This window comes from Bufo gargarizans, chromosome 3 (genome assembly GCF_014858855.1).
Source record: "Bufo gargarizans isolate SCDJY-AF-19 chromosome 3, ASM1485885v1, whole genome shotgun sequence".
NCBI classification, from domain to species: Eukaryota; Metazoa; Chordata; class Amphibia; order Anura; family Bufonidae; genus Bufo; species Bufo gargarizans.
This window is the reverse complement of record NC_058082.1, coordinates 358,714,485-358,786,573: the sequence shown is the minus strand read 5'-3', so window position 1 is coordinate 358,786,573 and position 72,089 is coordinate 358,714,485. Positions and strand designations below refer to the sequence as shown.

The window sequence follows — 72,089 nt, the reverse complement described above, 5'->3', positions numbered from 1 at the left end:
AGCTTGAGGTATGAGGTGATTGGTAACTAGCGAACATAAGCCAACCAGAGGAACGACCAACAAGGGAAGGGTGCACTTAGGGTGTAGTTAACCCTTTCCCCGGTCGCTAATCAAAGCGGGAAGAGAACTAATGTGAACAACATAATAGACATAAGAGAGCTATGGAATGTCGCTCAGCCGTTAGAGTCCATGCGGGATATCTTGTTAATCTTCCTGGATCTCTGCTTCCCGACAGTGAACCATGGAGTGGGTGGAGGAGGAGACCGGTCACCATCTTGCAGAATCGGGAGCCACAAAGGGATCTCAAGAGGTGGCAGCTGCAGGGTTTCCCACACCTGTTGTAGGTCTTCTGGGGCGTGAATGGTTAGGCGCCTGGTGCTGGACATGATCATAATACCAAATGGAAACAACCACCTATAAGGTAATTTAGCAGAACATAGTGCTTCTGTGAGGGGCTTCAGGATCCTCTGTTTTTGGAGGGTAGAAGGAGCAATGTTCTGGTAAAGCTGAACTTTAACATCAGCAATTTTCACTTCAGCTAGCCCCGTGGCTTTATGCAGTTTAGCTTCGGTATCGCAGTAGCTCAGAAGACCACAATTATGTCTCTAGGGCTATCATTTCTAGGGGGTTTGGGGTGCAAAGCCCTGTGAACCCGTTCCACCACAATAGATTTGGCTCTTTCGTTGCACTACAGAAAGGAGAACAGCTCATGCATGACAGCGAACAGGTTCTCATTCTCGGGGGCTTCAGGGAGTCCCCTTATCCTTATATTACGCCTCCAGCTCTGGTTTTTTTGGTCTTCCAATAATAGGAGGGCATTGTTAATGGCAGACCGGTGGGATTCAAATCTGCTAGTGGTAGTGGCATTGAAAGAGTGCAGGGTGTCCTGTGAATTTTCTAGGACTTCCACCCTATTGCCGATGTTAGGTCAGCCACAATAGGGGCCAGGGCCTTTTGCAGGCCAGCATCGAAATAGTCCCTGGACAGAGGGCTAGTATCACTCACCACCTGGAGGAGTTGGGAGCGGCCAGCGGCACTTTTTAGGATCGTCACAGGCTCTTTTCTCAGACCGGCGTGGAGATGCTTTCCCGGCCAGCGCCATCTTATCTGAGCACATGAGCGGCTGTGCAGCTTGTTTGCTGAGGTATTTCTCCATCCTCTTGCCCGTTTTTGCTGCAGGGGAGTCACCGGATGTAACCCCAGGTGGGTCTTTCGGCTGTATTTTCACCATCCCTCGGGGATATGGTGCAGTGGAGGCTTATGGGCAGCTTAGTTGCGGGAGCGCCTAACTCAAGCGTCTGCCATCTAGTGCGGTCATGCTCCGCCCCCACCCTGCTCACTCCATCTTCCAGGTTATGCCGTCAGGAGTGAGATACCGTTCAGTGGCTACTAAAACTTCCAGACACAGGAACAGCTTTTTCCATCAGGCAGTTGCCTTGCTTAATGCAGAACCATTCTAAAGCTGCTATGACTTGAAAGTATTACAGCATAGAAATGAAAACTAACACTTCTCCCTGTTTATTGCCACTAAAACATACATACTGTCCTTGTCCTGCACTATCCATACTGTCTGTCATTGTACTGTTTTGTTTGTGTCTGTCAAGCAACTGCCAAGTTAAATTCTTTGTAAGTGCAAACTTATTTGGCCAAATAAATTGATTCTGAAAACCAGTCCAGCAAAATCTGCCTTTAAAAAAAACATACGGCGCTCCTTTTCTTTTGCACCCTGCCTTGTGCCCTTACATCAGTTTACGACCACCTATGGGGTGTTTCTGTAAACCGCAGAATCAGGGTAATAAATATTGAGTTTTGTTTGACTGTTAACCCTTGATGTGTTAAAGAAAATAATTGATTAAAATGTAAAATCTGCGGTTCTCCTAAGGTGACTCTTCCATCAATGGGTATGTTATTGATTTATGTTATATCCTTTATGAGGGGTGTTTTCTGTGGATTTTTCCATATACTGTAATGCCCTAGCACTTATGTTTTCATACTTTTCTCTATATGAATTTGGGATTCTTATCACTCCTTGTTTTCCATCCCCCTCTCTGTGATAATTGTTTTCATGTGAGTCTCCCCCAGGTGTATACCGCACTTTATTGATGTATTTCTGTCTCTATTTGGATGATGTTTTATACATAGAATTAATAAAGACATATTTATTTAAGGCCTTTTTAGACTTAGCTTTTTTGTTTAGGTGTATATGCCATTTTTAATATCAGCAACGATTCCAGAATCTGTTCTGTACAGTTCTTAACCCCTTAAGGATTCGGCCCTATTTCACCTTCTGGCCATTTTTTGCAAATCTGACCAGTGTCACTTTAAGTGCTGATAACTTTAAAACGTTTTGACTTATCCAGGCCATTTTGAGATAGTTTTTTCGTCACATAATGTACTTCATGACACTGGTAAAATGAAGTAAAAAAATAAAATAAAATTTTATTTATAAAAAAAATACCTAATTTACAACAAATTTCCAAGTTTCAATTTCTCTACTTCTATAATACATAGTAATACCTCCAAAAATAGTTATTACTTTACATTCTCCATATGTCTACTTCATGTTTGGATCATTTTGGGAATGATATTTTATTTTTTGGGGATGTTACAAGGCTTAGAAGTTTAGAAGCAAATTTTTAGGGACCAGTTCAGGTCTGAAGTCACTTTGCGAGGCTTACATAATAGAGACCACCCAAAAATGACCCGATTCTATAAACTACACCCCTCAAGGTGTTCCACAAGAATTAATGTAAAATAGAGATACAATTTCAAAATTTCCCTATTTTGGCAGATTTTCCATTTTAATAATTTTTTTCCAGTTACAAAGCAAGGGTTAACAGCCAAACCAAACTCAATATTTATGGCCCTGATTCTGTAGTTTACAGAAACACCACAGATGTGGTCGTAAACTACTGCACGGGCACACGGCAGGGTGCAGAAGGAAAGGAATGCCATACGGTTTTTGGAAGGCAAATTTTGCTGGACTGTTTTTTTTTACACCATGTCCCATTTGAAGCCCCCACTGATGCACCCCTAGAGTAGAAACTCCAAAAAAGTGGCTGCATTTTTTAAACTACGGGATAGGGTGGCAGCCCCATGGGGACCCGATGGCACCGCCGACCACCGCTGCCGCACCAGTTAAAAGCCGCAAACCGCAGGTCTGAATTGACCTGCGGTTTGCGGCGATCGCCGACACGGGGGGGGGTCACGGGAGCCCCCCGCGCATTTAGCCGAGGTGCCTGCTCAATGATTTGAGCAGGCACCTTTTTCCGATCACTGCCCGCCGGGCGGCGGTGATTGGAACAACACATGACGTACCGGTACGTCATGGGTCCTTAAGGACTCGGGACCCATGCCGTACCGATACGTCATGGGTCCCTAAGGGGTTAAAGAGGTTTTACGGTCCCAAAATTAAAATCCTTTTTATGTGTCCCTAACACCGCTCACCATGCAAATATATGCTCTAATACCTGTTTTTCATGTCTGAGCTTTACTTCCACTTGTCTGGGCATCAGATTATCCTGGCAGATCTATTTACTTTCTCCCCTTCATGTTTTGTTAAATACATAACTTTATTGATTAAAAAAAAAGTCACAGGCTGGACATGCTCTCCCCCTGATCAATCTTCAGGAGCTACTCACACTATAACTCCTGTGGGCATATTACTACACCCATAATGAATCCTGCTGGTCTATTTCTCACATCACCATCACTGACAGTCCAAAGGCTCTTCCCTCACCATCTCCAGAGTGCCATAAACAGTATGAATCAGCAAGCACATAAAGTCAAATCTGTATCTAATCCTATTATTTATGAGTGCCTGATACACAGCCTGTTGTGTGTGATACTGCTTGCTGAAGTGTATATCTAATCCCATTTTGTATGATACAGCCTGCTTAAGTGTGTATCTAATCCTTTCGTGTATGATCCTGCCTGCTGAGCTGTGTATATAAACCCTTATGCACACAACCGTCTGCAATTCACGGATCCGCTAAATAAGTATGCAGTCCGCGTGCGATACACATTTTTTCTGCAGTCCCATTGAGTTCTATGGGTTTGAGGTCTGCATTTTGAGGCCCAGAATAGGCCATGTTCTATCTTTTGCGGAACTATCACGTGGATGTAGACAGACCTTGACAAAATTTCTTGGAATCTAGGAGCCAGCAATAAAAGTTAGGAGCCGTTTTTTTTTTTTACCTTATAAAGCCTTATTTGCAGCGACAAAAATAACACCTCTTAAATTAACATATAAAGAAGTCTAGAACCAAACAACATGGGCATTAACAAGATAATGAAAATATTATGATGTGACACCAGATTATTTTTGTGAAATAGATCATTTTTTTCCCCTTGGCTTTTTGTGGCCAAGAACATGCCTTGTATTTTTTTAATTAAAGTACCAATGGTCAACAACCTTTGCAGAATCAAAATCCTTCACAGACGGTCCATTCATGTTGATCATTAACAAATCACCTAAACTTTCTTGCTGCATTGATGATCTGAACTTATTTTCATTTTCTGAAGTCCCAAAGAAAGATGATTGCATTTTAGTACTTGGCATGGTCTCCCCAAAAAATCTTTTCTTTTTTTTTTTTTAAAAGCACTGCACCCCTTCTTGTTAGTAACCCTGATGTCTATCTTTACAGATGCACACAGGTTTACACAAACGTTTGTCTCTCGGCTTTTGCCTATTAACTTTCTAAGATGCCAAAGCGCCTAATCAGTGAATCAACTTGCACGTGTCACATCGGACTAATAAGTAACGTCTCCTTGTGGGTCCCCCTCTCCCCGTACAATATAGCATCTCCCTGTGGCTGGCCCGTGCCAAATAACATGACCCATGAAGGATAGCGGCAGCACCTCACCAGTCACCATAACCAGTTCACAACATTACAGACATTTCTCCATGGTGAAAACCTATCAGACATTTGTGGGAAATGCAAACTATTTGCAGAGGTGACATCATGCTCGATTTCCGCTGACTGAAGATGACTAGACAAATTAGTATTTCCCCAATCAATGCTCCAAACTGATGCTGAAAACTGGACCGAACATGCTCTAAAATTGCATCTTAACATAACGTACACGCTGCAAATTTTTGTTGCAGAATTTTCCGTAACAGAAAATCAGTTCCATTCATCTGAAATGGGGCAAGCAGAAACCCATATGCTCGCTGCCCCATTCAAATGAATAGAACTGATTTTCAGAAGCAGAAAATTCTGCAAACAGGAATGTATGGAGCCTGTCTGGCAGTGTGGGGAGGCCAAGAGGCTCCATACTAGAGACCTGTATAACCTCCAAATTCAAGGCTCCGCCGAGCGCATGATGCCAAATGCAGTTTGTGGATCCAGCCCCCCACTCGTCGTTCGGGTGCACAGAGCTAAAGGACTGCATACATACAGTGTTTTCAGTGGGGCAATGTCTATGGGGACCTCATGACTCTCCCCCAACATTATTAGTGGTTGATACATTTGCTGTCTCAGAAGATAACCACCACTAGCTCTTCTCCTCTCCCCCCACTGTTCATACATATATGGGGGTCAGGGGAGACTGAGGGTATATGGCACCTCAAGATATGTAGAATCTGCCCTCATGTGTAAGGTAAGGGGCACCCCAGACGCCATGACAGCAGCGGCTCCTACCTGCTCTGTCCCTCTTCGGCACCTCTCCGTCTCCATCTGACTCCGTCTCCATCTGACATCTCCCAAGCAGCTCATCTCGTCCTGCAGTCGCAGAGTCACAGTTCTGAGGAGGAGGAGACGCGCCGCAGCGATGAGGAGCCTGAGCGGTACGACGAGGACAGCCTGAGCCAGTAGCGGTCCTCTTCAATGTAGGGCGGGCCTAGTAGACGCAGACTCCTGCATGACGCCGCGTCTACTCTAAACTTAAAGTGATTCTGCGCCCGGCTGCTGGTGTGCTGGGCCTATTTTCAAGCAGGGGCAAATACCCAGGTACCAGGACAAAATTCCTGATTGCCATGGCGACCTGGCACCTGGGATTTGATGAGCCCCAACACTTGGGTGTCATCAGTGTGCTTGCAATCTTCAGTAAGGGTACAGAGGGGTGTTAACCAGTTGGGAGGAGGGGTGTCCCTCTATGGTCTGACAATTGCAGCACTGGATACAATCAGACTGCACAGGGAAAACCCCCCAACTTGTTACCTGTACCCTTACTGCAGACTGCTAACAATTCTTTCATAACTTCTAGTAGAAATAATAAAGGAACAGGACAACACAGAGTCCTAAGAATAGATGTTCCAGAATGGTTATTACTTGGGGAATGCATATAGATATTAAAACAGTCATCAGGAGAGGTTACAGGTCCTCTTTAATGTCCTGCATAAGTGAGGGAGACTCATTCTTTGTTAACTTAGTGATGCATTCTTGGCATAGTGGCTTTTTATGTGAGTCTGGTAACTTCACAAACACTACATTTTCTTAATTGTCTGGGGGTGAAGAACAGAACTGGATCGCACATCCACAATGCTATGCTTTGATCTAACTCGCTTCTCAGCGCAATATTAAAGTGTACAGCCCCCCTTACTGCATGCTGTAAAAGAGGCATTAGTGTACATTTTGATCAAAAGGCATAAGCCCACTCACCACGCCAAGGTCGCCTCTTTGAATGGGACCTACTCTGAAAAAGGCACAGCGACCATGCGGTGACGCAGTACTGCACCATGTGAACACTATTTGCAGACTATATGCAGATTCTGAGTCCTTTGTAGCCATCAGGATGACCAGACCCTTGTCAGGTCATTCTGATGCAATCAGCCAGATTGCATCAGGGTGAATGCTTGGGGCACATTCACACCGATGCACCTGGTTTCAGATATTGGGGCCTATGGATATGGGGGAATATCTGTATAATATACATGTGTATGGATGCTTGGGGCACATCCATACACATGTATACACTGATACTGGGGTATATAGGGGATATACTATACACCTATCAGGGGGCACATATATTATATTATAAGGGGGATTATCTTCCAGGGACCATATATTTCCCACAGGGGCCAACATGAGCCCCTGTGGACCACCAAGGGCAGACGTGTGCAGATGCTGGGCACATCTGTGCACCTCATCCCATGATATGGTGGTCAATGTATGCATATATACCATACATGCATGCACGTGTTTGCATGCATTCATGGATATATATGCATACGTCTCAACCCTTCCTCAACAACTGCCAAGTAACACCTCTACTGGCCACTCATCAGACGGCCACTAGAGGTGTTTCCTAGTCCAGTGTTGCACAACGTGCAACACTGGCAATCACGCTAAACACTCCTCATAGAAATGCATTGATTCAAAGCATTTTGATGAAGCCATGCATGCGCAATAGCCTCCCAATGCTTCCCTATGGGAAAGCAGGGGTTGGCTATGATATACTCACACACTGCACATTGTATTGATGATCTGTAATACACTCACAAATTGCATATTGTGTTGTGGTGGAGGGCATGATTGCATGCTAGGGTGTGGGAAGGTGGGATCCAAAATTAAATCACTACATTAGTAAATGTTTGCTAGTTTTATGTAACTTATTGTCATATTTTGTTGTTCAATACATTCTACAGTTGGTTGTTGGTTTCATATTGCTAAATATGAAGAGTAAAAAAACATTTAAAGAGAAAAAAAAGTGAGAAAAACGGTCCAAAGAACTTGAGTTAGCAGGAAGGGATCCTAAGCAAATGAAACTATCTTTTTCGGTGGAATGTTAAAAGTTCGAAAGTTCAGGCTGGTTCTTACATTTTATGTCACAGAAATGTATATTGACTCTTTGATAACAAGAATGAATATATCTACTGTAAATACTCGTCTATAAGTTGATCTCGTCTATAAGTCGAGTGCAGTTTTTTGACCAACAATTGTGAAATATGCTATTACTCGTGGATAAGTCAAGGGTAAAACTTGGGGCAATAAAATCCTGTGATTTTTCTTATTTTGTTTTACCTAGGCAAAGATCCTGTAACAATTAAACAGTTACGGTACCTACTTCTCTGCATCTCAGTGCACACGCCCAGCTCTAAAGCTATTAGATGACAATGCCTGAATGCAACAGGCACATTCGCTTAGCATTATCTCGCCAGCTAGTGTTCCTACTTGTGGCTCACTACAGCCACCGCTGCAACAGTGACATGGAAAGGGTACCTATAGGTAGCAGTCATCAGCAATAGCTGCACTGTATTCTAAATCAGCCCGCTGTTGTCCGTGTGTACCCGGTATCGCGGTCAACGTACAGCTAAGTACACTATCACTACTGGTAACTCGATATTGCCCCGCATTCAATATGAACAAAATTCTATTCAAACTAGCATGGACCCGTGGATCTGTGTTTTAAAACAAAGTTTACTACAAAAATTTCTCGAGTATATAAACGGTAGTCTGTTGGCATGTGCGATGTGCATGATGAAGTTTTACGTTTGTTAAGATTCATGATGGATTATCAAGGAGTGTCCATACTTGACTTTCCATAGTGATCAGTTTTACTTTTTCTAAGCTATATATTAACTTATTTGAAATCACATAAAATCTTACATGTAAGGTAAATACGATTTTTATATCCTTTGCATGATTTTTTTATTTTTGTTACCATGCATGGAGTTCTTAAGTTCCTTGGTTACATCTAGAACTTTTTTGGGGAGATTAAAATGGGTTGACAAAAAATACATTTTGTTTTAGGCTGGTGGTATACAACCAATAATTCCTATTGATGAGGTTTCTGTCGGCCTAAGTGCTCCTTCAAGCATGCCAGTTGTGTCTGTCGAAGATTAGGTGAGCCCACAAACAGAAGAAGATGAATGACCCAGATGTTATTGAAGACCTTCCTGAATTAGAATGTATCACACCTGAAGACATGTCAGAAAGTGTTATAAGTGATCCTTTAGAAATATCTTTTAGTCTTCCTCCTGCATGTTCCATAGCAGAAAAAATGTATTTTGTTGAAAAACACCCCTTTTAGCCAACCAGGACTGAATGCGCAGATCTTCCTTTTCAAGAAGCAGACTTTTATTACCGCAAGAAGTCCAATGGGGATCGTATTAAGCGTTCATGGCTGAGTTGTAAGATAAAGGATCGAAAGTTAGAAGCATTTTTTTTGCAGCATATGCATTGCCTTTTCAAATTCCTCTTCCTCGTTCACTACTGGTTGTTCTAATTTTCGACATTGCTATCAGGCAGCAAATAAGCACGAATCTTCAAAAAGTCATTGTGATGCTGTTAGTGCTTATTTTACCATGAAAACGAATAGAAGCATTGACACATTAATAAATCAGGCTCAAGTCTCCAGAAGAAAGAAGGAGATACTACAAAATATTGAGGTATTAAACCGTGTATTTAATATTGTAAAACTCCTCAGAAAACAGGGATTGCCATTTCGTGCCCATGGCACTAATGAATCGTTGTACAATTTAAATAACATTGAAATAAACCATGGGAACTTTCTGGAAATTGTCCTACTTCTATCACAGTATGATATCCCTCTTAAAAATCACCTTGATAAATGTGTTCAGGACAGTGAAAAAAGAAAACGGCGATTAAAAGACAGAAAAACATCAGTAAAACATTCAACTGGACGTGGATCTCTTGTGACATTTTTGTCCAATAATACAATAAAGAAAGTATTTGCAGCAATAGTTTGATGCATAAAAAACTTAATTGTGTCTGAAATTGGAGAGAAACGATTCAGTATACAGGTTGACTCCACACAAGATGTTGGAATTGTAGATCAAGCAACAGTAGTTGCGAGATATGTGCAAGATCATGCCATTAAAGAACGGCTTGTGGCGATTCTCCCTGTTAAAGATGCAACAGGAAAAGGATTTCACGAACTTCTAATGTCCTGCTTTGATGTACTTGGATTTGATTTTCAAAAAATTGCCGGTGAATCATTTGATGGTGCAGCAAATATGAGGAGTGCATATGTGGGACTACGTGCACAGATTGCAAAGGTAGTACCAGATTCAGTTTACATATGGTGCTATAGTCATATCCTAACCTGTGTGTCTCAGATTGCCATCAAGTATTGGAATCTAAAAAAATATTTTGTCTCCTAAATCGCTTGGCAACCTTTACTGGAGACTCCCACAAAAGAATGAATATCTGGAAAGACCAACTGGATAGAAGACATGGAGAGGAAAAACTTTTAAAGTTACAAACAATTGGAGAGACAAGATGGTGGGCAAAAGAAAAGGCCCTTAACTGGATTTTTGGTGAAAAACATTCTCTTTATTTAGACACCCTTGAAGTTTTATATGTAATTTCCCAGAGTAACTTTTTACAGGTTTTTGATGTTATAGGGCCAGTTTCAAAATATCTACAAACCAGTGGCCTTGACTTCAAGGTAGCATGGCAAATGGTCGAACGTGCAGTTGAGCAACTGTAAAAAATTGATTTCAACAATCTTAAACAAAAGGCTGAACACTTTGCAATAAAAACAAATGAGTTGATGGATAAAAGTGATGTTCTCAACTCATTGGAAGTCGAGACTATGCTTCCAGTTCGAAGAGTGGCACGAAAAAAATGCATGGATGGAGAATCTTCACATGATGAACAACCTGAAGATGAAATGCAATGTTTTCGAGCTAGTGTGTTCAGACCAATTCTGGACCAAATCATACAAAGCATGACAGAGAGATTTTCAGAAAATAAGCAATTGGTCATGGATCCCCACTACCTGGATCCTCGCACTTTTCAGAAAATTAGGACAGATCCCAAAGTGCTAGATGGAGGGGCACTAGAGAGAATTTCTAAGTTAGCCAAAGTAAATGAATGTTATCTCAAAACTGAATTAATAAGTTTTGCCAACTTATTTCCAAGTCTTACAGGATGTCTTTCTGAAGATGAGACACAGATAGAAATAATTCTTGATGATGAGGAGGAGGAGATTAATGACTGGACTCCACCTACTGACAAATTAGGTGAGGAACAAAAGGAATCAAAGTGCGGTTCTTGCAAGCAGTGCTTTCTTTGCTGTCACAGGTTGTTGTTAAAATACAACCTTTATTCTGCAGCTTATGAAAATCTTTCTATCACCTATGAGTACCTGTTGACCCTTTCTTTTACACAAGTGTCATGTGAGAGAGCATTTCAGCAAGCTAAAACTCATCAAGACCCGACTGCGAGCCACAATGGGACAAGAACTGCTTGATGCTCTAATGATCATGTCAGTGGAGGTCCAGGTCCAGTTTTCAGATGTATTGGAAATTATTCGTCAAAGTTCTTCCTTGATGAGGTCTTTGCTAACCGTTTGATCAAATATTTAGTTTAAAAGTTTTATACAGATATTTATTTCTCTGGCTTCTGTATTTTTTTTAAAGTGTATTGTGTCCATACAAAGTTCATTTGTTAAAACTGCAGATTTTATTTTTGTTAAACATAATTTTTTGCTATTACAATGAAATTATGTTAAACCACATTGTATCATATTTGTCTTGCTTCATAACATAAAAATCTGTTATAAAACAAGGAAAAGGTGGGCGTGGACGGCGAGCTGATTGGGTGGTGCTATGGGCCACTTGACTGGATTTGCCCCCAGGACTTAGGCTGCCAGCCCGCCCCTGTGTATCAGCAGTGTCATTGTACAGCTGGGACTTGTAGTCCTACACATACAACACGCTGCTGAGTCTCCCAGCAGGCAGACATATCACTCAGGGCAGCTCTTGTATCCACTCCCTTAGCAGTGTCATTATACAGCTGGGACTTGTAGTTCTACACTTACAAAATGCTTCTGAGTCTCCCAGTCTCCCAGCAGGCTGACATGTCACTCAGGGCAGCTCTTGTATCCACTCCCTTAGCAGTGTCATTATACAGGTGGGACTTGTAGTTCTACACATACAACATGCTGCAGAGTCTCCCAGCAGGCAGACATGTCACTCAGGGCAGCTCTTGTATCCACTCCCTTAGCAGTGTCATTATACAGGTGGGACTTGTAGTTCTACACATACAACATGCTGCTGAGTCTCCCAGCAGGCAGACATGTCACTCAGGGCAGCTCTTGTATCCACTCCCTTAGCAGTGTCATTATACAGGTGGGACTTGTAGTCCTACACATACAACATGCTGCTGAGTCTCCCAGCAGGCAGACACGTCACTCAGGGCAGCTCTTGTATCCACTCCCTTAGCAGTGTCATTGTACAGCTGGGACTTGTAGTCCTACACATACAACATGCTGCAGAGTCTCCCAGCAGGCAGACATGTCACTCAGGGCAGCTCTTGTATTCACTCCCTTAGCAGTGTCATTATACAGCTGGGACTTGTAGTCCTACACATACAACATGCTGCAGAGTCTCCCAGCACTCAGGGCAGCTCTTGTATTCACTCCCTTAGCAGTGTCATTATACAGCTGGGACTTGTAGTCCTACACATACAACATGCTGCAGAGTCTCCCAGCAGGCAGAGATGTCACTCAGGGCAGCACTTGTATCCACTCCCTTAGCAGTGTCATTGTACAGCTGGGACTTGTAGTCCTACACATACAACATGCTGCAGAGTCTCCCAGCAGGCAGACATGTCACTCAGGGCAGCTCTTGTATTCACTCCCTTAGCAGTGTCATTATACAGCTGGGACTTGTAGTGCTACACATACAACACGCTGCAGAGTCTCCCAGCAGGCAGACATGTCACTCAGGGCAGCTCTTGTATTCACTCCCTTAGCAGTGTCATTATACAGCTGGGACTTGTAGTCCTACACATACAACATGCTGCAGAGTCTCCCAGCAGGCAGAGATGTCACTCAGGGCAGCACTTGTATCCACTCCCTTAGCAGTGTCATTGTACAGCTGGGACTTGTAGTCCTACACATACAACATGCTGCAGAGTCTCCCAGCAGGCAGACATGTCACTCAGGGCAGCTCTTGTATTCACTCCCTTAGCAGTGTCATTATACAGCTGGGACTTGAAGTCCTACACATACAACATGCTGCAGAGTCTCCCAGCAGGCAGACATGTCACTCAGGGCAGCTCTTGTATTCACTCCCTTAGCAGTGTCATTATACAGGTGGGACTTGTAGTCCTACACATACAACATGCTGCTGAGTCTCCCAGCAGGCAGACATGTCACTCAGGGCAGCTCTTGTATTCACTCCCTTAGCAGTGTCATTATACAGCTGGGACTTGAAGTCCTACACATACAACATGCTGCTGAGTCTCCCAGCAGGCAGACATGTCACTCAGGGCAGCTCTTGTATTCACTCCCTTAGCAGTGTCATTATACAGCTGGGACTTGTAGTCCTACACATACAACATGCTGCTGAGTCTCCCAGCAGGCAGCCATGTCACTCAGGGCAGCTCTTGTATTCACTCCCTTAGCAGTGTCATTATACAGCTGGGACTTGTAGTCCTACACATACAACATGCTGCTGAGTCTCCCAGCAGGCAGACATGTCATTTAGGGCAGCTATTGTATCCACTCCCTTAGCAGTGTCATTATACAGCTGGGACTTGTAGTCCTACACATACAACATGCTGCAGAGTCTCCCAGCAGGCAGACACGTCACTCAGGGCAGCTCTTGTATTCACTCCCTTAGCAGTGTCATTATACAGCTTGGACTTGTAGTCCTACACATGCAACATGCTGCAGAGTCTCCCAGCAGGCAGACATGTCACTCAGGGCAGCTCTTGTATTCACTCCCTTAGCAGTGTCATTATACAGCTGGGACTTGTAGTTCTACACATACAACACGCTGCAGAGTCTCCCAGCAGGCAGACATGTCACTCAGGGCAGCTCTTGTATTCACTCCCTTAGCAGAGCAGGGGGAAGAGCAGAGATTGTTGTTTTTGCAAGTAAACAAAGGGCCAAAAGAGAACCAGGGAAATTAGGAAATAGATATTGTTTTGCCTAAAACATGCTTAGCTTAGTAATATATCACTGACCATCAGATTTACAGTGCTATATATATTTTTTCCATAACTCGGACAACTTTAATTGATTTTTTTTTTTGTTCAAAGGTAGAGTATAAGCTCCTCTTAAATATGTGATAAAAATCTTCTAAAGAAACAACAAAAGGATATGCTACCATAGTAACATAGTGGAGTAAATGTGTGCAATTTAAAGATGGAGCAGCAGCTAACGGTGCAGAAACAATCCACGCCTGAGACGCCATGACTGCAAGGCAGTCCACGATTGTAGATAATGTTATGTTATGTAATGTTATGGATAGTTATTTTTGTAGATTATGAATTAGATTTATAACTTTTTTTTATATCTATGTATCAATAAAAACTATAGCTATAGCCAGATTATCAAGGCACTCTATTGTATCTGCTGGGATGAGGCTATGGATTGCATCACACAGTGCACTTATTGAAGTCTACCAGAGTTTGGTTGCTTTGGCTGCTTATGTCGCCAAAGCCCTAAGGAAATGGATCCTTCAGGTCTAGAGAACAAGCTATGATACACAAAAAGTTAAGGATATTTGGCTTTCGGGAGAAATTTATAGACAATATAAAAAGTTCATGCTACAGTGATATTATATCATAAAAGTAGGGCATTTAAGTAGAAGCATGCAATGGTGTTTTCCTCATCTCAAACAACTTATTGAAACAAAAACCAACAGTGGTGGGTATACTTCCACAAAAAATGTCAATGTCTCAATAACTTGTTATGTGGTCTTGATCATCAATTACAGCTTGACAACGACATCTCATTCTGTTCACAAGTCAACTTAATGTCTGCGGAGGCATGGCACCCCACTCTTCTTGAACGGCAGCCCTCAGATCATTGAGGGTCTGAAATACAAAGTTAAGAGCCTCTACATGGCGACTCAGCTGATCCCAAAGGTTTTCAATGGGATTCAGGTCTGGGGAAAGTTGAGCCCACTCCATTTTAGGTACCCCAGTCTGCAGCAGCCATTCCCTAATGATGCAACCTTGATGAGTTGGCGCATTGTCATCCATGAAGATGAAATTAAGCCTGTGTTGTTCATGCAGAGGCACAATGGCTGGATTAATATGTTATTCAAGTAGTATGGACTTGTCAGTGTACCACATCACAGTGTAGGGCCGTTCTGTATTGACTAGACACACCTGCCCACACTGTACCACCACAGGCTCACCTGGTGACAAGAGTGGCTGATGCATAGCACTCTCCTTGACGTCTCCAACATTGTTGGCGGACATAATTTCTGCTCAGCGTGAATTGACTTTTGTCAGGGAACAGGCTCACTGGTCCCTTGTCCAGCATAGATGCTCCCTGGCCCATGCAAGGCAATGATGCCTGTGTCGGATGGTGTGGTCAGGTACCCTTCCCTTGCAGGTCGACTAGCACAAAACCACAATGATGTAAACAGTTTTAAATGGTCTGCCATGACACTTAGGTGCCTCTCACCTCCCTTAAATGTGCCTGGAGTTGTGTGGCATTCATCCTCCGGTTCCGCAGGACATTGTTCACAATGAAACTGTCATCAGCGTGGGATGTGGCCAAAGGACATCCACTTCTATGCCACTTTGTGACTCTTATGGTCTCTCTGTAGCAACCTGCTGATGACACTGACACGCCAAGCTCAGTGGCTACCTCTGAGAACATCCTGAGTGAAGCCTTGCATGATGAGGAGGACTGTTTAAACACCAAATATAATTGAACCAGGAAATTTATTGGGCGATTCATAGACCAAACACATGTTGTGAATTTTGGCATTAAGCTCCTTGTTAGAGAACAGTAAGTGATGCAAAAAGTACTGAAACATAGAATAGTTAGACATGTGCATTCAAAAGTTTAGAGAAGGTCCCATTAAGCCCACCTGTAAAGGTTAGAGTGCATTTTAGATTCATCCAGAAATTACACCCACAAGCCAACTATCCCTAACCTTTTATGAGTAGTGTATGTTATCTGTGATACTAGCCCCCAAGAGATTATTTTGTCAGCCATGTCTATGGCCTTAATTACCACACAATTTTTATTTTATTTTAATGCTCATGTTCCCCAACTCATTCAGATGAGCTAAGGGTGTACCTGGAGGCTTTCCTAGTGCAGATCGTGTGTTTCTAGGGTACTCAACTCTTAAGAGGTATAGCCTGACCAGCCTCTATTATTATATAAAGGTCTATTTAAAGCAGTCACGAAGACCTAGTCACCAAAATGTCCCATTTTTCTAAATAATTCAGATGAATGAAGGGTGTAGCTCAGGGGCGTAACTAGAAGTGACTGGGCCCCACAGCAAATATTTGTAAGGGGCCCCCCCCCAGCGCGCTTCGCATCTCCCTCCTCCTGTGTAAACCCCACTCCTTTGGCACAGTGTAGCGGTATACTGTATATTGTGGGGCACAGTGTAGCGGTATACTGTATATTGTGTGGCACAGTGTAGAGGTATACTGTGGGGCACAGTGTAGATGTATACTGTATATTGTGGGGCACAGTGTAGCGGTATACTGTATATTGTGGGGCACAGTGTAGTGTATACTGTATATTGTGTGGCACAGTGTAGAGGTATACTGTATATTGTGGGGCACAGTGTAGAAGTATACTGTGGGGCACAGTGTAGCGGTATACTGTATATTGTGGGGCACAGTGTAGAGGTATACTGTATATTGTGTGGCACAGTGTAGCGGTATACTGTATATTGTGGGGCACAGTGTAGAGGCATACTGTATATTGTGGGGCACAGTGTAGAGGTATACTGTATATTGTGGGGCACAGTGTAGAGGTGTATATTGTGGGGCACAGTGTAGAGGCATACTGTATATTGTGGGGCACAGTGTAGAGGTATACTGTATATTGTGGGGCACAGTGTAGAGGTATACTGTATATTGTGGGGCACAGTGTAGAGGTATACTGTATATTGTGGGGCACAGTGTAGAGGTATACTGTACCAGTGGCGTAACTACCGGGGAAGCAGCTGCTTCGGGGCCCGGGCTGCCAAGGGGGCCCGGCGCCCCGGCTTAAATATCGTGTTCATTTTCATGTTAGTTAAATATCGTGTTCAGGGCCCCTTCACAGCAGCCGCTAGTGTGATCTAATTTTACTGCTAAAGTCTCCTGGTCTGGGATTCGAACCCACAACCTCCAATCTATTAGTGAATCAGTGGCAAAGCATTTACCCTCACAGCCATAAAGGCTGCATTACAACTGACTGTTAAAAAAAAAAAAAAAATACATCTATACACATGACAGCTGCCAAAACACACCTAGCACTGCTATATCTGTATATGACAGCTGTCCCTGCACACTCAGCTCTGCTATATCTCTATATATGACAGCTGCCCCAGCAAACCCAGCTCTACTACATCTATACACATGACAGCTGCCAAAACACAGCCAGCTCTGCTACATCTATACACATGACAGCTGCCCCCAACATACCAGGCACTGCTATATCTCTATATGACAGCTGTCCCAGCACACTCAGCTCTGCTATATCTCTATATATGACAGCTGCCCCAGCAAACCCAGCTCTACTACATCTATACACAAGACAGCTGCCGAAACACAGCCAGCTCTGCTACATCTATACACATGACAGCTGCCCCCAACACACCAGCACTGCTATATATCTATATGACAGCTGTCCCAGCACACTCAGCTCTGCTATATCTCTATATATGACAGCTGCCCCAGCAAACCCAGCTCTACTACATCTATACACATGACAGATGCCTAAACACACCCAGCTCTGCTACATCTATACACATGACAGCTGCACCAGCACACTCAGCTCTGCTATATCTCTATATATGACAGCTGCCCAGCAAACCCAGCTCTACTACATCTATACATGACAGATGCCCAAACACACCCAGCTCTACTACATCTATACACATGACAGCTGCCGAAACACAGCCAGCTCTGCTACATCTATACACATGACAGCTGCCCCCAACACACCAGCACTGCTATATATCTATATGACAGCTGTCCCAGCACGCTCAGCTCTGCTATATCTCTATATATATGACAGTTGCCCCAGCAAACCCAGCTCTACTACATCTATACACATGACAGATGCCTAAACACACCCAGCTCTGCTACATCTATACACATGACAGCTATCATATATAGAGATATAGCAGAGCTGAGTGTGCTGGAACAGCTGTCATATAGAGATATATCTGAGATACTGCTATATCTGTATATGACAGCTGTCTCAGCACATTCAGCTCTGCTACATCTCTATATATGAGCAGCTGCCATGTGTATAGATGTACACTTAGCCAGCTATAACAGTAGAAGTCTCGTATTTTTTCAGCCAGCATCAAGGCAGCTCCTATGGTCTAGTGGTTAGCTGTTCTGCCTCTGAAGCAGAAGGTCGTGGGTTCGAATCCCAGCAGACTCTTTTCTGAAATACAAGCACTGAGTCCATATAAGGACATACAGGGCGGGACACAGGAAGAGGCTGCATCGCATCGCTGACATGGAGGTAAGTAGAAGTGTTTATTATTATTTTTTTTAATACCCAACTGTTACTGCCATGGGGGGAGCGGAAGGCACCTGATACTGGCACATGGGGGGGAGTGGGGTTGGCACCTGATACTGGCATTGGGGGGGGGGGGGGGAGAGAGGCACCTGATACTGGCAGGGGGGGGGGGGGAGGGAGAGAGGCACTTGATACTGGCACTTTTTTTGTGGTGGTGGTGGGGGGGGGGGGGGGGGGGGAGATGGCACTATGATACTGGGACATGGGGGGGGGAGGCACCTGATACTGGCACCTGGAGGGGAGAGGGGGGGTTGGCACCTGATACTGGCACATGGGGAGGGGGGAGGGAGAGAGGCACTTGATATTGGCACTTTTTAGTGGGGGGGGGGGGAGATGGCACTATGATACTGGGACATGGGGGGGGGGAGAGAGGCACTTGATACTGGCATGTGGGGGGGGGGTTGGCACTATGATACTGGCACATGGGGGGAGAGGCACTTAATACTGGCACTTTTTTGCGGGGGAGATGGCACTATGATACTGGCACATGGGGGGAAGAGAGAGGCACTTGATACTGGCACATGGGGGGTGGGAAGGAGAGAGGTACTTGATACTGGCACATGGGGGGAGATGGCACTATGATACTGGGACATGTGGGGGGGGGGGAGAGGCACTTGATACTGGCACATTATTGGGGGGCATTATGGGGGACACTAGGCTGGCAGCCTATCAGAGGCCAGACACTGAGGGGCATCTACTGGGGCACTATATATGGGGCATTTTATACTGGTACATTTTGGGGGGCACTAGCAGGAAGGGGGGAGAGGAGCACTATGGGGGAATTTACTGGGGGCACTATATAGGGGTATTTTATACTGGCACATTATGGGGGCACTATGGGGACATTAGCTTAACTGGGGGCATTACAAGGGTGTATTTTTTGCACTGTCACATTATAAGGAGAATTATTACTACTGGGGGGGGGGGCATTATGGTGGGTTTTATTACTGCCCCATGGTATGACCCCCTAGTAGCAGCACCGGCCTCTCCCTGCTTTGCTATCCCACTGCCCCTTCTCCAAATCCTTATTATAAAATCTTTCTCATTAGGATAAAACACAACATCAGCTCCGCCGAGCCCCCGGCCAAAGTGTGGAAGTGGCGTCCGAGATCCCCAAGGGCCGAGCCAAGTAACTAAGTGTTCATGTGGAGTATGTTTATGTTATGCACATATAGCCTACACTGTGCCCCACAATATACAGTATACCGCTACACTGTGCCCCACAATATACAGTATACCGCTACACTGTGCCCCACAATGTACAGTATACCTCTATACTGTGCCCCACAATGTACAGTATACCTCTATACTGTGCCCCACAATGTACAGTATACTGCTACACTGTGCCCCACAATATACAGTATACCGCTACACTGTGCCCCACAATGTACAGTATACCTCTATACTGTGCCCCACAATATACAGTATACCTCTACACTGTGCCTCACAATATACAGTATACTGCTACTGTGCCACACAATATACAGTATACCTCTACACTGTGCCACACAATATACAGTATACCGCTACACTGTGCCACACAATATACAGTATACCTCTACACTGTGCCTCACAATATACCGCTACACTGTGCCACACAATATACAGTATACCTCAACACTGTGCCTCACAATATACCTCAACACTGTGCCACACAATATACAGTATACCGCTACACTGTGCCTCACAATATACCTCTACACTGTGCCACACAATATACAGTATACCGCTACACTGTGCCACACAATATACAGTATACCTCTACACTGTGCCACACAATATACAGTATACCTCTATACTGTGCCACACAATATACAGTATACCGCTACACTGTGCCCCACAATATACAGTATACCTCTACACTGTGCCACACAATATACAGTATACCGCTACACTGTGCCACACAATATACAGTATACCTCTACACTGTGCCCCACAATATACAGTATACCGCTACACTGTGCCAAAGGAGTGGGGTTTACACAGGAGGAGGGAGGTGCGAAGCGCGCTGAGGGGGGCCCTTACAAATATTTGCTGTGGGGCCCAGTCACTTCTAGTTACGCCCCTGTACTGTACATTGTGGGGCACAATATAGAGGTATACTGTACATTGTGGGGCACGGTGTATGCTATGTGTGTATAACATAAACATATTTCATATGAACACTTACAGTTACTTGGCTTTGCCCTTGGGGATCTCGTACACCACTTCCACACTTTGGCCGGGGGCTCGGCGGAGCTGATGTTGTGTTTTATCCTAATGAGAAAGATTTTATAATAAGGATTTGGAGAAGGGGCAGAGGGATAGCAGAGCAGGGAGAGGCTGGTGCTGCTACTAGGGGGTCATACCATGGGGGAGTAATAAAGCCCACCATAATGCCCCCCCAGTAGAAATAATTCTCCTTATAATGTGACAGTGCAAAAATACCCCCTTGTAATGCCCCCAGTTGAGCTAATGTCCCCATAGTGCCCCCATAATGTGCCAGTATAAAATACCCCTATATAGTGCCCCCAGTAAATTCCCCCATAGTGCTCCTCTCCCCCCTTCCTGCTAGTGCCCCCCATAATGTACCAGTATAAAATGCCCCATATATAGTGCCCCGGTAGATGCCCCTCAGTGTCCGGCCTCTGATAGGCTGCTGGCCTAGTGTCCCCCATAATGCCCCCCAATAATGTGCCAGTAAGTGTCCCCATAGATGCCCCCCCATCATGTCCCAGTATCATAGTGCCATCTCCCCACATGTGCCAGTATCAAGTGCCTCTCTCCTTCCCACCCCCCATGTGCCAGTATCATAGTGCCAAACCCCCCCATGTGCCAGTATCAAGTGCCTCTCTCTTCCCCCCCATGTCCCATTATCATAGTGCCATCTCCCCCCAAAAAAGTGCCAGTATTAAGTGCCTCTCCCCCCCATGTGCCAGTATCATAGTGCCAACCCCCCCCCCACACACATGCCAGTATCAAGTGCCTCTCTCCTCCCCCCATGTCCCAGTATCATAGTGCCAACTGCCATCTCCCCCCCCCCCCCAAAAAAAGTGCCAATATTAAGTGCCTCTCTCCCTTCCCCTCCCCATGTGCCAGTATCAGGTTCCTCCCCCCCCCCCATGTCCCAGTATCATAGTGCCATCTCCCCCCCCCCACCACAAAAAAAGTGCCAGTATCAAGTGCCTCTCTCCCTCCCCCCCCCACCCCATATGCCAGTATCAGGTGCCAACCCCTCTCCCCCCCCATGTGCCAGTATGAGGTGCCTCTTCCCCCCCATGTGCCAGTATCAGGTGCCAACCCCCCCCCAGGTGCCAATATCAGGTGCCACTCTCCCCCCCCCATATGCCAGTATCAGGTGCCACTCTCCCTCCCTCCCTCCCCCCCTATGCCAGTATCAGGTGCCACTCTCCCCCCCTATGCCAGTATCAGGTGCCACTCTCCCCCCCCCATATGCCAGTATCAGGTGCCACTCTCCCTCCCCCATGCCAGTATCAGGTGCCACTCTCCCTCCCCCCCCATGCCAGTATCAGGTGCCACTCTCTCTCCCCCCCATGCCAGTATCAGATGCCAACCCCTCTCCCCCCCATGTGCCAGTATCAGGTGCCTCTTCACCCCCCTCCCCCCCAGGTGCCAGTATCAAGTGCCAACCCCCCTCCCCCCATATGCCAGTATCAGGTGCCACTCTCCCTCCCCCCCCCCATGCCAGTATCAGGTGCCACTCTCCCTCCCCCCCCCCATGCCAGTATCAGGTGCCACTCCCCTCCCCTCCTATGCCAGTATCAGGTGCCAACCCCTCTCCCCCCCATGTGCCAGTATCAGGTGCCTCTTCCCCCCCATGTGCCAGTATCAGGTGCCAACCCCCCTCCCCCCATGTGCCAGTATCAGGTGCCACTGCCAGTATCAGGTGCCTCCCGCTCCCCCATGGCAGTAACAGTCGGGTATTAAAAAAAAAAAATAATAAACACTTCTACTTACCTCCATGTCAGCGATGCGATGCAGCCTCTTCCTGTGTCCCGCCCTGTATGTCCTTATATGGAGTCAGTGCTTGTATTTCAGAAAAAGCTTCTGCTGGGATTCGAACCCACGACCTTCTGCTTCAGAGGCAAAGCAGCTAACCACTAGACCAGACCAGCTGACTTGCTCCTCACTGAAAAAAATATGAGACTTCTACTGTTATAGCTGGCTCACATCTATACACATGACAGCTGCTCATATATAGAGATATAGCAGAGCTGAATGTGCTGAGACAGCTGTCATATACAGATATAGCAGTATCTCAGATATATCTCTATATGACAGCTGTTCCAGCACACTCAGCTCTGCTATATCTCTATATGATAGCTGCTCCAGCAAACCCAGCCCTGCTACATCTATGCATATGACAGCTGCTCAAACACACCCAGCACTGCTATATCTCTATATGACAGCTGTCCCAGCACACTCAGCTCTGCTATATCTCTATATATGACAGCTGCTCCAGCACACCCAGCTCTGCTACATCTATATATCTCTAAGTATTGCTATACAGTAGATAGATATATAGAGATATAGCAGAGCTGAGTGTGCTGGGGCAGCTGTCATGTGTATAGATGTAGCAGAGCTGGCTGTGTTTCGGCAGCTGTCATGTGTATAGATGTAGTAGAGCTGGGTTTGCTGGGGCAGTTGTCATATATAGAGATATAGTAGAGCTGAGTGTGCTAGTGCAGCTGTCATGTGTATAGATGTAGCAGAGCTGGGTGTGTTTTGGCAGCTGTCATGTGTATAGATGTAGTAGAGCTGGATTTGCTGGGGCAGCTGTCATATATAGAGCTATAGCAGAGCTGAGTGTGCAGGGACAGCTGTCATATAGAGATATAGCAGGGCTAGGTGTGTTTGGGCAGCTGTCATGTGTATAGATGTACAATTAGCCAGCTATAACAGTAGAAGTCTCATATTTTTTTTTTTTTTTTTTTTTTTTTTTTTTCCCCAATGAGTTGTAATGCAGCCTGTATGGCTGTGAGGGTAAATGCTTTGCCACTGATACACTGCTAGATTGGAGGTTGTGGGTTCGAATCCCAGACCAGGAGACTTTAGCAGACAGTAAAATTAGATCACACTAGCAGCCCTGAACACGATATTTAACTAACTTGAAAATAAAACTGACACACACGCTGCCAGGGCACCGGGCCCCGAAGCAGCTGCTTCCCCGGTTGTTACGCCACTGGTGTAGCTGTAGACTTCCCCAGTGCAGACAATAGAGCACTCAACTCTGACAAGACCTGCAGACATCCTCTATTACTACCTAGAGGCCTCATGGACAGTCATGAAGACCTTGTCACAGCCAGGTCTCAATCCACTAAAAAAGGCTTACACAAGAGTCAACTATTTAGCTTGAATTCTACTCAAGGAGTGGATAGTTCCAAACCACAGATTATCAGCCTCGTAGACTTCCTGCAGGAAGGATTTGGAAAAGGCCTGAGTATCAACATAAATATAAATTTTGGCCACGTCTATCTTTCAGATCTGTATCAAAATGGGACTTTGCTCTTAGTCCTAAAAGGTTTAAGCTCATCTACCTTTCAACCTCTGGAAGAGGTACCACATAAATACCTAACCTTTAAAGGGTTATTTCCTCCTGGCCATGACATCTGCCATGAGAGAGGGGAGATCCTAGCCTTGTCATCTGTGGATCTGTATTTCAGATTCCTTCCAGTAAGGGTCTTTCTAATGTAATTGCAGACCTTTACTCCACAAAAATTAGCTCAGTGGCTAGTGTTGCTTCCTTGTTAGGCTACTTTCACACTAGTGTTTTGGGTGAATCCATCATGGATCTGCAAAAACGCTTCCGTTAAAATAATACAACCACATGCATCCATCATGAACGGATCAGTTTGTATTATCTGTAACATAGCCAAAACAGAACGGGGGACGGATCAGTTTTCTATTGTGCCAGAGAAAACAGATCCGTCCCCTGTTGACTTACATTGTGTGCCAGGACGGATCCATTTTGCTCAGTTTAGTCAATCAGGCAGCGTTTTGGTGTCCGCCGCCAGAGCGGAATGGTGACTGAACGGAGGCAAACTGATCCGTTTTGGACCGCTTGTGAGAGCCCATAACAGATCTCACAAACAGAAAGCCAAAACGTGAGTGTAAATGTAGCCTTATGCCAAGGCTAGTTTCACACTAGCACTTATACGCAGGGTGTTGCCTGCTGGATCTCTCTGTATTCCAGCACAGCCAGAAGCTATTGCCATCCAGCCGCATTAAAGGCAGCAGTTTTCGTACGGCCAATTGTCCGCATATTTTGCCAAGTTGCAGCTGGTTCTCTACCGGTCCCCATTATAGTTAATAGGAACGGATGGCAATGCTGTTGCATGTCAAGCTTAGGCTGAGTTCACACTTCAGTTATTTGATCAGTTATTTCTGTCAGTTATTGAGAGCCAAAACCAGGAGTGGAAGTTACACAGAGATAAGGAATAATGAAAAGATCTGTAACTGTCCTGCGTTTTTGACCCGCATCTGGGTTTGGCTCACAATAACTGATGGAAATAACTGATCAAATAACTGACGTGTGAACAAGGCCTTACTTTGTTCAGAACTCTGAGCAATCTAATTTTGTTAGAGCTCCTCTGCTAGAGCAGTGTCCAACTCTTCGGCTGATTTAAGTCTGATCCTGCTGGATCAGATTTGCATGCAGCTTGGAACTTGCACTGTATGTTAAATTTCCGGCTGTCAGAGAAGATGGCTCTTAGGTAGTCGATTTTAGGGTTCTTTTTAAATCCCCATCATTGTGCTGCTGGTTAGAACATAAGGGAAGAGCCGATTTCAAGGGTTAAACTGTTTCTCTTAGGCTTAGGGCCCTTGCACACAGCCGTATGCCCTCCTAGACGAGTGGGCCATATGTCCCGGAGTGGCATTGATCGTGCGCACGGGAGCACACAGCATCATAGATTACAATGATGCTGTGCACGTCTGGCCGCCCTCCTAACTATTGCCCCACACTTATAAGATATGAGTACGGACAATAGTCCCACGAGCTACCCGACGTGCACAGCATCACTGTAATCTCGGAGGGCATACGGTCGTGTGCAAGAGGCCTTAACAGCAGCATAAGCTTACTGCCCTAAGTATGTTACTTCTTTATAATAAACACAGGGTAGGTAGACCTAGATAACCATATGTAGCTGGGGTAGGCAACCTCCAGCACTCTAGCTATTGGGAAACTACAACTCCAAGCATGCATACTTCCTCTGCTCTCTCACAGAAATGAATGAAGCATGCTGGGAATTGTAGTTTCACAACAGCTTAAGTGCCAAAGATTGCTGATCCCTTTTATATAGGCTTATGGATCCATATTTAATTAAAAATTTCATCTGTCCGACTAGTACACAGGGGCATAAATACCCCATTATTGTGCTGCTGCTGCTAGGACCAAGTGAATACAGATTAACATTAGAAATCAAAGCTTCCTTATCTAAGGGAAAACTAGAACTTGTACTATTATACAAAAAACAAACAAAAAAAAACACCCAAGCCCCTCAAACTCTTTTAGCGAGTTCACCATCACCACCTCCTCCTCAGGCAGAGAGTTCCATAGTCTCACTGCTCTTACCGTAAAGAATCCTCTTCTATGTTTGTGTACAAACCTTCTTTCCTCCAGACGCAGAGGATGTCCCCTCGTCACAGTCACAGTCCTGGGTATAAACAGATCATGGTAGAGATCTCTGTATGAACCTTTGATATTTTTACACAGTTGCAAGAAAAAGTATGTGAACCCTTTGGAATGATATGGATTTCTGCACAAATTGGTCATAAAATGTGATCTGATCTTCATCTAAGTCACAACAATAGACAATCACAGTCTGCTTAATCTAATAACACAAAGAATTAAATGTTACCATGTTTTTATTGAACACACCATGTAAACATTCACAGTGCAGGTGGAAAAAGTATGTGAACCCTTGGATTTCATAACTGGTTGAACCTCCTTTGGCAGCAATAACTTCAACCAAACGTTTCCTGTAATTGCAGATCAGATGTGCACAACGGTCAGGAGTAATTCTTGACCATTCCTCTTTACAGAACTGTTTCAGTTCAGCAATATTCTTGGGATGTCTGGTGTGAATCGCTTTCTTGAGGTCATGCCACAGCATCTCAATCGGGTTGAGGTCAGGACTCTGACTGGGCCACTCCAGAAGGCATATTTTCTTCTGTTTAAGCCATTCTGTTGTTGATTTACTTCTATGCTTTGGGTCGTTGTCCTGTTGCAACACCCATCTTCTGTTGAACTTCAGCTGGTGGACTGCTGGCCTTAAGTTCTCCTGCAAAATGTCTTGATAAACTTAGGAATTTATTTTTCCTTCGATGATAGCAATCCGTCCAGGCCCTGACACAGCAAAGCAGCCACCACTATACTTCACAGTTGGAATGAGGTTTTGATGTTTGTGTGCTGTGCCTCTTTTCCTCCACATATTGTTGTGTGTTTCTTCCAAACAACTCAACTTTGGTTTCATCTGTCCACAGAAGAGGGTAAGACACAAAGAAATTTCTGAACGAATAGGCTGTTCCCAGAGTGCTGTATCAAGGCACCTCAGTGGGAAGTCTGTGGGAAGGAAAAAGTGTGGCAGAAAACGCTGCACAACGAGAAGAGGTGACCGGACCCTGAGGAAGATTGTGGAGAAGGACCGATTCCAGACCTTGGGGGACCTGCGGAAGCAGTGGACTGAGTCTGGAGTAGAAACATCCAGAGCCACCGTGTACAGGCGTGTGCAGGAAATGGGCTACAGGTGCCGCATTCCCAAGAAACAGCGGCAGAAGCGCCTGACCTGGGCTACAGAGAAGCAGCACTGGACTGTTGCTCAGTGGTCCAAAGTACTTTTTTCGGATGAAAGCAAATTTTGCATGTCATTCGGAAATCAAGGTGCCAGAGTCTGGAGGAAGACTGGGGAGAGGGAAATGCCAAAATGCCTGAAGTCCAGTGTCAAGTACCCACAGTCAGTGATGGTCTGGGGTGCCATGTCAGCTGCTGGTGTTGGTCCACTGTGTTTTATCAAGGGCAGGGTCAATGCAGCTAGCTATCAGGAGATTTTGGAGCACTTCATGCTTCCATCTGCTGAAAAGCTTTATGGAGATGAAGATTTCATTTTTCAGCACGACCTGGCACCTGCTCACAGTGCCAAAACCACTGGTAAATGGTTTACTGACCATGGTATTACTGTGCTCAATTGGCCTGCCAACTCTCCCGACCTGAACCCCATAGAGAATCTGTGGGATATTGGGAAGAGAAAGTTGAGAGACGCAAGACCCAACACTCTGGATGAGCTTAAGGCCGCTATCGAAGCATCCTGGGCCTCCATAACACCTCAGCAGTGCCACAGGCTGATTGCCTCCATGCCACGCCGCATTGAAGCAGTGATTTCTGCAAAAAGATTCCCGACAAAGTATTGAGTACATAACTGAACATAATTATTTGAAGGTTGACTTTTTTTTTGTATTAAAAACACTTTTCTTTTATTGGTCGGATGAAATATGCTAATTTTTTTTTAGATAGGAATTTTGGGTTTTCATGAGCTGTATGCCAAAATCATCAATATTAAAACAATAAAAGGCTTGAACTACTTCAGTTGGTGTGTAATGAATCTAAAATATATGAAAGTCTAATGTTTATCAGTACATTACAGAAAATAATGAACTTTATCACAATATACTAATTTTTTTAGAAGGACCTGTAAATCCACAGGGCTCACATACTTTTTCTTGCAACTGTACATAGTTATTACATCACCCCTCCGCCATCTTTTTTTTCTAAACTAAATAACCCTAATTTTGATAACCTTTCAAGGTGCAGACTGGCTTGGATACACCCTCCGTGCACTTAATTGCCTAGTTGCATATGGATTAAAAGTACTGTTTCTCCAGAATAAAGCAAAAGAAAGATATTACATTCATCCAAGCTAGCTCTTCAAGGCATTGTGTCTGATTTAACATTTTTCCTGGTGGCAGATTCCTTTAATTACTTTACACCGTTTAGAATGGATATTTTTCTCTGTATTCCTTCTACAAGATCATTAATAAATACATTAAATTAAGAGAAGGGGGCCTAATACTGACCCCTGTGGAACCTCACTAGTAACAGTAATCCAATCTGAGTGTGTACCACTAATAACCACCCTCTGTTTTCTCTGACCCACATACACACATTTTCCTCTAGTCCAAGCATCTGGACTGGAGAACGGTTATAAAGAGTACCTCTTGTTTTGGATGACCTGCCCTGTCCTCTATTACACTGAAAACCCACTGAACTGAATGAGCACTGTAATGCTCTCCCCCTGTGGTGATCCAAAATGGAAATAAGACAATATCCACAGACCATAGTCAATTGTCAGAAAACGAACATTTCATGATTTGCTAAAGCAGAAACTAGAAGTAGATTTAGTCCAAATGGGAGAAATCTTAGGTGGAGGCCTCTTTACATGTGCCAATTTTGCAGGCAATTGTCAGGAAGGAAGCATTCCTTTTCCGACAAGCGCCTGCTCATCATTGCTATTACATGCAGCGATCTCCTACACAGTATGGGCAGGAGTGATCGCTAATGTCATTCCTTTTCCCTATACAGACTTTTTTCCGGCAGTAGATGCTGTGTCCGCATGGATGATGCGATTGCCCCATGAACAAGCAGTTTGCTTGTTCATCGGGTAATAGGTGGCGCTTTTAAGCCACCAGATAATTGCTAACGAGCGTTCCTATAAACGCTTGTTAGCGATTATCTGTCCGAGAATTAGTACATATAAAGGACCCTTAAAGCAAAAGAACAGACTTCCTGTTCACACTTTCATCAGTCCTTCAGGTAGCTTTGAAGTCTGATGGGCTCTTAACAGGAATCTGTCATCTACCAAATACCTTCTAAACTGCATTTACACCAACAGATTATCAGACCAATTATTGGTTAGATGTCCGTGTACACACACAGATATTTTGTTACATACATCAAGTATTGGTCTGATGGGACAAAATTGGTCAGATAATCTGTTGGTGTAAGTGCACCCTAGGTGGTATATAATGTCAATGACGCCGAGTTCAATTATGTAATATTTATCTTCAAACGCAATTGCAGACCAGCAGTAAAATGCATTGACAGGACTCTGGAGCTCACACACATAATGGAGAGGACTCAAAGAGGAGTCCTCTCAATGTATTTTACTGCTGTTCTGTAGGAGCACAGCGTCAGAATGCAAGCGAGTATGATGATATCAGCATCAAAGACACTATAGACTGTTACTCTGGTTTGGGGTGTTTTGGAGCTGACAGATTCCCTTTAATTATAATGGGGTTTGTAGAGTGTTCCAATATTTTTGACAGCAAGTACAGCAGTGCGGACTTACCAGAAAGCCTGACAGGCTCCGCTTACACAAGCTATTGGGTCTTACAACTCTATACCCTGGATCCATTTTTTGAATCAAATGCATTTTTCAGGTTTTTTTTCAGTGGAAACAGAAAATAAAAAACACAACCAAGAAAACCTCTACCTGGTAATGTGGATTACAGAGATTTTCAGATAAAAGAATACCCTAAAATGCCCTATATGTCATCTCAAAATGGATGCCATATTGTAACTGATTTTCTTTTGGTTGTTTTACAAACATTTGAAACAAAGACAAAAGAAGTTAAAATAGATTAAAAGTATATCTAATCTTACAGATCATTAAAACCACTTACATATACAAAACGTATAGCTGTACATATGCATGTGGGGGTATATCCTATTGTCCTGAAAGGAGAAGACATATTTCTCTGTGGTGAAAGGGTGTACTCTGTCCGGTCTTCATTAGCGGGGCTTATTTATGGAATCCAGGTGGCTGCAGAGGGAAGTGCTCCTTAGCAGTGTAAAAAGTTCCCTGCATTCCCTAGTGCAAGCACTAGGGAACCAGGATATACTGAGCTTTTTTTTATAAAGCAATATCTGAATTAAAAAAAAAAAAAATTCATCTAGTAGGTCAAGTTCTTTTTTATTTCAGAGCCCACAATGTAGCAGTGAGGCCACCATCATGAAAGCCACAGTTTCTGGAATAAGTGGAAAAATGACTCCTCAACGTGTGTGTGCCCCCTTAGATAACAGTTTCTATTTGTCTTTTAAATAAGGGGAGTAGGCTTTTTTCCAGGCCATGCTTCCTTTGCATATTTCTTCTTCTTGGGCTCATTAACAGTATCTGCAGAGAAGCTGGATGATGTAGGGGCAGCAGTCATGGGGGCAGCTGTGGGTGTGGTTGGTGCAATATCCACTTCTGGAGCCAAGTTAGGGAAAGGCATGCCACCCATCAGAGCTGTACCATGGCCACCGGCTGTCTGTGCTCCTGACTCAGCATGAGTGGGAGGGAGACCTCCATACAAGCCTCCAGAAAACGGGAAGTTCTGCACACGACGTCCCACAGAGTCTTCTAAGCTAAGAGATCCAGACGTTTCAGTCTTCTTTTTCTGAGGCAAGAGAAATACAGATTTGTATGGAAAAACAAGTTAGGATAGAAAGCACTAACTCTGGAAAGAAAATGTAATTTACCTTCACTGGAACTACCGCTGTCTGCACCATATTCCTGAACCGACCAACTGAAGGGTCTACATCCTCTGTTAGAAAAAAATAATAAAATTATGTGTGATTTACATAGACATTATCATCATAGTGGAACACAGTTAAATTAGGGTGTCAAATATGTGAGGCAAAAGTGCATTACACACAGATCAGTAAGAGACCGCCAGATGCTCTCCGTCCATATTATAAAACCTCACCGTTACTGGCTTCAGGTATAATCATTTGAATTTACACTTTCATAACAGCAGAACATAAAAAAAATGTGTTGTCAGATGTCACAATGAGCTGTCAAATGATATTCATGGCCCTAATTTGTCCCTTGTAATGTCCACAACTGTTAGGCATTTCTTCACCTGGATTAATAACTTCATCATCTTCACTAAAGGCGACTCTGTAATTCCTCTTCTTCCTTCTAGATCTCTGGATGTCCAAGTTGCCTTCTTCTATGGTTAGTGTAGATATTCTCTTATTGTGAGCAGTGTTGAACTCCGTAAGATTCTGGAAAAGAAAAAAATATAGCTTGAAAATCACAGCCCATTTCAAACCTGTCCATATAATATAAATGACTTCACATTGAAATGATCGGTCCATTACAAATTGCTTTACTATACAGTGGGCGGAGCAAGTAGCACAAGGCTCTGTCCACTCTGCAGTGGCTGTGCTGGCGGAGGCCAGAAGCTGCAAAGATTGAGCCTGCTGTCCACTGGTAACACCCTGAAACAGCTGATCATGGGGGTGCGAGTTGCAATTGGTAAATGTTTGTCACCTTAGACTACTTTTACACTCGCGCTGGTGCGGATCCGTCATGGATCTGCACAAACGCATCCGTTCAGATAATACAACCGTCTGCATCCGTTCAGAACGGATCCGTTTGTATTATCTTTAACATAGCCAAGACGGATCCGTCTTGAACACCATTGAAAGTAAATGGGGGACGGATCCGTTTTCTATTGTGCTATATTGTGTCAGTGAAAACGGATCCGTCCCCATTGACTTACATTGTGTGTCAGGATCCGTTTGGCTAAGTTTCGTCAGATGGACACCAAAACGCTGCATTCTGAGCGGATCCTTATCCATTCAGAATGCATTAGGGCAAAACTGATCCGTTTGGACCGCTTGTGAGCCCTGAACGGATCTCACAAACGGAAACCAAAACGCCAGTGTGAAAGTAGCCCAAGTTACAGAAATCTAATTAAACCCCTTCAGGACCCTGCCACCTTTCACCTTAAGGACAGGCCATTTTTTGCAAATCTGACCAGTGTCACTTTATGTGGTGATAACTTTGAAACGCTTTAAATTTATCACGGCCATTCTTAGATCGTTTTCCTCGTCACATATTTTACTTTATTTATATTTGAAAAATTAGCAATTTTAACTTTCTATTTTTCTGCATTTAAAACAGATAGTGATTAGAGATAGGCAATTGTCATATTTTGAAATTCGTTCAAGCTTAGTGTACTGGTAAAAGGTGAATTGCGTTATGGATTCCGCTACCACGGACCATAATGCAATTCTATGATGGAATGCCTTTAGAGGCATTCCGTTTTTCGTTCAGTCATAATAGAAGTCTATGGGCTGCATAACGGATCCGTCCCGTTTCTGTTATGCAGGAGAGGACTCTAGCATAACCGATACTGGACGGATCCATTTTGCAGCCCATAGACTTCAATTATGACGGAATGCCTCTAAAGGCATTCCATCATAGAATTAGGTTATGGTCCGTGGTAACGGAATCAATAACGCAATTCACCTTTTACCAGTAAATGAAGCGTGAATGAATTTATTAACCAGAAATTCTCTCATCTCTAATAGTGATACCTCCTAAAATAGTTATTACTTTACATTTCCCATATGTCTACTTCATGTTTGGATCATTTTGTAAGTTACATTTTCTTTTTTGGGGACATTAAAAAGGCTTAGAAATTTAGAAGCAAATCTTAAAATTTCCAAAACCCAATTTTTAAGGACCAGTACAGGTCTGAAGTCACTTTGTGGGGCATAATTGGGCCCATTTTAAAAACGACACCCCTCAAGGTATTCAAAACTGATTTTACAAACTTTGTTAACTCATTAGGTGTTCCACAAGAATTAAAGGAAAATGGAGATGAAATTAAAAAATTCCACTTTTTGGCAGATTTTCCATTTTAATCCATTTTTTCCAGTAACAAAGCAAGGGTTAAAGGGAACCTGTCACCTGGATTTTGGGTAAAGAGCTCAGGACATTGGTTGCTAGATGGCCGCTAGCACATCTGCAATACCCAGTCCCCATAGCTCTGTGTGCTTTTAGTGTGTAAAAAAAAAAAAAAACACTATTTCATACATATGCAAATTAACCTGAGACGAGTCACAGCTTGAAAATATGACTCTTCTCTGGTCACACAAGTAAGATATGACTTATGTTAATTTGCATAAAAGGCAGGAAGCACAAAACTGCATAATAGTTATTGAATTCGTCTGAAAATTAAATTAAAAGTGTAATTTATATTTTTAGGGTAACACAATGAACATTTAGAAACGCTCAGTGAGGGTAGCATAGTAGAGGTGACAGGTTCCCTTTAACAGCCAAACAAAACTCATTATTTATTACCCCGATTCTGTAGTTTACAGAAACACCCCATATGTGGTCGTAAACTACTGTACGGGCACACAGCAGGGCGCAGAAGGAAAGGAACCCCACATGGTTGTTGGATGGCAGATTTCACTGGGATAATTTTAAGTTGCCAAGTCACATTTGGAGTAGAAACTCCAAAAAAGTGGCCCCATTTTGGAAACTACAGGATAGGATGGCAGTTTTGTTGGTACTATTATAGGGTATATATGATTTTTGGTTGCTCTATATTACACTTTTTGTGAGGCAAGGTAACAAAAAATAGCAGTTTTTGGCACGGTTTTTATTTTTTTGCTTTTTACAATGTTAATCTGACAGGTTAGATCATGTGCTATTTTTATATAGGCAGGTTGACGAACGCGACAATACCAAATGTGACAACTTTTTTTTGGGTTGTTTCAGTTTTACATAATAAAGCATTTTTGAAAAAAAAAAATTCTTTTTTTAGTGTCTCCATATTCTGAAAGCCATAGTTTTTTTTCGGGTGATTGTCTTAGGTAGGGTCTAATTTTTTGCAGGATGAGATGACGGTTTAATTGGTACTATTTTGGGGTGTGTATGACTTTTTGATCGCTTGATATTACACTTTTTGTGATTAAGATGACAAAAAAATGGCTTGACAGTGAATTTTTTTTATGTTGTTCATCTGAGGGGTTAGGTCACGTGATATTTTTATACAGCAGTTCATTACAGACGTGGCAATACCTAATATGTATACCGTTTTGTAACATTTTGTAGCTTTTATAACTTTTGCTAGTAAGGTTTGAAGATGTAAAGATGACCTTGATAACTTCCCAGCCACCCCATCCTTTGGAACCCAGCTAAGGGTAGAGGCATGAGGTCAGCAGGAAAGGCCAGATCACCATTAGGGTGTCTTCACACGTGGCAGATTTTGTTGAAGAAAGTTTTTTGAAACTGAAAATCTATTCCATTCATCTGAATGGGGCTTGCAAAAATACATGTACCTACATCGTAACAACCCCATTCAAATAAACGGAACTGATATTCAGTTCTGGTGAACGCACATGGAATTTCCACACAGATTTGTGTGCGTTTCTGCACCATATCCACAATTTCTAACATCAGTTTTTAGTGTGCATTTGAGGCAATTTTGTCGCAGATATCACCCTTCATTGGAAAAGGGTGAAATCTGCAGCAAAAACTGCAAACATAATTGACATGCTGCCGATTTGGAAATCTGCCCGGCGGGTCAATTTTTTAAGTGACAAAATTTGCAAAGTGTACATGAAATTTGTGTAATTTCATACTGTGCTGGTACTGTGTTACATACATTTGTTCTGCATAGAAATCCACTCGGAAAAACCACACGTATTCCGCAATGTGTGCAGGTGGCCTTAGGGTATGGCCGCGCACAGTTTCTTGGATTTTTAGCCAAAGCCAGAAATGGATCCACCAGGAAAAAAATAAAAAAATCCTTCCTTTATATTTCAGATTCCTTTTACATCCACTTATGGCGCTGGGTGAAAATCCTGCAGGCAGATCTGCCTCAATACCTTGTCTAAAAAACATTGTGTGGCTGTACCCTTAACAAGTGGCTTGGCTTCACCACTTAAAAAAAATGTAGCTCCCTCTGCTGACCAGTAGTGGAAATATGATTTTTTTTTAAACCACTTCCTGACCAAGCCTAATTTTGCAAACCTGAGATGTCATTTTACGTGGTAACAACTTTGGCATGCTTTTACTTATCCAAGACTTTGAGGTAATTTAAGGTAATAAGACCCTTAATAGGGATTATGAAGTGATGTGTTTTTAATATAAATTTTATGTGATTAAGGGGGTTTAGGCTGGGCCTGGTCTAAGCGCTGCACGGTTCGCCATGCTCCTGCTCTAACAGCCCAGACCGACAGTGCCGATCCGGGCTGTTTAACCCGTTACATGCTGCATGCAATGGTGCCCGCTGCATTTAAAGGGAACCTGTCACCGGGATTTTGTGTATAGAGCTGAGGACATGGGTTGCTAGATGGCTGCTAGCACATCCGCAATAGCCAGTCCCCATAGCTCTGTGTGCGTTTATCGTGTAAAAAACCCAATTTGGTCCATATGCAAATTAACCTGAGATGAGTCCTGTCCCTGACTGATCTCACATACAGGACTCATCTCAGGTTAATTTGCATGTATCAAATCGTTTTTTTACACCATAAAAGCACACAGAGCTATGGAGACTGGGTATTGTGGATGTGCTGGCGGCCATCTAGCAACCCATGTCCTCAGCTCTATACACAAAATCCCGGTGACAGGTTCCCTTTAAGTGGTGACATAGGAAGCAGACTCTCTCCGTCTCCGCAGATGCAATTTAGGGGTGCAGATGTGTGTATAGGCAAGCTGGGTCCTGGTGTAGGCCCCAAGCCTGCCTTGAGTGTTCCCAAAGAGGCGCAGCCTGCTGGTCAATGTCAGTATAACACTGACATTAAAATGCATTGCACTATAGGGACAGTGCGTTTATTTTAGAAGCCATCAAAAGATTCCCTGTAAGGCTAGGTCTACACGACGATATATGTCGCACGACAATTTTTATAATGGTAGTCTGTGGTGTTGCACTGTGACATGCGACAAGCTGCGACTGCGAAAAAGAATTGCAAAAATAAAATCCCCCCCACGTTTGGCATTGCTGCCTCAGTAATGATTAAATCATGTGTCTCCTTTTTCTGAAAACCATATATTTATTTTTCGGGCGATTATCTTATGTAGGGGCTTAGGCTAGTTTCACACTAGCGTTCGTCGGTCCGCTCGTGAGCTCCGTTTGAAGGAGCTCACGAGCGGACCCGAACGCCTCCGTCCAGCCCTGATGCAGTCTGAATGGAGCGGATCCGCTCAGACTGCATCAGTCTGGCGGCGTTCAGCCTCCGCTCCGCTCGCCTCCGCACGGACAGGCGGACAGCTGAACGCTGCTTGCAGCGTTCAGCTGTCCGCCTGGCCGTGCGGAGGCGAGCGGATCCGTTCAGACTTACAATGTAAGTCAATGGGAACGGATCCGCTTGAAGATGCCACAATATGGCTCAATCTTCAAGCGGATCCGTCCCCCATTGACTTTACATTGAAAGTCTGAATCTTGCGCACTTAGAAAATTTTCTAAGTTATTAATGCAGACGGATCCGTACTGAACGGAGCCTCCGTCTGCATTAATATGATCGGATCCGTTCAGAACGGATCCGATCAAGCGCTAGTGTGAAAGTAGCCTTAGTTTTTGCGGCATGAAGCGACAGTTTGATTGGTACTATTTTGGGGTACATACTACTTTTTGATCGTTTGGTATTCCACATCTTGTGAAGTATGACAATTTTTATTTTATTTTTTGCCAGGGTTTTTATTTAATTTTTTTTACGGTTTTCACCTGACAGGGTAAATCAAGTGGTATTTTTATAGAGCAGGTTGTTACGGACGTAGCGAAACCTAATATGTCTATTTTTTATATTTATTTTGGTTTTACACAATAAAAGCATTTTTGAAAGAAAAACAAACAAACATTCATGTTTTTATGTCTCCATTTTCTGAAAGCCAAACCTTATCTTTTGGGTGATTGTCTTAGTTAGGGTCTGATTTTTTGCGTGATGATATGATCGTTTGGTACTATTTTGGGGTACATACTACTTTTTGATCGTTTGGTATTACACTTTTAAGATGTAGGATTACAAAATAGTTTTGGGCCCGGTTTTTATTTATTTTTTACAGTGTTCAGACGGGTTAGCTCATGTGATATTTTTATAGAGCAGGTTGTTACGGATGTGACAATACCTAATATGTATTTTTTTAAGGGATTCTGTCACCTAGTTTTAGCCTATAGCGATGCGGACATACACGGCTAGATCGCTGCTAGCATGTCCGCAATATACCCGTCCCATAGTGCCGTGTCCTTTTATTGTGTTGATTTTATAGATATGTAAATTAGCCTGGTAAGGAGCCTTCTTGGAGCCCAGCCACACCCCCCCTGGGAAGGAGCGCAGCACCGCTTGCTCAATTTTATGTCTCTTTTTATGGGCTTTTTTTCATTGAAACTTACATTTTTTTATTTATTGTTAAGAACACTTATTTTTTTTATTTTTGTCCCACTATGGGACTTCAAAATTTCATGGTCTAATCCCTGTAAGTGCTCGTCCTAAGGCATTAAGTACCGGCCTGTTAGGACGAGCATTCTCGTCCTAGGTCGGCAAGCTGTTAACGCACAGCAAAGTGAAAAAAATATTTTTCCACTGATCTGCCATTTCAGTGTCCAATATGTTGTGTCCAGCATGTGTCAGTGTAAAAACTAAGCCCTCTTATGCTACATGCACACAACATGCAAAAAAAAAAAAAAAAAAAAAAAAAAAAAAAGCTGTTAAAAACAGACAGTCAGTTTTTCATGGCCATTTTTCATCAGTGTATCCATTTTCTGGCAGTGTGTCCGTTTTTAATGTCCGTTTTGCATCAGTTTTTCATGTCCGTTTAAAACGGACATGAAAAAATTGATTAATTTGACAGGCAGTTATTTCTAGACCCACCCTTCTGAGAACACCCACAGGATGGTAGGCCCCCAGCTAAAATAATGTCTCCCCTAGTGTAGGATTTTTTTTGTTGTTGCTGCCCCCGGCTTTAATATTGCACCCATGTAGGCCCCCAGCTAAAATAATTTCCCCTATAGTGTAAGAATTTTTTTTTACTGCCCCCCAGCTTTAATGATGCCCCCTATTTTGGCCCAGCTAAAATAATGTCTTTCAAGGTGTAAACATTTTTTTATAGTGCCCCAAGCTGTAATACCCCCATGTAGGCCCCTATATACCCCAGCTAAAAAATAATGTCCCCCGTAGTGTAGGAATTATTTTTTTTTACTGTCCCCAGCTTTAATAATGTCCCCCATAGTGTATGATTTTTATTTTATTTATTTTTTACTACCCCCAGCTTTAATAATGCCCCCAATGTATTCCCTTATCTTAAATAATACCCCCCAAAGGGTAGGAATTATTTTTTTAATGTCCCCAGCTTTAACAATACCCCTAATGTAGGGCCACATCTTAAATAATTTCCCCCATGGTTTAAATAATGCCCTTATAATGGCCCACCACTGCTATTTTTTTGTTGATTTAAAAATAAAAACTCACCTTATTCACTTGCTCGTGCTGCAGCAGCCTCTTCACTGACCGAGACCTGCCGAACGAAGGTGCGCGATGACGTCACTGCGTGCTCCCACGTGGTTACGTCACCACGCATAACGCGGGTCCTTCGGCAGGTCCTGCTCAATGAAGAGAGAAGAGACTGCCGCACCGCGAGCAAGTGGATGAGGTGAGGTTTTAGTTTTTTTTTTACCCCTCCTGGGTAAAGTGTACCAGTTTTTAACGGTCATTAGACCGTAAATCGGCCATTAAAAACAGTCCCATTGATTTCAATAGGTCCGTCTGACTGTGAAAACGGACAAAAATAGGACAGGTCCTGTTTTTTGACGGACGCTATTCACTGGCCGTTTAAAGAACGGCCATGTGAATAGCCCCATAGACTTTCACTGGGGCTAAAAATGGCCGTGTGACGGCTGTTACTTAGACGGCTGTCAGACGGCCATTATTCACTGTCATGTGCATAAGGGCTTATTATTATGCAGAGTTTCCCGCTTTTTTAAGCACCCTACATGTGGCCATGATCTTTTAACTGGACATACACCAGGGATCAGGAATGAAAAGAGCCCCATGCGCATTTTGACTCCCATTGTGGTGATTTACACATCTTGTGCTTTAGAGGTTCTGGGGTGAAAAAATAAATGGAATCCAAGAAATGAACCCATTCTGAAAACTTCACCCCTCAAGGTATTACAGGGTGGAGAGAGCATTTTGACTACACACATATTTTGCAGAAATTAACTGTACAAAATGAAAATTGTAAGTTTTCTACAGATAGGGCTTTCAGTGCCCAATATATTGTGCCCAGCTGATGCCACCTAAGACTCACACCACACTTCTTAAAATTTTAGACTGGATATGGAAAGGCCATTGATATGGATATAAGATACTGTATGGGCACAGAGAAGGACTCAAAATATAAGGAGCTCCATTTGGCTTTTGGAGCACAGAATTTTCTGGAAAGGTTTTCGGGTGCTACATCACATTTTCAGAGACCCTGCGGTACATGTCAAGTGGAAACTCCCTATAGGTGGCCACATTTTGGAAAACGACAACCCTCAAGTTATATATCAATTGGTGGACTAAGCATTTTGACAGTCAGGTATTTAGCAGAAATAAATCAGCAGGTGACTAAAAAGAAAATTGCAAGTTTTCCACAGATTTCAGTGCACAGTATGCTGTGCTCGTGTCACCTGAGACTCACACCGTGCCCATTTAATGGTTAGGCAGGTTCTGCTGGATACGGAAATGACATAAATGTGGACATAAACTGCTGTTTGGGTACATACACTGCAGGGTTCAAAAAGGAAAGATCACCTGTTGGCTTTTGCAGCCGAAATTCTGGTGGACTGGTTTATGGGTGCCATGGTGCTCTCAATCAATCTCTGGGGTACCAGTACAGGCAAGGACCCTGGCATCTGCTCCTCCCTGTACCGATACTCAGTATTAACATACTGGGTGCGAAAACTGCAGGGGGGCACAGTAGGGCATTTGAAAAAAATAAAAATAAAGATCTAATAGGCATATAGCAGTGATGGCTAACCTCCGGCACTCCAGCTGTGGTGAAACTATGACTCCCAGCATGCTCCATTAATTTCTATGGAGTTCTGAGAACAGCCAAGCAAGGGGGCATCTTGGAAGTCATAGTTTTACTGCAGCTGGAGTGCCGGAAGTTAGCCAGGCATAAAGCTATGACAAACATATCTATAGCAGGTCTGAGGAGAACCAATGGGGGGGCTCGCAGAGGGAGCACCCTCTCTACCTAACCACCTAGATGTCAGCATCTAAAAGGTTAAATGGCCGTCACAACAGGAGCCCAGGTATTAATAACTGCCAGACTCCCATGGTGATCTCACAGTTACACCTTCTAAGGCTGTGAGATCACCATTAAGTAAAAGTACGTCAAGGTGTGGCAATTACCTGAGCGCCTTGACTTGCTACAATCTGCTGCAGTCACATGTTGTATAATTGTAGAATGTTAGCCAAGTCTGAATACAGATCTAAATACACTAAATTTTTCTCATTAGCAACAGAAACCGTCTACTTTAGATAAAAATAACTCACGTCTAATTCTGTCTCCTCCTCTGGAAGGCCCAGAAGACCTTTCAAATCATCATCGTCTCCAGCTTTATCATCTCCTTTCAAAGCCGATGGAAGTGTTTGAGGTTTCTCTCGAAGTGTGTACATACGAGTTGACGCACCAAACGAAACAGTGGAGTCAATGGGGATCTGTTGTGGCTTGTGTGGTTCTAAGCGAATATGGCCAAGGAAAGTCCCATGGGCTAGAAAAAAAAAAAAAACATATCGATTACTGAAAAGTCACCAAGATATATTATAAACTCAAAATAGTTTTCTTCTACGCTAACAGAAAGTTTGGAATCTGAGTTTTACCGGTTTGTGTTCATCTCTATAGACACACATACTAATGTTTGACACACTGTACAGGTAGGATATAAATATATGACCACCACTTTAATGGCAAATCTTGTTGTATATCACACTGCCATTAAAGAGATTTGGCCGACACCCTGTCAGTCTGATAAGGCTAGGGCTACATAACGACATGAGTCACGCGTCACATAGGGCACAACTACACTGCACCATGTGTCGCGCGACAAGACAGTTTCTATAATGATAGTCTATGGTGTCACACTGCAACTGCTACAGTCACAGGAAAATCCATCTTGGATGGATTTTTTGCTACAGTCGTGTCGCAGTATGTCGCATTTCGCAGTGTGACACCATAGACTATCATTATAAAAATTGTCGCACAACATCGGTGCAACAAAATGTCGCACGACATGTCGTCGTGTAGCCCTAGCCTAATGGTCGGAGACACACAAAAAATGGGAACCTTTGTTCTAAGGTAGTACATTGAAGACGTTAAGTTAAATAAAGTATTGGGCATCATTATACAAGATGACAACCTGATATGGATATTCAGGCACCAAAGGCCTTGGTATACTTACTGCTGTTGAGATCTATGAGAAAGACTCGCTTCAAATGCTTGTGGTACACAAGGGCTGAATGGACTCTGGAACACGACTGATGGTCGATTGTGAAGTCACACATATCTGGGTTCCTCCCAAACAAGTAATATTTCTTCTCATCAATAATAAGTTTCTGAAGGAGGAGAAATTGTAAAAAAAAAAAAGTAAATAAAAGCAAAACAATAACTAAGCTTAAAAATCCCCCAAAGTCAAAGTATAGATCGGAAAAAAATATTTTGGAAGAAAAAGGATTCAAAACATGAATACTTGGTACACCATAAACCAGGGGTTGGTAATCTGCTAATCACCAATCACTGCAGTAATGACTAAATGGAGACACTTGACAAGCACTTTCATGTCGACAAACTAAAGCAAGTCCAGAGGAGCTTGGGAAAGCGATAATCTAGGTTTTCACAACACTGCAGACCTCTCTCCCTCGTCTTGTTGCTGCTGCTCTGCTCACTTGTGGAGGGCATTTGGGAATCTTTGGAGGAAATGTAAATGGTGGCCATCTGGAACTACAGAAAGTGGATGCACTGGTTTCTTTGTTAACACTGGTGTCAGCATTAAAAAGGACTGTCTGCTTGTTTACTGACCTATTGCAAATAGGTTGCACATAAAAAAAAAAAATTGTACAGCTAGACATAGAAATATTATACATACCGTATTTTTCGCCCTATAAGACGTACCTGCCCTAGGTTTTTGAGGAGGAAAATAAGAAAAAAAATATTTTGAAACAAAAGGTGTGCTTTCGGTGGGTTTTGAACTAATGGTGATCTGTAGATGGCGCACTGTTATGGGGGGGGAATCTGTGGATGGCGCACTGTTATGGGGGGGGGGAATCTGTGGATGGCGCACTGTTATGGGGGGGGGGGGGAATCTGTGGATGGCGCACTGTTATGGGGGGGGGAGGGAATCTGTGGATGGGGCACTGCTATGGGGGGGGAGGGGAATCTGTGGATGACACTGCTATGGGGGGGGAATCTGTGGATGACACTGCTATGGGGGGGAATCTGTGGGATGACACTGCTATGGGGGGGGAATCTGTGGATGACACTGCTATGGGGGGGGAATCTGTGGATGACACTGCTATGGGGGGGGAATCTGTGGATGACACTGCTATGGGGGGGGAATCTGTGGATGACACTGCTATGGGGGGGGAATCTGTGGATGACACTGCTATGGGGGGGGAATCTGTGGATGACACTGCTATGGGGGGGGAATCTGTGGATGACACTGCTATGGGGGGGGAATCTGTGGATGACACTGCTATGGGGGGGGAATCTGTGGATGACACTGCTATGGGGGGGAATCTGTGGGATGACACTGCTATGGGGGGGGAATCTGTGGATGACACTGCTATGGGGGGGGAATCTGTGGATGACACTGCTATGGGGGGGGAATCTGTGGATGACACTGCTATGGGGGGGGAATCTGTGGATGACACTGCTATGGGGGGGGAATCTGTGGATGACACTGCTATGGGGGGGGAATCTGTGGATGACACTGCTATGGGGGGGGAATCTGTGGATGACACTGCTATTGGGGGGGAATCTGTGGATGACACTGCTATGGGGGGGGAATCTGTGGATGACACTGCTATGGGGGGGGAATCTGTGGATGACACTGCTATGGGGGGGGAATCTGTGGATGACACTGCTATGGGGGGGGAATCTGTGGATGACACTGCTATGGGGGGGGAATCTGTGGATGACACTGCTATGGGGGGGGAATCTGTGGATGACACTGCTATGGGGGGGGAATCTGTGGATGACACTGCTATGGGGGGGGAATCTGTGGATGACACTGCTATGGGGTGGGAATCTGTGGATGACACTGCTATGGGGGGGGAATCTGTGGATGACACTGCTATGGGGGGGGAATCTGTGGATGACACTGCTATGGGGGGGGAATCTGTGGATGACACTGCTATGGGGGGGGAATCTGTGGATGACACTGCTATGGGGGGGGAATCTGTGGATGACACTGCTATGGGGGGGGAATCTGTGGATGACACTGCTATGGGGGGGGAATCTGTGGATGACACTGCTATGGGGGGGAATCTGTGGATGACACTGCTATGGGGGGGGAATCTGTGGATGACACTGCTATGGGGGGGGAATCTGTGGATGACACTGCTATGGGGGGGGAATCTGTGGATGACACTGCTATGGGGGGGGAATCTGTGGATGACACTGCTATGGGGGGGGAATCTGTGGATGACACTGCTATGGGGGGGGAATCTGTGGATGACACTGCTATGGGGGGGGAATCTGTGGATGACACTGCTATGGGGGGGGAATCTGTGGATGACACTGCTATGGGGGGGGAATCTGTGGATGACACTGCTATGGGGGGGGAATCTGTGGATGACACTGCTATGGGGGGGGAATCTGTGGATGACACTGCTATGGGGGGGGAATCTGTGGATGACACTGCTATGGGGGGGGGAATCTGTGGATGACACTGCTATGGGGGGGGAATCTGTGGATGACACTGCTATGGGGGGGGAATCTGTGGATGACACTGCTATGGGGGGGGAATCTGTGGATGACACTGCTATGGGGGGGGAATCTGTGGATGACACTGCTATGGGGGGGGAATCTGTGGATGACACTGCTATGGGGGGGGAATCTGTGGATGACACTGCTATGGGGGGGGAAATCTGTGGATGACACTGCTATGGGGGGTGAATCTGTGGATGACACTGCTATGGGGGGGGAATCTGTGGATGACACTGCTATGGGGGGGGAATCTGTGGATGACACTGCTATGGGGGGGGAATCTGTGGATGACACTGCTATGGGGGGGGAATCTGTGGATGACACTGCTATGGGGGGGGAATCTGTGGATGACACTGCTAGGGGGGGGAATCTGTGGATGACACTGCTATGGGGGGGGAATCTGTGGATGACACTGCTATGGGGGGGGAATCTGTGGATGACACTGCTATGGGGGGGGAATCTGTGGATGACACTGCTATGGGGGGGGAATCTGTGGATGACACTGCTATGGGGGGGGAATCTGTGGATGACACTGCTATGGGGGGGGAATCTGTGGATGACACTGCTATGGGGGGGGAATCTGTGGATGACACTGCTATGGGGGGGGAATCTGTGGATGACACTGCTATGGGGGGGGATCTGTGGATGACACTGCTATGGGGGGGGAATCTGTGGATGACACTGCTATGGGGGGGGAATCTGTGGATGACACTGCTATGGGGGGGGAATCTGTGGATGACACTGCTATGGGGGGGGAATCTGTGGATGACACTGCTATGGGGGGGGAATCTGTGGATGACACTGCTATGGGGGGGGAATCTGTGGATGACACTGCTATGGGGGGGGAATCTGTGGATGACACTGCTATGGGGGGGGAATCTGTGGATGACACTGCTATGGGGGGGGAATCTGTGGATGACACTGCTATGGGGGGGGAATCTGTGGATGACACTGCTATGGGGGGGAATCTGTGGATGACACTGCTATGGGGGGGGAATCTGTGGATGACACTGCTATGGGGGGGGAATCTGTGGATGACACTGCTATGGGGGGGAATCTGTGGATGACACTGCTATGGGGGGGAATGGGAATCTGTGGATGACACTGCTATGGGGGGGGAATCTGTGGATGACACTGCTATGGGGGGGGAATCTGTGGATGACACTGCTATGGGGGGGGAATCTGTGGATGACACTGCTATGGGGGGGGAATCTGTGGATGACACTGCTATGGGGGGGGAATCTGTGGATGACACTGCTATGGGGGGGGGAATCTGTGGATGACACTGCTATGGGGGGGGGGGGGAATCTGTGGATGACACTGCTATGGGGGGGGGGGGGGAATCTGTGGATGACACTGCTATGGGGGGGGGGGGAATCTGTGGATGACACTGCTATGGGGGGGGGGGGGAATCTGTGGATGACACTGCTATGGGGGGGAATCTGTGGATGACACTGCTATGGGGGGGAATCTGTGGATGACACTGCTATGGGGGGGGAATCTGTGGATGACACTGCTATGGGGGGGGAATCTGTGGATGACACTGCTATGGGGGGGAATCTGTGGATGACACTGCTATGGGGGGGGATCTGTGGATGACACTGCTATGGGGGGGGGATCTGTGGATGACACTGCTATGGGGGGGGGATCTGTGGATGACACTGCTATGGGGGGGGGATCTGTGGATGACACTGCTATGGGGGGGGATCTGTGGATGACACTGCTATGGGGGGGGGATCTGTGGATGACACTGCTATGGGGGGGGGATCTGTGGATGACACTGCTATGGGGGGGGGGGGATCTGTGGATGACACTGCTATGGGGGGGGGGGGATCTGTGGATGACACTGCTATGGGGGGGGGGGGATCTGTGGATGACACATATATAGCATCTTATGCTATATATGTGTCATCCACAGATCCCCCCCCATAACAGTGTCCCTGTGTATTGACTCCCAATACAGGGGGTAGAGGCCGGCAACTGGTGTTGAAATCGTGGCAGGACCCAGTGCAGTCCCTGTACTCTATTACACTGGGCGCTGCACACAGCAGTATCCATATGTAAAAAGTGTAGGCAATCCATGTAGTACCCACTATGAAACTCCGGTACTAGCAGGTTGGTCACTCACTTAGTCACGCACATGCTCCTCCCACTTTAAAATGCCGCAGGCGGAGCATACGCCTGACAAAGCGAGTGACTGGCAAGCCTGCCAGTACGGGAGTTTCATAGTGAGTACTAGGTGGATTGCCCTACCGCAGAGGATTTCTACACTTTACATATGGATTGCCTACACTTTACATATGAATACTGCTGTGTGCGGGGCCTGGTGTAATAGAGTACAGTGACTGCACCGGGCCCCGCCTTGATTCTAGCAGTTGCTGGCCTCAGGGCCCCTCCTCGCTGATACATCGCAGGCTGCACTGTGCAGCATTACAGCCCACAATGTATCAGTGTTAGTGTAAAAATGGCAGCATTCGCCAAATAAGACGCCCCTGCGTCTTATGGGGCGAAAAATACGGTATTGTCTATACCCCTCAACAATGAGCCAACTCTATATAAATACAACTATGCATACATTTTGCTGATAGCTTCATCTCTAATACTTAAAGCCACCTCAATATAGGCAATTACATGTATGCTGTACCAAGGTATTGCCATACCATCCCTCAGGGGAACCGCTCCTTTATTTCTTGTGGGCATTTTATCTCTTTATCATGTCAGATATATATTTATTTAAATACAATTTTCAACTTTTTGAGCTGCAGAGACTCTGTTGTGTTTGTAGGTAGTTGTTTACTGACCTATCCTCAGGCACCCCTGCCGATGAAATGTTTGAAGAGAAGGAAACACTTATACGGGCGCCATCTTATTTTCTCTGTTAACCTGCTCGCCATTGCAACCACAGTGGCGAGCAGCTGTAATTACAACTATGGTGTCCCCATAGTTTTAATTACACCTGCTCGCCGCTGCAGTTGCAAAAGCGAGCAGATAAACATTAAAGAGACGGCAGCGCTTGTATAGGTGCTGCTTACTCTTCAAACAGCTGATCAGCGGGGTGGCGGGAGTTGGACCCGCGGAAGCGGACAACCCCTTTAATGGTGGCATTATAAGAGGTCCTGTGGTTGCACAGCAAATAGAGGTGCTGAAGGGGCATTACTAAAGAAGGACAACAAGGGTGCTGTAAGCAGGCCTATTTAATTTGTACAATTTGGAATCTAGTGGTGTTAATGTCCTGAAGATATTTCTCTTTATTAAGGAATATATTCATAAGCTCTCTAGTAAATCTATAGGAACCCAAGAATGCCTACTCCTGTCACAGACTACAGTGCATTGAAAAAGTATTCATAACTCTTGAACTTTTCCAATTTTTTTCACGTTACAGCCACAAACTTAAATGTACTTTATTCAGATTTTTGTGACAGACCAACAAAAAGTAGCAACGTGTGAAGTGAAAAGAAGCTTTGCACATCTAGAGACTGAAATTTTTGCCCATTCTTTTTTGCAAAATAGAAAAGCATCCCCACAACATGCTGCCGACACCACCATGCTTCACAGTAGAGGATGGTGTGTTCAGGGTGATGTGCAGTCTTAGTTTTCCACCACACAGTTTTTTGCATTTAGGCCAAAAAGTTAAACTTTGGTCTCATCTGACCAGAGCACCTTCTTCCACATGTTTTCTGTGTCCCCCTACATGTCTTGTGGCAAACTGCAAATGGGAATTCTTATGACTTGCTTTAAAAAAAAAAAAATTGCTTCTTGTCACTATTCCATAAAGGCCAAATTTGTGGAGTACATGACTAATAGTTGCCCTGTGGACAGCTTCTCCCACCTGAGATATGGATCTCTGCATTTCCTCCAGAGTGACCACGGCCCTCTTGGCTGCTTCTCTAATTAGTGCTCTCCTTGCCTGGGCTGTCAGTGTAGGTGGATAGCTGTCTTGTTGTGCCATAAATCTATTCTTGGATGATGGATTGAACAGTGCTCCGTGAGATGTTCAAAGTTTTTTTATAACCTAACCCTGCTTTACACTTATCCGCAAATTTTAACCTTGACCTGTCTGGTATGTTCCTTGGTTTTGAACCTCTGAGGCCGTCACAGAACAGTTGTAGTTATACTGAGAATACATTACACACATGTGGACTCTATTTACTAATTAGGCAACTTCTGGAGGCAAATGGTCACAGTGGATTTTATTTAGGGATAATCAGAGTACAGGTGGCTGAACACAAATACACGCCACACTTTTCTGATTTTTATTTATTAACCACTTCCCATCTGGGCCATTTGCCCCCTTCCTGACCAGGCAAAATTTTGCAAAACTGACATATCTCACTTTATGTGGTAATAACTTTGGAACGCCTTTATTTATCCAAGTCATTCAGAGATTGTTTTCTCGTGACACATTGTACTTCATGATAGTCATAAATTTGAGTCAAAATATTTCACCTTTATTTATGAAAAAATCCCAAATTTACCCCAAAATTTGAAAAATGCGCAATTTTCTAAACTTCAATTTCTCTGCTTTTAAAACAGAAAGTGATACCTCATAAAATATTTATTACTTAACATTCCCCATATGTCTACTTTATGTTGGCATCATTTTGGAAATGTCATTTTTTTTTTTTTTTAGGACGTTAGAAGGCTTAGAAGTTTAGAAGAAATTCTTCAAATTTTTAAGAAAATTGCCAAAACCCACTTTATAAAGGACCAGTTCAGGTCTGAAGTCACTTTGTGGGGCCTACATAGTGGATACCCCCATAAATGACCCCATTGTAGAAACTACACCCCTCAAGGTATTCAAAACCGATTTTACAAACTTTGTTAACCCTTTATGCGTTCCACAAGAATTAAAGGAAAATGGAGATCACATTTTTAAATTTCACTTTTTTGGCAGATTTTCCATTTTAATCCAATTTTTTCTTTAACACATCGATGGTTAACAGCCAAACAAAACTCAATATTTATTACCCAGATTCTGCGGTTTACAGAAACACCCCACATGTGGTCATAAAATGCTGTATGGGCACATGGCAGGGCGCAGAAGAAAAGGAACTCCACATGGTTTTTAGATGCCATGTCCCATTTGAAGCCCCCTGATGCACCCTTACAGTAGAAACTCCCAAGAAGTGACCCCATTTTGGAAACTAGGGGATAAGGTGCCAGTTTTATTAGTACTATTTTTGGGTACATATGATTTTTTGATCATTCATTATAACACTTTATGGGGCAAGGTGACCAAAAAATTGGTTGTTTTAGCACAGTTTCTATTTATTTATTTTTACAGCGTTCACCTGAGGGGTTCAGTCAAGTGACAGTTTTATAGAGCAGATTGTTACGGACGTGGCGATACCTAATATGTATACTTTTTCTCTTTTATTAAAGTTTTACACAATAATAGCATTTTTGAAACAAAACAATTATGTTTTAATGTGTCCATGTTCTGAGAGCTATTTTTTGAGAGATTTTCTTATGTAGGGGCTCATTTTTTGCGGGATGAGGTGACTGTTTTATTGGTACCATTTTGTGGGACATACGCGTTTTTGATCACTTGGTGTTGCACCTTTTCTGATGCAAGGTGACAAAAATGGCTTGTTTTGACACAGGTTTTTTTTTTTTTTTTGTTTTTTTTTACGGTGTTCATCTATGGGGTTAGCTCATGTGATATTTTTATAGAGCTGGTTTTTACGGGCGCGGCAATACCTAATATGTCTTTTATTTTTTCTATTTTTAAATTATTTTTTTTATTCCTTACTTGGGGACTTTTTTTTTTTTACATGTGAAACGTTTATTTTTTCAACCCTTTATTTATTTATTTTTTTACACTTTTCGTCCCCCATAAGGTCATACAAGACCTCTGGGGGACATTTGCTTCACTTTTTCTTTTTTTTTTTTCACTGTTGATTTCTCCTGTAACTGGGGCTGACATAGTAGCCCCAGTTACAGAAGAAATGCACCCCCCAGAGAGGCTGTACAGCATGATTCTGCGCTGTACAGCCTCAGAGCAGGGCTGATCGAGGTCTCTGAAAGACCTCACACAGCTCCTGCACTCTCCGGTCCCAGCGGTCACATGACCGCCGGGCCGGAACAGGAAGCGCATAGCGCTTCCTGCTCTGCATACACAGCGCTCGGTGAGCGCTGTGTCTGCAGCGATCCGGAAGGCAGGGACACCTGGGAACTGTCCCTGCCTTATCTCTGGGTTGCCCTGCTGTCACTGACAGCGGGCAACCCGATCAGCAGCTGCACGATTAGCGTGCAGCTGCTGTTTCTGAAAGGACGTTTTAAAACGTGCTTTCAGAAATAGAGGTCCACCCATAGGACGTTTATATCCTATGGGCGGACGTAAAGTGGTTAAATAATTTGAAAACCATGCATCAATTTCTTTTCACTTCACACATACTTGCCAGTGTTGGTCTATCACAGGGATCAGCAACCACCGGCAGTCCAGCTGTTCTGAAACTACAAATCCCAGAATCCTCCGTTCACTTCTATGGGTATTACAAGAACAGTCGATTCATTGTGCATGTTGGGAGTTGTAGTTTCAAAGCATCTGGAGTGCGGAAGGTTGCTGATGCCTGGGCTATCACATAAAATGCCAATAAAACATGGGCGTGGTGTGAAAAAAATATGGAAACGTTCAAGGGGTATAAATACTTTTTCAAGACACTTTATATATACTGCCTATGTGGGACATTTATCAAACTGGTTTAGAGAAAAACTAGCTTAGTTGTTCATAGCAACCAATCAGAATCCACCTTTCATTTTTCAGAGAGCTCTTTGAGAAATAAAAGGCAGAATCGGATTGGTTGCTATGAACAGCTAAGACAGTTTTCATAAATCTCCCCCTACGTCTTCATGACGTATAGAAAGAACCTGCAATAAAATGTATAAAGTAAACACCACACTGTGTAATACAATAGTATCTGTACAGCAAGTTATAACACAGAGTGTCACTTCACACCCTGAGCTTAAATGCTTACGGCAGTTACTATAGCACTTCTTGGACCCAGATACCACGGATAAACCCTGGAGAGGATCCAGAGCAGACATCTAGGTTAGTATCAAGTGCACTGTAGAAACCATTACTCATATACTGCAAGAAAGGAAAATTTCTCAGAGCTACTAAATAAAACAAAAGATGAATATATAGAGGAGGAGAATAAAATACAAGGTCCTAGCGTGTACAAGCTCTCAGAATTACAGAGGGATTGATGTGAGGATTACAGAAAGAGTCTTAGCCAGTAGAGAAGTCACTTACTGTGGGAAAATATAACAAAAGCCGAATGCACACGGCCGTGAGCGGTCCATAGTATCCCGGCCTGGCACCCTGCTGAAAGCAGGAGCACACGGCGTCATTGGTTGCCATGCCGCCGTGCGCTTCATGCCGCCGCTGCACTACAGTAATACACTCGTATGATCTATACGAGTGTATTACTGTAGTGCAACGCTGGCATAAAACGCATGGCGTCATAGCAACCAATGACGCCGATCGCTCTTGCTCTCAGCAGGATGCCAGACCGGGATACCACGGAACGCTCATGGCCGTGTTCCACAGCCCTGTGCATTCGGCCTAAAGCTGACCATACACATTAGATTATTACAGGTAGGGATGAGCAAACTTCATATTCTGAAGTTCGGGTTGTGGTATATGCTGAATTGCGTTATGGTCTGTGGTAACGCAATTCAGCATATACCACAACCCGAACATCAAAATATGAAGTTCGCTCATCCCTAATTACAGGTATATGCACAGGAAAAATAAAAATAAAATCTACTGCCTATAATTAGTGTTGAGCGAACTTGTGTTTTAAGTTCGGTGTCTAAAGTTCGAGTTCAGGTTATCAAAGTATCCCATTATGGATTCTAAATTCCGTTATGGTCCGTGGTAGCGGAATCCATAACGGGATACTTCGATAACCCGAACTTTAGATGCCGAACTTAAAACACAAGTTTGCTCAACACTACCTATGATTAGTGTTGAGCGTACTTGTGTTTTCAAGTTCGGCGTACAAGGTTCGGGTTATCTAAGAATTCCGTTATGGATTCTGCCACCACGGACCTTAAGTTATGGTCCGTGGTAGTTGCATCCATAGCGCAATTCATAGATAACCCGAACCTTGTACGCCGAACTTGAAAACACAGGTTCACTCGTGCCTACCTATGATGGCTTCCTGTCTGTTCGCTGATGGCAGATGTTAGGAAAAACAAAGACTGATCATGCTGCATTCCAATACAGGTCACTGCCAGAGGCATCAACCACCGGATCTCTATTGACTAATGGGAGCTGACCACTTTCTGGCATAAATGCCAGGTTTCGTCCAGACAAATACCACTGCATTCAGCATCTTTTATCCGGCCGACAGCCGGCATTTACGCCAGATCAGGCTGCCGGATCATCTCTAATGTGAACATAGCTTCGACAGCCCTAATCTTAATAAGGCCATGGATACAAATGCTCATGCATATATACAGCTTGAAACATACCTCCAATCATATCTGCAAAATGCATTTAAAGCATATCCACAGGACGGCCTGGCTGCTTTCAGATATTCCACAGAAGTGAATGGAGACAGCCACATCTCTCCACTCACAGCAGCTGAGAGATATGGGTTGGGGGGGATTCCTATTCTCAATACAGGTGTCGGTCTTGTGGATACGACCCTTTAATACAAAGCACTAATGTTCTGAAAACCCGACTGCTTTAAAGGGGTTGCTCGGGTTCAAAGCTGAACCTGGACATATCCCCTTCTTCACCCAGGCAGCCCCTCTCAGATGGGCATACGCGTTGAACCCCTCGCAGGGCAAGGGAGAGCATTGAAGCATGAAATGTTTAATTTTCAAGACTGACCCTCTAACATATTGAGACATCACAATATAAATTATTTACAAATGGTCAGTGTGAGCAATAATTGTCTCTTGGTTACATGTGCCGTTTGTTGTCTTATATAAAACGTAACATTTCTTTTAGTACAATGTTTCTAGCGATTACTAAGATTTACAATTATCAGCTGTCTGTGAGTTTGTTGCTTTTTACCGTTGTAACTTGTGCTTGCGCTGTTTGTGTCACAGTGCAAGCTAACTAGGAGACTCTGATATGTTTCCTCCCCAATTCCATGTGGTCACTGTACTAGTCACTCTGTCTAAAAGCTCCTTACAATCTGCCCCCCCCCCCCCCCCCCAAACATGTTTCGCCAACTCCTTGGCGTCCTCGGGGGTTTCGGGCAGTCTGCTAGTGAACAGGCCGGGACCCAGGCTTTTAAAGCCTTCCTATAATGAGGTCATCATCTCCTGAACTAATGAGTAACTTTTTTGTTACTATGTTCGTCTTAATAGCCTATCAGGAGTGACCAAGTTGGATGGTACAGCAACTGGTCATTCCCATTCTCTTACTAGTCCAATCGCTACTGAATAATCTATTACTCGTGCGCTGGAACTTAGACAGCTTGTCTTGTCCATCTTGCACTGCGCATGTCATTGCACTTGCACATTTAGCTTGCCATGTCTAACTATTGTGCCTGCGTTCTAACTTGGAGTATACAGATAGTGTTTCCTTCCAATGCGCATGTCCAAACTTTTCTCCATCTAAGAAGTAGGTCTTATCCCAGCGCATGCGTCAGAACTTTACCATTCTGCCTTCAAGTTATTCCCATTGCGCATGCTGAAAGACTTAGGGCCAGATTTATCATGACTCTGATGACAGCTCACTCCACTTTCACATATGGCTAAAGTCAGTTTTAGCCAAGTCAGATTTATGATCGGCCCTTTAAGACTGTAATAAATGTGGTTTGACGGTAGCAGTTTATCCGTCAGTAAGCAGCTTTACAAAAGTTGCACATCTTTATGAAAAAGTCGCTTGTTCTATTAAAAAGTCTCATAAGATAAGCATGGTCCTCACTGGAGTGAAATTGCGACTTTTTAAATAGTCCCAATAGTAAATCTGTCTAGAGATTCATTTACATAAGAAAACACGCCCACTTTCAGAAAACTGGTGAGCATAGTGCAGAGCAGAAAAAAAAGTCGCAAATTTGTGCAAAGTTTTAGCGTTTGGGACTTTTTTACTTCATTATTCTGATCTGAGCTAATGATAAATCTGCCCCTTAGAGTTTGAGAGCCAGTAGATTCGGATATTCATGCGCTAGCTTTACACTTATAAATAGGGTTCTCTTATCCATCTATACTGCGCATGTCAGTGGACCTATATACAGAATTAGCTGAGTCCTGATTATTGCGCCTGCGTTCAGTCTCAGACTTTAGAATGTTATTTTCTAATGAGCTTGTCTATAGACTTTTCTCCAATTTAGGATAGGGGCTTATTTCGGGATATGCGGTGAATATTATTATACCATTCCGCTCGCAAGTAGCTCTTATTGCGCATGTATGAGATCAATTCTAAGTCTTGTTGTACATAACTTTTGAACTTAAAGAGGACTTTTCACTAGAATAAAAAATCTAAACTAACTATACAGACATGTAGAGCGGCGCCCAGGGATCCCCCTGCACTTACTGTTATACCTGGGCGCCGCTCCGTTCTCCCAGTATAGCCTCCGGTATCTTCATAGTTAGGCTCCACCCAGTGGAACCTGCCGGCGTCTCCTTCTCCTATGCTGTAGCGCTGGCCAATCGCAGTGCTCAGCTCATTGCCTGAGAGAGAAAAAAGCCTACAGCATGGGAGAAGGAGACGACGGCAGGTTCCCCTGGGTGGAGCCTAACTATGAAGATACCGGAGGCTATACCGGGAGAACGGAGCGGCGCCCAGGTATAATAGTAAGGCTCTCCATGTCTGTATAGTTAGTTTTAGATTTTTTCTTCTAGTGAAAGGTCCTCTAAACTTTTATGAATTATATAATATTAAATCCAATTACTATTGGTCCTGCACTAGGGCTTAGATCATATTATCTGATCCATATTGGATATGCTTATTTAAAAAAAAAAAATCTCATTTAGCGCATGCGTTGGAACTTATTCCTTTATGTTAGGAAACAGTTTTCATTGCGCATGCTACAATTTGCATGCGCAATGCGCTTCTGTAGCATGCGCAATGAAAACTGTTTCCTAACATTCTAAAAGTCTGAGACTGAACGCAGGCGCAATAATCAGGACTCACCTAATTCTGTATATAGGTCCACTGACATGCGCAGTATAGATGGATAAGAGAACCCTATTTATAAGTGTAAAGCTAGCGCATGAATATCCGAATCTACTGGCTCTCAAACTCTAAGTCTTTCAGCATGCGCAATGGGATAAACTTGAAGGCAGAATGGTAAAGTTCTGACGCATGCGCTGGGATAAGACCTACTTCTTAGATGGAGAAAAGTTTGGACATGCGCATTGGAAGGAAACACTATCTGTATACTCCAAGTTAGAACGCAGGCACAATAGTTAGACATAGCCAGCTAAATGTGCAAGTGCAATGACATGCGCTGGGAAAGATGGACAAGACAAGCTGTCTAAGTTCCAGCGCACGAGTAATAGATTATCCAGTAGCGATTGGACTGGCAAGAGAATGGGAGTGACCAGTTGCTGTACCATCCCACTTGGTCACCCCTTATAGGCTATTAAGACGAACATGATGACAAAAAAGTTACTCATTAGTTCAGGAGACGATGACCTCATTATAGGAAGGCTTTGAAATCCTGGGTCCCGGCCTGTTCACTAGCAGACTGCCCGAAACCCCCGAGGACGCCAAGGAGTTGGCGAAACATGTTGGGGGGCAGATTGTGAGGAGCTTTTAGACATAGTGTGACTAGTACAGTGACCACATGGAATAGGGGAGCCGGCGAAGCAGGAAACATATCAGAGTCTCCTAGTTAGCTTGCACTGTGACACAAACAGCGCAAGCACAAGTTACAACAGTAAAAAGCAACAAACTCACAGACAGCTGATAATTGTAAATCTTAGTAATCGGTAGAAACATTTTACTAAAATAAATAAATGTTACGTTTTATATAAGACAACAAACGGCACATGTAACCAAGAGACAATTATTGGTCACACTGACCATTAGTAAATATTTTTTTTGAAGCATGAAATGCTCAGATGCTCATCTCAGAGGGGCTGCATGGGTGAAGAAGGGGATATGTTATGGTTCAGCTCTGAACCCGGACAACCCCTTTAATTGTCACATCTGCTGCCATTCCTGCCTCTGGGAGACCAAACATGGCTACTGAGCTAACTTGGACCTGAATAGGAGTAGGCGTCAACTGCATATTAATTTACAACTCATAGGGCATGTTCACCTGCCCAATTTTCCACGCAGATTTTCATACATATTCTATGCAGAAAACTGCACGTATTTGGCTTCCCATTGTGCCTTACAACATAAGGCATGGATGTGAAGTCCAAGGCACAGGAAGAAAAAATAAATAAAAAAGCACCTATTATCTTAAAGGGGAATTCCACAATCGCTTTTAGCCGACCATCAGATTAAGGTACTTTCACACTTGCGTTGTTTGATTCTGGGAGAAGTTCCGTTGCCTGAACTGCCTACCTGATCAGGCAAACTGTATGCAAACGCATGTCATTTTTTTCAGACTGACCAGGCATTTTTCAGACTAAGGCTCCATTCACACGTCCGCAATGTGTTTTGCGGATACACGGAGACACGGATCCGCAAAACAAAACACGGAAAGCGGCAATGTGCGTTCCGCATTTTGCGGACCGCACATTGCCGACATAATAGAATATGCCTGTTCTTGTCCGCAATTGCGGACAAGAATAGGACATGTTCTATTTTTTTGCGGAAACGGAAGCACGGATGCGGAAGTGCGGATCCGCAAATGTGGATGCGGACAGCACATTCCGTCCCCATAGAGAATGAATGGGTCCTCACCCTTTCCGCAAAATTGCGGAAAGGATGCGGACCCGTTTTGCGGACGTGTGAATGGAGCCTTAGGGTACTTTCACACTTGCGGCAGGACGGATCCGACAGGCTGTTCACCATGTCGGATCCATCCTGCGGCTATTTCGCCGTGCCGCCGCTCCGTCCCCATTGACTATAATGGGGACGGGGGCGGAGCTCTGGCGCAGCATGGAGAAAGGCCGCCGGACTAAAATTACTGCATGTCAGGCTTTTTAGTCCGGTGGCTTTCTCTGTGCACTGCCGTGTTGCGCCAGAGCTCCGCCCCCATCCCCATTATAGTCAATGGGGACGGAGCGGCGGCACAGCGAAATAGCCGCAGGATGGATCCAACATGGTGAACAGCCTGTCGGATCCGTCCTGCCGCAAGTGTGAAACTAGTGTTAGGGTACTTTGACATTAGCGTTTTTCTTTGCCGGCACCTAGTTCCATCCTAGGGGATCTATACTGGAAAAGAACTGATCAGGCATATCCCCATGCATTCTGAATGGAGAGTAATCCGTTCAGTTTACATCAGGCAAAAGATAAAACCGTAGCATGCTACGGTTTTATCTCCAGCGAAAAAAACTTTTTCACCATAGGAATGTATTAGTGCCAGATCCAGTATTCCAAATACCGGAATACCGGCTCCATCCTTCCGGCCTGCGCAGACCGGTAAAAGTGTATAAAAAAATACAAGACGGACACGTCTGTCCACATGACAAGAGGAGAGACGGATCCGTTTTTGCAATGCATTTGTGGGACGGATACGCATCTGGATCCGTCTCACAAATGCTTTCAGTCACATCAAAATCGCCGTCACACTGCCGCAAGTGTGAAAGTAGCATTAAGGTACTTTCACACAAGCAGCAGGACGGATCCGACAGGCTGTTCACCCTGTCGGATCCGTCCTGCCGTTGCTCCGTCCCCATTGACTATAATGGGGATGGGGCGGAGCTACGACGCAGCACGGCAGTTCGCGGTGAGAGGCCGCCGGACTAAAAAGTCGGACATGCAGTACTTTTAGTCCGGTGGCTTTTCGCCGTGCTGCGCTGGAGCTCTACCCCCGTCCCCATTATAGTCAATGGGGACGGAGCAGCAGCACGTCGAAATAGCAGCAGAACAGATCCGAAAGGGTGAACAGCCTGTCAGATCCATCCTGACGCTAGTGTGAAAATAGCCTTATCAGGATCCTGATCAGTCTGAAAAATGCATTGCAATACTGTATCCGTTCTACCGGGGTCATTGGCAAAACGGATACAGTCTTTATGCGCAGACCGGAATACCGGATCGGTCAATGCGCCAATTTGAATGCCGGATCTAATACACTAATATATTCCTATGGAAAAAAAATGCCGGCATTCAGGCAAGTGTTCCGTTTTTTGGCCGGAGATAAGACCGTAGCGTGCTGCGGTATTATCTCCGTCCTGAACAGTTAAAAAGACTGAACTGAAGACATCCTGAACGGATTGCTCTCCATTCGGAATGCATGGGGATATACCCGATCAGTTCTTTTCCGGTATTAAGCTCCTAGGACAGAACTCTATGCCGCAAAAGAAAAACGCTAGTGTGAAAGTACCCTTACACAGGATTAGGGAACTGTGGCTCCGGAGGGCTCCTAAAAAGTAGGTGCTTTATAAAATCAATGTTTATCCAACACAAGCTCCATGAGGGACTCCTACTAGAAACCCTGGGCATCTGTACAGAACACTAGGGCCCCTGTCATTAGTAAATGGTGGGCCCCCTCAGGTGTTACCTTGTGACTAGTGTTAAGCAAGTTTGTGGTTTCAAGTTCGGCGTACAAGGTTCGGGTTATCTAATGATTCCTTTATGGATTCCGCTACCACGGACCATAAGATATGGTTCATGGCAGTGGAATCCATAATGGAATTCTTGGATAACAGGGAACCCTTAAAAAAAAAAGTAAGATTGAAAAGATACCACCTGTGAATAAATATCATTGAATCAGTACATCAGTTGATATAATATAAAAAACTAGTAATAAAAATAAATTCCCAGTTCACGAATGGGGAAAGTTTGGATAGCAGCGTGAATCAAGTGTAACAGCAGTGCTGGCAACAATAGTAGCAAGATGGTTCAAATTCCTATGGTCATTCCAATTGGCAGAAGCAAACAAGATCAAGAACAAAGTCTTCCATATCCATATAACATGCAGTTACAGCCTACAAGCTTAGGCCATTGAAAGAAGTCACTGGGTCAAGTTGTGTCTAGGACAATAGTGCCCGGACTATATGCAGCGGCGTCCCGCTGTGTTACTGACCTAGCAGCGTCCCGCTAGAGGCGAGTATTGAGACTTATAGTAACTGAGCCGGCTTCGATATCAGAACAGTCTGCCGAATACCAGTTTGAAATCCCCCGGGCAAGGTGGCATTAAGACGGAGTCGGTATCCAAACCGACGGGTTCACGTGTAGCGATCCACCAACGCGGCAAACAAACAACTTGCAGGACATAAGGAGAATATTTCATTGAGGTCCACAGGACGGCAGAGGTCTGGAATTACCGGTAAGACTGTTCCGATATCGAAGCCGGCTGTTACTATAAGTCTCAATACTCACCTTAGCAGGACGCCGCTAGGTCAGTAACACAGCGGGACGCCGCTGCATATAGTCCGGGCACTACTGTCCTAGACACAACTTGACCCAGTGACTTCTTTCAATGGCCTAAGCTTGTAGGCTGTAACTGCATGTTATATGGATATGGAAGACTTTGTTCTTGATCTTGTTTGCTGCTGCCAATTGGAATGACCATAGGAATTTGAACCATCTTGCTACTATTGTTGCCAGCACTGCTGTTACACTTGATTCACGCTGCTATCCAAACTTTCCCCATTCGTGAACTGGGAATTTATTTTTATTACTAGTTTTTTATATTATTACAACTGATGTACTGATTCAATGATATTTATTCACAGGTGGTATCTTTTCAATCATACTTTTTTAATTGTAACTTTGTGATTGCTATATAGGAGTGTCAGATTTATTTATTTTAGCCATACGTGATTTTAGACATACCATATGTTATTGCATTCTACTGTATTAAACGTAGTGACCCAATTTCTGAGGTGTGCCCAGTCTTTTATACATATTTTTCCAAGGCATCTACTGAGTAGTGGGGTGATACTAGTGGACTGTGAGCACCCTGGTTGGTGGACCAGCAATCCTGTGCGTCCTACTACCATATATTATTTAACAAGTTCACTCATCCTTACTAGTGTTGAGTGAACTTGTGTTTTAAGTTCTGCATCCAAAGTTCAGGTTATCGAAGTATCCCGTTATGGATTCCGCTACCACAGACCTTAACGGGATTCTTCGATAACGCGAACTTTGGACGCAGAACTTAAAACACAAGTTTGCTCAACACTAATCCCTACATGCGACTGTTCAGCGGAACTACCTCAGAGCACCATTGTAAAGTGGCAGCACATTCCCTGGCAGCTGTGGTCAGGTGCACCCTCAATGCCAGGAGGCTGCCTACGATGGGCAGACACCAGCCTGCTGTGCACTCACCTCTATGAGCTTATCTCCTTTAACCACATCAAGATGGAGTCCTGGAGGAGGCTTCCCTGCCCTATGGAGAGAAATACAGCATGACTACCCAATGGTAGCAGAAGTCACCCTCCACAACATGGCTCCAACTCCAGACCACACCTCCCCCAGATCTCATCTCTGCGCCTGATAAGCAGCCCCATGCGCCTGCACTATGCACTACTACAGCGTGCACTGCACCAGCAGCCCGTCCTCCCACGGCCCAGTCTCACCAGCTCGGACACTCAAAGATGCATTTGTCAGAGTTCGGATTCGCCGCCATCTTTGCTCCTGCTCCTCCTCCGGTAACATTCTAGGGTAATACAAACGCGACATCCGCCGTTACCTCTGCGCATGCGTGTTGGGCTTCACTCGTCCGCCAACCAACTGCGCATTGCCAGCCAGCAGCGTACACTTCCGGTGTGGTCAATGGCTCTGTGAAGCGGGTGTAGAGGGTTCAATGGGATTTGCCTCGGTCGATAACAGATATTTAATAGGATAGAACGTTCCAGAAACAAGAAGAAAGATCTGTGGTTTGAGCTTAAAGGGAATGGGTCATGATAATGACATACCTTAAAGGGGTTGTCTGAGGTAATTAAAAATCTTAGATAAGCACCCCAATTGCATAAAATAAAAAATTAGGGTAAGCTCATCTTCTCCAACCCCCTTGTTTATGGAGTCGAGCTGGTTCTCTTGGCGCTGCTTGTATATAAATTGCAGCAGCGACGTGCTGGCATACAGCACATAATCACCGCAGCCAATTACCGCCCCCATAACAAGTAATCATGGGACCCATAGCAAAACTTGGAATGGGGCCCCTCTCTATCATGACCACGTTTAGCATCATGTTAAGAGTATGGAAAGTTTTGTTATTATGTTGGACTCCCTAATGCACACAGTGATGTAATAAGTAAAGGCAGATTCACACTGGCGATGGAACTGCCGATTGTCGGGAAGGAAACGTTCCAGAAACGATAATTGGTGTTCTTGCACGAACGACAGGCTCACCCGATGAAAGAGTGAAACGCGGGTGATTGGTGGCACATTTAGATTGCCAGATTATCGGGAACGACGATTATTGGCTTGTGTAAATGCACCTTAAGAGGATAATGCTCACAGTAATGTCACAGTAAAGGTGGGTTTACGCAGGCCGATGGTACAGCCCATTGTTGGGAAGGGAACGTACCTTCCCGACACTTGGCTGCTCGATCACTGAAGGAGAATTTTGCATTTACATGCAGCGATCTCCTTCACAGTTGAGGACAAGGGGTGGCTATAGTTATCGCTCATCTCCATATAGACAGCACGATCTGCTGCCCAGAAACGCTGATCGATGTGCCAGCACGAACAACAGGATTGGCGACAAATTAACGGTTGTTCCTGATAATCTGGCTGATTATTGGCAAATCCACCTTAAGGCCTCTTTCACACAAGCGAGTTTTCCGTACAGGTGCAATGCGTGAATCTCTGTGTTACGTGAAAATCAAAGCATGTTCTATATTCTGCGTTTTTCACGCAGCCCTGGCTCCATAGAAGTGAATGGGGCTTCCATGAAAAAAGCATTGCATCCGGATGCAAAGCATTTTTCACTGGTGGTTGCTAGGAGATAATATTTGTAATTCTTAATTATTATTTTTTCACACACATGAAAAACGCATCAAAACTGATAGCATTCATGTGAAGAAAAAAACTGAACCACTGAACGCAATTGCAGACAAAACTGAGTTCCCTTGGATGCAAAACTATCAGTTTTTTTTCCTGAACAGATCTTGACACAATTTTTTGCAGACCTTATGCGGAACCATTCATTTCAATGGGTCCGCAAAAAAAAACGGAAGCTACTCCGTGTGCATTCCGTTTCCGTATGTCCGTATTTCCATTCCACAAAAGAAATAGAACATGTCCTATTATTGTCCACATTATGGACAAGGATAGGACTGTTCTATTAGGGGTCAGCTGTTCCGTTATGCAAAATACGGAATGCACAGATGTCATCTGTATTTTTTGCGGACAGCAAAATACATACGGTCGTGTGCATGAGCTCTAAGGTTGAGTTCACACTTCAGTTATTTCGTCAGTTATTTCCATCAGTTAGGCTACATTCACACAAACGTATTTTGTTTCCGTGTCTGTTCCATTTTTTTTTTTGCGGATTGGATGAGGACCTTTTTATTTCAATGGGTCCACAAAAAATGCGTACAGCATACCATGCTGTAGCCTCGCAAAAAATATAGAGCATGTACTATTCTTAGGAAAACAAGGGTAAGCAGGCACACTCAAATCTGGGTACAATTAAATAATTTATTTATAGTTCTCGTGGTAAGATGGGTGGAAGTATAAAAATAAGTGTGGAGATGAAGAAAGTTAAAAATAGAAGTATAGTTAAAAGAATAGTCTTTTGATAGGAAATATGAGTAGTGGGTGATCACCCTGTAAAATATCGGGAAAAAATCTGGAAAAGAAGTGTGGGAAAAATTAATCTGGAAAAAATAAGTCTATAAAGTCTTTCATAAACTGTTTTCCATATGATGGTGGCCACTGTTTAAAAGATTAAATTGATAAAAGATATCTTGTATGATGAGGTAGTCCTTTGTAGAGGTAAAAAAACGCTGAGTAAAGGATGATGACTCTGTTTGTATAATATTGTAAATGTCAGTCGCCGCACAGTCCGGGATAAATATTGCGCTATTTCAATATGTTTCTAATAAAGCAGCAGGCATATGCATATAGCTATAATTCTTTAGGCAATCTAAACAGTTGTTGTATTAGTATGCCAAGCTGTGGAGGGAAGCGGAGCTCTGTGCCTGAGTGCGGCGTCCCGCACTGTCTCTGGCTACAGAGGTCACTTACCCTTCCTAGCGCTGGTTGTGTTTCGTCCTCCGGCAATTATCGGCGGTTCCTGGAAGGCTGTGTAGGTTCAATCCTGTTCAGAGTCGATAGCGTCCCTCGTGTTGCCTAGGACGCTGGGGGGCGTGGTTCGGGCGTCTGGTGGATGACGTCAGCGGTCCCGTGATCGCGAACTTTTCAGAGTTTGTTCTCCGTATTCCTCCTGCTCTGTTTCAGGTGATGATTGATACAATAATCCTCAGCTGCTTAAACGCGTTTCTGGACGCAGTCCCTTCATCACACAAGCCCTGGCCCCATAGAAGTGAATGGGCCTTCAGTGAAAAATACATTGTATCCGGAAGCAAGTGTGGATGCAATGCGTTTTTTACGGGTGGTTGCTAGGAGATGTTGTTTTTAAGTTTCAGATTTTATGATGCGCATGAAAAACGCATCAAAACGCATTGCACCCGTGCGGGAAAAACTGAACAACTGAATGCAATCGCAGACAAAACTGACTGAACTTGCTTGCAAAATGGTGGGAGTTTCACTGAACGCTATCTTTCTGTGCATACATTGAAAGCAGTTTGAACATAGCCCTTGGCTGACCATGTGCTTTCACTCAAACCTGATGGTACAGAAAAAGGCTATATGCACACGATCATGCCGTTTTTTTGCGGTCCGCAAAAAACGGAAGCCGCCCGTGTGCCTTCTGCAATTAACGGCCCATTGTAGAAATGTCTATTCTTGTCCGCAAAACGGACAAGAATAGGACGTTATATTATTTTTTGTAGGGCCACGGAGGTGCTGTCCGCATCTTTTGCGGCCCCATTAAAGTGAGTGGGTCCGCACCCGAGCCGCAGAAAATGCGTCTCGGATGCGGACCACAACAACGGCCGTGTGCATGAGGCCAAAGATTGACGGCAGGAGGAGAAGGATCAGCCACATTCTCTCAAGCTGTCTTCTAGTTGCAGTACTGTATATAAGGCTCAGTATGTTTATGGGGGATTCTGTACTGAAGATCTTTCTCTATGGCATATTCGTATTCCATTTTTGACTCTGATTTTATGCACAGGAATTTGAATAGTTTTATGCAAATTTGCTTACAAATGCACACATTATAGTCTATGGGAGTGCATAAAATGTGCAGCAAGCCGCAAGGAGCTGATGCAGATGATGGGAGTGGTAGTGGCCCTGATGACGTGTAGTGTCACAGTGTCCTAATTCAGGCAATGTTAGCAATGAACCCTAAGGAGTATCACAATAGCATCAATATTTTGATGCATTGTGCAACCCTATGTCTGATGGGTCGTTTCTGCAGCATTTACATGTTTTTTTATACAAATCCCATTCAGATGTGTGAATATAGCCTTAGAAGTAAAGGGTTGTCCAGTCGAGACAACCATTTTTTAGCTGGCCGTGCACATCCATAGCCATGAAAGGGGTATTCCAGAGGTAAAAAATTATGTTGCATTTGCAAGCACTTTGCTCAGGGGCAGATTGGCCATAGACCTTAGAAGGAAATTTCGAAATGGGACGATGCCCCAGGGGGCCACCAAAGCCCTCATCTTTGACCAGGTACATAGTGAGCTGTCAGCAGTAACGCTGTGAGAATCAGGTGCTCATGTACCCAGCCAGTAATCGCACATGTCCTCCTTAATTACACTGCTAAGCCCATTTATCCATATCCTAATCAGAGAAAAATGGAGGAGGACAGAAAATGGCAGCTATTGATGGCCCCCACAGAGGGTAAGATTTTGGGGCAATATATTGTGCTGCACTGTGGTATATTGTTCTGCTGGGACTGTATATTGCGCTATGATATTTCTGACCCCGCCAATTTGTGTTGCCCCTCATTCTGTTGATTTGGACCCCCTCCCCCCCTAAAACATGGGGCCACTTTTAGTTTTTTTTCCTCTTTCGCCTATGACAGCACCCCTGGAGAGACCCCCTCCTCCTCATCAGGACAGGAACCAGAACCGCCTTTTTAAAGATGGATCATCCCCTCTACCTCCAGTTTTGTTTACTGTCCTAAGGAGCAGGAGGGAATCAGATCTGCTGGAAGATAAGATGCAGTTGCGGGGGCCCCGGCTATTGCTATAGTGTGAGGAGGGTTACCCCATGCGGCATCAGACTCCTCTAGGAGCCGCTGCAGAAGTCTGGGCTCCCTTCTCTCTCCCTACCCCTTCCGTTCTCCTTCCCGGGTCCTGGGAGGGTTTCGGCCTTCCTGAGCTCCTGCGAACCTCTGCGGCCGCGTTCACAAGTTCGGCCGCCGGCCCACGTGCTGGATTCCTTTAGTTGACGCTGTGGACGGGAAGGGGAGGGAGCCGGCTTGCGCGCGCCAAGGAGAAAAGCCCAGACAGCTGTCTGCCAATACCGAGTGGAAGAAAGTGGCAGTTCCTCCATTCTGGCTTGTACTTTCTGTAGGAACATGGAGCAGGCTCAGCGCGCTGAAACCACCAATGATACATCGGTACCAGGGTAGGGTAAGAGGGGTTATACCCCAGCATGAATTGTTTGTAACAGTGCTCATGGGGTAATGTTTTGTGCTTTGGTGTAGTCTTCCAGGAAGGCCTCCAGAGCAAAAGAAAAGGGATGTGCTGTGTGTAAAAAGAAGCTACCTTCTGCCTGGGCAAAACCCCTATGTCAAGGGTGTATCAGCAAGGAAATGGAGGAGGAAGCTCCGTAATGGGCAGCATTAAAGGGAACCTGTCACCGGGATTTTGTGTATAAATCTGAGGACATGGGTTGCTAGATGGCCACTAACACATCTGCAATACCCAGTCCCCATAGCTCTGTGTGCTTTTATTGTGTAAGAAAACCGATTTGATACATATGCTAATTAACCTGAGATGAGTCCTGTACGTGAGATGAGTCAGGGACAGGACTTATCTCAGGTTAATTTGCATATGTAGCAAATAGTTTTTTTTTACACAATAAAAGCACACAGAGCTATTGGGGCTGGGTATTGCAGATGTGCTAGCAGACATCTAGCAACCCATGTCCTCAGCTCTATACACAAAATCCCGGTGACAGGTTCCCTTTAAGCAAATGATCCGTGAAGAGATCAGAGAGTCAGTTAGCGGTTGGATAAAAAGCCGCCCCAGTACTTTTTCGGCTGCAGCTAAGGACTCCCCCTCCAGTGACAGTGACATACAGTGCTACCCATAATTATTCATACCCCTGGCAAATTTTGACTTAAAGTTACTTTTATTCAACCAGCAAGTCATTTTTTGACGGGAAATGACATAGGTGTCTCCCAAAAGATAATAAGACGATGTACAAGAGGCATTATTGTGGAAAAAAAACATTTCTCAGCTTTTATTTACATTTGAGCAAAAAGTGTCCAGTCCAAAATTATTCATACCCTTCTCAATAATCAATAGAAAAGCCTTTATTGGCTATTACAGCAATCAAACGCTTCCTATAATTGCAGACCAGCTTTTTGCATGTCTCCACAGGTATTTTTGCCCATTCATCTTTAGCAATGAGCTTCAAATCTTTTAGGTTGGAGGGTCTTCTTGCCATCACCCTGATCTTTAGCTCCCTCAACAGATTCTCAATTGGATTCAAGTCTGGACTCTGGCTGGGCCACTCCAAAACGTTGTTGTCTGCTAGCCATTTCTTCACCACTTTTGCTGTGTGTTTTGGGTCATTGTCATGCTGAAATGTCCACTGGTGCCCAAGGCCAAGTTTCTCTGCAGACTGCCTGATGTTGTCGTTGAGAATCCTCATGTATTGCTCTTTTTTCATGGTGCCGTTTACTGCGATTAGGTTCCCTGGTCCATTGGCTGAAAAACACCTCCAAAGCATTAGGTACCCACCACCATGTTTGACAGTGGGGATGGTGTTCTTTGGGTTGAAGGCTTCTCCTTTTTTACACCAAATGAAGGAAACATCATTGTGACCAAACAATTAAATTTTTGTTTCATCTGACCATAACACAGAAGACCAGAAGTCTTCTTCTTTGTCCAGATGAGCTTTTGTGTGCCTGGTCTGCATCTGTGGAACCCAGCAGTGTGCAGTGTCCGTTGGATTGTCTGCCTTGAGACATTGCCACCAGCAGAGCCAAGATTCACCAGGATGGCCTTGGTGGTGATCCTTGGATTCTTTTTCACCTAACTATCCTCCTCGCCAGCACAGGTATCACTTATGGCTTCCGACCACGTCCTCTGAGATTTTCCACAGTGCGGAATATCTTGTATTTTTTGCTCAAATGTAAATAAAAGCTGAGAAATGTTTTTTTTTTTTTCCACAATAATGCCTCTTGTAACATCGTCTTATTATCTTTTGGGAGACACCTATGTCATTTCCCATCAAAAAATTACTTGCTGGTTGAATAAAAGTAACTAAGTCAAAATTTGCCAGGGGTATGAATAATTATGGGCAGCACTGTAGGTTCCCTGGTCCATTGGCTGAAAAACACCCCCAAAGCATTAGGTTCCCACCACCTTGTTTGACAGTGGGGATGGTGTTCTTTGGGTTGAAGGCTTCTCTTTTTTTTACGCCAACTGGACACTATTTGCACAAATGTAAATAAAAGCTGAGAAATTATTTTTTCCCCACAATAATGCCTGTTGTATATCATCCTATTATCTTTTGGGAGATACCTACAGTTGTGTTCAAAATTATTCAACCCCCAATGCTGTAAAGGGTTTTAGGGAATTTAGTGTACATTTGTAATTGTGTTCAGAATAAAATCTTACAAGGACTTTTTAAAGAACCAAATGCAACTTAAATGGCATCAATTGTTTTTGTAATACAGTATTAAATGTTTTTTTTTGTGATTTCTTCATTGACACAATTATTCAACCCCTTAAAGACTACCACTCTTAAGAATAGAGGTTAATTCAAGTGTTTTCGATCAGGTATTGAAAACACCTGTGGCTGTCAAGGAGCAGCAATCAAGCATAATAAGCACCAATTAGGCAGATTTAAAAGGACTGTGATACTCAGCTCTTTCTAGACATTTACTGGTGTGTTTACAAACATGGTGAAGTCAAGAGAATGGTCCAGGAAGACAAGAGAAAAGGTGATTTCTCTTCACAGGAAGGGCAATGGCTATAAGAAGATTGCAAAGATGTTAAACATACCAAGAGACACCATAGGAAGCATCATTCGCAAATTCAAGGCAAAGGGCACTGTTGAAACGCTACCTGGTCGTGGCAGAAAGAAGATGCTGACTTCGACTGCTGTGCGCAACCTGAAGCGCAAAGTGGAGAAAAGTCCCTGTGCGACTGCTAAGGAACTGAAAAAAGATTTGTCAGATGTGGGTACTTTAGTTTCAGCTCACACAATAAGGCGCACACTGCGTAATGAAGGCCTCCATGCCAGAACTCCCAGGCGCACCCCCTTGCTGTCTCCAAAGAATAAGAAGAGTCGACTGCAGTATGCCAAAAGTCATGTGGACAAACCACAAAAGTTTTGGGATAGTGTTCTGTGGACTGATGAAACAAAATTAGAACTGTTTGGGCCCATGGATCAACGCTATGTTTGGAGGAGGAAGAACAAGGCCTATGAAGAAAAGAACACCTTGCCTACTGTGAAGCATGGCGAGGGGGGTCAATCATGCTTTGGGCCTGTTTTGCTTCTACAGGTACAGGGAAGCTTCAGCGTGTGTGAGGTACCATGAATTCTCTTCAGTACCAGGAGCTATTGGATGAAAATGTGATGCAGTCCGTCACAAACCTGGGGCTTGGGAGACGTTGGACCTTTCAACAGGACAATGATCCCAAGCATACCTCCAAGTCCACTAGAGCATGGTTGCAGATTAAAGGCTGGAACATTTTGAAGTGGCCATCGCAGTCACCAGACTTAAATCCGATTGAGAACCTCTGGTGGGACTTAAAGAAAGCAGTTGCAGCGCGCAAGCCTAAGAATGTGACTGAACTGGAGGCTTTTGCTCATGAAGAATGGGCGAAGATACCCGGAGATCGCTGCAAGACACTTGTGTCAAGCTCTGCTTCACGTTTAAAAGCTGTTATAACTGGAAAAGGATGTTGTACTAAGTACTAAGATTGAATGTCACTTGGGGGTTGAATAAAACTGATAATGATGTGAGCACAGAAAAGACATTTGTGGTTATTTCATTATAAATGTTATGTTATATTTGTCTGACTTACAAGTGCCTCTTTGATTTAATTGTAAACAAGATGACTGAAATGATCAAAATCAATCTCAAACTGGCCAAAACACTCAATTTCAGTGGGGGTTAAATAATTTTGAACACAACTGTATGTCCTTTCCCGTCAAAAAATTACTTGCTGGTTGAATAAAAGTAACTTTGTCAAAATTTGCCCGGGGTATGAATAAGTATGGGCAGCACTGTACTTTTTGGTTTGGAGGTCTTACCTTTGGTCGGAAGGTGCTTCAGGCTGTGGTCCCATCCTAGATAGGTTTCTTGCCTAGTCTCTAGGGGTGCTGTCATAGGATAAAGATTGGATTACACTTACCAGTAATCGATTTTCTTTGAGCCTATGACAGCACCCAATTAATTCCCATCCCCCCAAAAAATATGTATATGTGGGTATATATATATATAAATAAAAGTATGTTGTGTATAATGTTAGGTTGTGAAGATATGTTTCTTAGTTCTTGAGAAAGAGACTGGCGGTAGAGGGGATGATGCCTCTTTTATAAAGTGGTTCTGGTTTCCGTTTCCTGTCCTGATGAGGAGGTGGTGGTCTCTCCATGGGTGCTGTCATAGGCTCAAAGAAAATCGATTATTGGTAAGTGTAATCCAATCTTTCCAGGGCTATTTTAAGTTCCAAGTCTGCCCCTGCCTTTGCTAGATACAGTATTAATTTGGCAAATGTACCTTTTATGTGAAATCTCCAAGCATTTTGTATTCAGCTACCCTTTCCCCTACATAGGAAGTTGTGTAGTTCTCTGCCTCTCCACATACTAAATACAGATTTCACTCTCTGCTGTGTTGAGACGTCAGCTAATCATCTGACCATAGTGTTGGGCTCTGTTCCACACACCTTTGGTTCTTCCCCTCAAGCTGCATCATCATGATTACCCTCCTCACCACTCCCCCTAGCTGTGTCGCCTATCCCCCTGACTGCAGCTCTGATCATGTCCAGGGGTGGACTGGGAACTTAAAATGGCTGTGGGGAAAAAAATAAACATGTTGTAGGTGGGTCCAAATTGAGAGACGGTGGGCAAAACAAGTAAGCAGGGCCAAAACATGTAGGCAGGACCAGCAGTACCATAGTGCAGAAGAAAATACTGCCCCAGCAGAATACCATAACGCAGCAGAAAATACTGCCTTAACTGTATCATTGTCCTGAGGATTGCGATACAGTTAAATTTAGGAGGGCACCTGTGGCTACTGGCCAGGTGCATAAGTGCCTGGTGCGCCGACATTAGTGCTGAGAGCATCAGATCTTTATGTACATAACTGGCGGCCATTTCGCCCCCGATTGTGTCCCCCTGACGTGTCACTATGGCGCATTTACATCCTCCCACTTCACCTTTGAATCTTGGCTCTCACCAGTTAACAGGGCATGTGCCCGCTAAACTTCCACTGTCAGAATGTGAATGGAACTCCCCAGTCCCATATGTGATTTCTTCAACGCCCTCCCCACCTTTCATTAGCTCTCTGGAGCTGGTGAAAGATGCGTGCCTGGATGGAAAGGTAAAACATTTGGGCCAGGACACTTAAGTAAATCCACAAGAACAGGTCCCTTCCAGTATGCAAATAATAAACCAGTATATTTTCTTAGTACATATTTGGGAATTTCCTTTACATGGAAAAAGGCTACGTAGCTAAATCTCATAAGTCGCCAAAGTCAAATCTCATAGGTACTGCTGCTTATATAAAATTAAATCGGCAATTACTTCTTGGCAGCAAAGTGGTTTTCCAATCTCAGGCCCAGGCTATCTTAGATAGTTTCATACCTCTGGTTCCCTGCTGCACAATTGCCATTTTTAGGTTAGTGGTCACAGGCTACAAGCCTGCTCTTTGACAGACTAGGAGTAACGTAGGCTAGGACTCCACAGTGACGCCCTAGAGTCGTGGTAAGACAGCATCATTTCGGAGACTTGTAGGGGAATTGTTTTTCAGTGGTAAAGAAAGTTGCATGCAACCTTGTATGACGCTCTTTCTGCCTATAAGGAAACAATGGAGATGTCCATACATCAAGGGCATCACCGTGGAGCTTCTGCTTTATAAGACTCATGCACATGAGAGGGGACTCCAGGGACTAATAACAGGTAGGTTCAGAGCTTTTAGAGTTGAAATGAACAAAACAGCTCATAAAGACTTATCAGTTTGCTAAGAATTTAGCTAGAATGTGTATTATGAGCCATAAAACAGAAAGCACTAGTCTGCAGATACACAGACAGAAGGCCGTAGGACAAAAACTTTTGAACGTTTTTAATAAAATGATTTTTAAAGTGATTAAAAATAATTTTTAGCCTAAAATTCGTAATATGCAATGACAAAAAACTGCCTCTGAAGGTGTTCATAGCCTTTAACCCCTTAAGGACACAGCCCTATTTCACCTTAAGGACCAGGCCATTTTTTGCAAATCTGACCAGAGTCACTTTAAGTGCTGATAACTTTAAAACGCTTTGACTTATCCAGGCCATTCTGAGATTGTTTTTTCGTCACATATTGTACTTCATGACACTGGTAAAATGAAGTCAAAAAAATTATTTTTTTTGCACCAAAAAATACCAAATTTAACAAAAATTTGGAAAAATTAGCAAATTTCAAA

General features: G+C 44.2%; 1 protein-coding gene and 1 non-coding gene across 2 annotated transcripts; both read right to left on the bottom strand.

Moving 5' to 3' along the window:
• Positions 1–30,041: 30,041 nt before the first annotated feature.
• PPP1R8 (protein phosphatase 1 regulatory subunit 8) lies at positions 30,042–60,899 on the bottom strand. Its single transcript, XM_044286123.1, has 7 exons — positions 60,777–60,899; positions 60,526–60,586; positions 41,641–41,794; positions 40,736–40,953; positions 31,315–31,459; positions 30,932–30,996; positions 30,042–30,849 (listed from the first exon to the last, which is right to left on the bottom strand). The coding sequence occupies exons 1-7, from the start codon at positions 60,824–60,826 to the stop codon at positions 30,508–30,510; spliced, it is 1,035 nt and encodes a 344-aa protein (XP_044142058.1). The 5' UTR covers positions 60,827–60,899; the 3' UTR covers positions 30,042–30,507.
• Positions 51,084–51,233, bottom strand: LOC122933550. The gene has a single exon (XR_006388501.1).
• Positions 60,900–72,089: the final 11,190 nt, after the last annotated feature.

What these genes read in the sequence shown, in the direction of transcription:
- PPP1R8 (XM_044286123.1), bottom strand. Translation starts at nt 60,826, where the DNA reads ATGGCGGCGAATCCGAACTCTGACAAATGCATCTTTGAGTGTCCGAGC. An exon ending in AAGGAGATAAGCTCATAGAG is followed by an intron (nt 41,795 to 60,525) that starts GTGAGTGCACAG and finishes CTCCTCCTTCAG; the next exon opens with AAACTTATTATTGATGAGAA. An exon ending in TGATGAAGTTATTAATCCAG is followed by an intron (nt 30,997 to 31,314) that starts GTGAAGAAATGC and finishes TTTTTCTAACAG; the next exon opens with AGGATGTAGACCCTTCAGTT.